This window comes from Lissotriton vulgaris, chromosome 5 (genome assembly GCF_964263255.1).
Source record: "Lissotriton vulgaris chromosome 5, aLisVul1.2, whole genome shotgun sequence".
Classification (NCBI taxonomy): Eukaryota; Metazoa; Chordata; class Amphibia; order Caudata; family Salamandridae; genus Lissotriton; species Lissotriton vulgaris.
In genome coordinates this window covers 141,712,268-141,784,356 of record NC_141693.1, presented here as the reverse complement: position 1 = coordinate 141,784,356, position 72,089 = coordinate 141,712,268, and positions in this window count along the sequence as shown.

Sequence of the window (72,089 nt, the reverse complement as noted above, 5' to 3'; positions counted from 1 at the left end):
CTTAGCTCAGCCTGCTGCCTGCCAAGACTGACTACAACCTTCGAATTATCTGTTCCGCTCCTCGAAAAATACATTCCTGCCTACTGGTTTCAGTAAGCATCCCCCTCAGCTGCAGAGCCAAAGGGCCGGCCTGTCTCCATGCAAGTAATTCATAGCCTCTGTTACCATGCTCCCCTGGAAGGCCCGTGCCCCCACGCTTCTCATGCAGACACTCAGGCGCTTATACACGCATTCATAGTCAGTATAGAATAGCTTCTGCCCCAGAGACCTTTTCCGTCCAGATAATATGGTTCCCAAACATCAGATATCAGATATGATAGAAGTACGAGTTGATCTGACATGCCAGACTTCTGTCTCTTTCCGTCAGTGTAAATGTCAAGCCCCCTGCACCCTCCAGTTTCACGTCAATCACACGTCATGCAGCTGCGCGCGCATCCAAGCTTCCGATTTCTGCTGACATTGCAACATTTCTGTTTAGTGCCACCCCCTTGTGACGCCTACCTGTGACGTTTCTAGCACACACCTCTAGTTCACGCCTAGTCCACGCCTTCTGGTTACGTACTAGTAACACGTGGATACTGTTATCTTGTCTTCTCTCAGCTGTTACGCCTACTATATTGCTTTCTATGGTGTAAATTAAGTATATAAGCTATGTATTGTCAATAAAATAATGCTCTATCTCTTCTTCCACCCCTGTGGTGGGAAGAACATGATATCCAGGTCTTGACCATTCCTTTTTAAGGAATAAAACCCCTAAGAACTCTAACACCACGGACTCTGTTTTTTCTTTCCGATTTGAGTTATTATTGATTAAGTACTTACCTGCATAGAAATTAAGGCAGTAAATTATATATTTACAACAGCTGGCCTGTTCCCATGAGGTACAGGGTCAGACTGATTTGCATATGGCCATGTCTGAACTCGGGTGGTGTGGAGTGCAAAAAAATGATGGATTTAGGCCCAGATCTCTGTACTGGGGTCAATGTATGACATTGTTCTGCATTCTGTCCATCAACTGTGGTTTTTGCATTTGTCACCCCGAGTGGGATGGGTATGCTCAGACGTGAGTCCCATGCACTCCACACCACTGTATTCAAGCAAGCCGGGCTGAAGACGGCTGGAATGCCAGAAACCGGTCCTCTGAAGCTTGTTTCCGGTCCAGGGAAGGCATGGCTTGGCAGTTCGGGCTGGACTGTTCCCATGAGGCACAGGGTCAGACTGATTTGCATATGGCCATGTCTGAACTGGGGTGGTGTGGAGGGCAAAAAAACGATGGATTTAGGCCCAGATCTCTGTACTGGGGTGAATGTATGACATTGTTCTGCATTCTGTCCGTCAACTGTGGTTTTTGCTCTAAGAATAGTTCTACTTTAAGCAAAGTAACATATGCCGGAAAAAAAAATGGTAAGTATTTTTAATTTGAAAGAAAAATAATTTCGCTTTCAGGGGGAAAAAAAATTAGTTCCAAATGTTTTCAGTTACTTTGTTTAACAGAACTGAAGGCCAAATTCAGAGTTCAGGGAACGCTGTGTGCTTGTTGTTTTAAAAAGTTATTCTCGTTGTTCAGGGGAGAAACCCGCCGATCGTTCGTGAGGACCGGATGTGAGGAGAGCTCTTTCTGCGGCTGTACACTTTAGAAAAAAATGAAATTCCTTTGAGCGTTTGTGTAAAAGCTTTATGAACTCTCCCGATCCGAATGTATGACCTTGGCTGTATTTCTTCCGATATACTTGCCTGGGATATCCTGGAGTACTTAACCATCACCCCTGTGAAAATAAAAACTCCCCCAAAAAACTTTGGAGGAATAAACTTCTTTGGCTGGTCTTGAATGGATTAGTGTGAACCCTACGCTATCTCGGTGAACCTCTCACGAATCGGCGACATCCCCCCTCGTTTTTGGATCTGTGCAACAGTGGCCCAGATTTGTCACTGGTATGTCTTTTATGAACTGTGTCTTCCCCCCTCCCTCGGCGTGAAAGCCCAGATGAAGGTACGCCCGTAGATCTGGGCCTTGGCACCGAAACGCGCGTTGGCGTTACCTGACTGTGGGACTCTATTTGATCTATCTGGACTCTCGGGCTGTGTGCTACGAAGGCTCCGCTGGATCCCACCCTCGTGTCACTCTGGGAATTACGTTGAGGACGTTTTTTTTGAGTGTGGTACTTGTGTGTATGTATGTGCGTGATTGAAGGACAAGCTAGTGTATGGTTGTGTTGAGGTTGATGTGGGGAAACCATGTTATATCATGTATATGTTCTATTGTAATTTTCTAGCTATTTATTGAGTTGTTATGGTATCTGATATTTAGAATAACAAGTCTATTAATTAAACATGAAAAAAAGAAAACTTTTATATACTTATACTTGAAATTTACTTTATCCTGTGACCTTTCTGTTGCCCTTTTTGGTGAGCTCCTTGCTATGTATGGAGATTAGTGGACTCTTTATGAGCCATTGTTGAATATACCTGGGTGGACTTTTCCCTGAACTATTGAGAACATCATATCAGACAGGCTTGCAAAAAATTGGTCTACAACATCAGGTGGAAGTTCGACCAAGTTTGAAAATACTGAAACTGTGCAGTTCTGTGCGTGATTGCTATCGTCGATGTTTGGATCAGCAATTCTCACAGAAGGTTGTACCTGTTTGGTGCTGCTTTCATCTCGTACTTCACCGCCACCTACTCGTAATGGTGAAGTCTCAACGAATGCCGTAAATGTAAATTGATACTTGTATAGCGCACTACTCACCCGCAAGGGTCTCAAGGCGCTTGTACGAATACCGCTGTGGAACCCATCCTGGCTTTCCCTGTAAGGCATCCACTCCTGGGCACCCCCAAGGTGGAGGCCAGGCATCCTTAGCGTTGTGGGGGCCATTGTGGAGATTAGGCAACCTATTGCCCAGAGTTGCAGAGTGGGGCTCCATGATTGGAATAGGCACCGAGGCGAGAATTAACAGGTCTGTGGAATTTTGAGCCCAAGACCCGCCGAGGAGGGGAATTGAACCCCGGTCCCGGGCCAGACCTCTGCATCAGGGTCTGTCGCTCCTACCATTGAGCCACACTTCTCGGAATAGGTAGCCGCTGGGGACAACACATTGCATGAGTCGTTACTGGACAAAGCAAAGTATCGATATCCATTGGTACTGCTGATGGTAGTGTAAGACAGACGTCCAACACGCATTCTTCTCTGCATAGCAGACATCGAAGCACAGGTAAGATGCAATCCTGCCAGATTGGTCTGAATGAAAGAAACCAAGTTGTACTCACATCTCTTAGCCGGGCTAATCCGAGGACCTTAGTGATACGGTCTCGGTAGCGTATTGCTAGAATCATTTCTTCCATCGTTGCTGGAGTCTTGTCTGTGGCTTGGCTTGCCGTATCGGAGCAGAAGGAACAAAAATAAAATTCCTGCTACGAGTCCCAAAATTAAAGGTAGGCCGCCAAAAACAGAATGGACAAAATTCGGGAAGATGCCCAGAACTGTTTCAAATGGTGTTAACAGTCCCGAAAAAGTTGTCTTAAATACATGTGCGATGCCACTGGTATCAGACATGTTTAAAATTTGACTTAACATGTCTATGAAATGCACGGGGCAGTTTGTCGATAAAAGGGTATGTATCTCTGATGTTGTCCTTGCAACTAGAAGATAATACATTTCTTTGGACGAGGTCAGCGGCACAGTTGTCTGTAAAAGAATAGACTTCATTCTGCTTAAAGTATCAATTTGAATAGAAGAGATATTCACATAAGACCATATTGCCACCTCCATGTCTGGATTGCTGTTTGGATACAATACTTGCATACAGCAAACGACCCTGGAAGTAACAGTTACCAGGTAGCATTCTCCTGGCACCATTCCACAACAGCTGTGTTCAGTTATCATAACGTAGCTATCGTTGGAGAGTTGTCTGAAGAATGGTTCTATCTGTGTTGCAGGAGTGCCTTGCAGGTGACATGAAAGGTTATTTGAAGAACCTTCGCAGGCTCCATGCAAGTTAATACCTTGACACAGAAGTGTACCGCTTAGTGATTTTTTACAATTATTGCCACTAAGGAATATCTCCTTTTTCCCTTCACTATAACATTTATGTGTGTAAGGTAAATCCCAGGTTGATTTGATGTATCCTTTACCCAACCTTTCATACTGGCCTGCTGGTATATGTTCTTGGCAATATTTAAACTGGAAAGTTGTTATCGGAATTGTAATTGTTCCGTGTATTATCCATTCAATGACAGGTCTCTCTGACATTGTCAATGGTAATCTCTCAAGTTTTTCAATGCTCAGAATCGTATAGTCTGCTCCTTTTTGTGCCAAACTGATTTGTTTATCCGTAAGGTTAAAGATAGAAAATAATGACGTTATGTTGAATAGACGCCATGGCACTTAGCCTGAATGTAGGTTTTACAACGTCCAGCCTAGCTGTACAATAGAACGCAATTGGGACTGACCATGTTGTAACATTAGCAAGTCTTGCTCTATTATATCAAAGGCAGATGATACAATACTGTCCAGTGAATATATTCTGGAAGACAGAGTCGTTAACCCATTGTCCACTACAGAAAGTGATTTTCCCAAATTTATAGGATCAATTTCTCGTATTTTTTCTTCTGTTTCAATTTGCATTACTTTATAAGCTTCGTTGTATGCAGCGTATATACCGGCCGCTATGAAACATTTTTGACGCTGTTTACGAGGTCCCAGTATGAAATCTCGCAAGTCAGCACCTTCTTTAAGTAAAGTCAAGTTTTGCTTAATTTCAGCCAGTGTGGATTTCTGTAGCCACTCAAGGCATAATTTCCCTACACTGTATGTTGTAACTATCCCTAGATGTTGTGTCTGGGAATATCTTGGGTCTGGCCTGGTCAGTTTGAACCCCTGTCTTTTGTTCAGGAATATATCTTGACAGTTATTTGTGTCTGTGGGCCAGATCAACCATTTTTTCCAATCAGGATTTGTTCTGTTTTCGTGAAAAATATGGGATACGTCTATCTCCACATCCGTAGTACTATTACTATCAGGTATGGGCTTCGGAATAGACGGTTTATTTAAGTACTTTATCTAGCTAAACCAAGACAAGTAGTTTGTTGAATGGTATCATTCAGGAATATTATTTGTTCTGGGATCATGCAGGCTCTAAACAATGATTCTAGACCTTGTACCTGCCAGTCTTTTGTTCCCCACATGGTTTTTGTTTCAATGTTATTTTTCCAAAATTCAAAACCAAATGTAGACATTTTGTCATAGAAGTTTTCGGAATAAATCAGTTTAGTATTTGTCAACATTGTTTTCATCCCTGTCTTAACATTTTAAAATAAAACGTTTCTGGATCACTGTTGTTAAACCCTGAGAAGTATGGAAATTTCTCAAAAAATGTCTTCGAACTTCCTTTTGGAGGAGTTAGACAATGTTCCCGTTGATTATAAGTAAAAACATTTCTAGGTTGTGCAGATTTATGCAAATAGTGATGACCATAGTGATTGTAACAGTATAATTCTTCATAATTTGATGAACCCTGTAAATAATCATGTTCTGTAAATGTTGCTGACATTACTAAATCGGACATCATATTATTAATATTTTCAAAATCCCAATCATCAGAAAAAGAACTTGCTATCACAAAATCACTTCAGGAAACCTTAAACTGGTGTAGACACTTCAAGAGCTCAATCGGGCCAAAAATTTCATATTCAGTTCCGTCCCATGCTATACCCCCAGGCATTGGATTGGCTGTGATGTTCACTGATGATAGTTCTCTTTTCTCGATGTGAGAGGATCTGTGGTACTTTAGGACCAAGTTGATGTTCTGACTTGCTGTGTCCATTGTACTATATTTTCCAGTAATTAATGTACCCAAGCATAAAACCATGATGAGCCAAAGCAGGAGGAAAAGTACACCTAACACAGTCCAAAATTCAATCCATGGTGACATCAGATATGTCTCTTTTAGTTGGTGGAAAAGCTCGGTTATTTTTTCTTTGAAAGTTTTTGTTGCTGGCTTCTCTCCATGTTCACTTGGATCATCGGAAAAGTCATCAAAGTTGATAAAAGAGCCAGATGACGTTCTGTCAATTGGTGGGATTGCTTCCGGATTTCCATTGATCTTTGCATGTTCTTTTGTTACATTTGTACAGTCTGATGCTACATCGTTGTAGATTGGTGTATCACTAGGAATTGTAGCAATTTGGGTTTCAAGAGGCACAAGTTCCATGGCTTTGTTGCATAGTCCTTTTTTATTTACTGCAGTTTTATCGAATGTGATTAGTCTCTCAGTTTGAACCTCCTGGATTGTAGCAAGGTTTGGTCTTCTGCTATTTCTTGGTAATCCACTGGACCTGCTATTTATTATCGGCTACATGTTTGTGGTTTCACCAGGTCGATGGAAACAATTCTGTTTTCCTTTTTACCAGCAAGTGGCGGTAGTACTACTGATCTTGTTCCGCTGACAGCTAAGACAGGTACTGCTTTTCTGTAAGAAGGCCCAAATTCCTTCTTCACCGCGATCTTTTCTCTGACCAGATCCCCAATCTTTGGAATCCAGACAGGTCTTGCTGGGACAGGTGGTTCTTCAGTGGTTGTTGGATTACATTTTATGTTACTTAGACTTTTTCTTGTTTCATTCAAGTCCTGTAAAACAGCCAAACGATCTTTGATATCAAACGTTTTTTCTTCTACCACTGAAGTTTGACGATCCAGATCCTGGATAATCATTCTAGTACCAAACAAAAGTTTGCACGGACTAATACCTCCTAGAGGATTTCTTGGCATGTTATTAAGACTACGGTGGACACTTATTAAATGTTTGACGCATTCATCACCCGAACCTAATACCCTCGCTGTTATAGATTGCTTTATGTCACGGTTTTTTCTTTCCACTACCGCATTTCCCTCAGGATGGAAGGGAGAAGAGTACCGCAATGCAATGCCCATGCTGGTCATGGCCTCTTTTGGCTAAACGCAGGACCCTAGTCAGAATGTAGCACGCCAATTGCGTATGTGCCGATAAAGACTCGCAAATCTTTTATAACAGTTCTGACGTCAGCCGAGCGCTGGGGCCACCTCCAAATGAATCTCGTGCAGGAATCCACTGCGACCATGATATATTTATAGTTGCCATCCCTTTGTAAGGAACCACAGTGGTCCAAGTAAACACACGCTAATGGTTTATCTGAGATTAGAAGGGGAGTCTGCGCTGGTCGTTTTACCGTTGATACTTTCATTCTTTGGCATATTTCACATTCTGGAACATAGTTCTTAGTTTGTTTTCCCATGCATGGCCACCAATATCTCTGTTTTAATAACGCTGTTGTAGCGGAAATACCAGCATGTGCAGAAGCTAGCCCTTCGTGTGCCGCTAAAATAAGTCCTAATCTGTGTTCCATGTTTGGAATATCCCTATCCCCCACTCCAGGGATTCGAGCAAATGGAACATTATTTGTATCTGTTATGTATGAATATTTTACTGGAAAGCCTTTTGGGAGTGTTTTTTTATCATCCTTTACTGAAGCACTGACAGCTTGCATTATATCGCTGTCTATTTTTGTTTTTGACCGGGTGATAGAAGCTATGGAAGCCGTTTGCACAGCTGCCTTCGTGGCTTCATCAGCCAATGAATTCCCCACTACGTGAACGCCATCACGTTGAAGACTCAGTGTATGTATCACGTGAGCCTTTTGTAGTTCTTTCTGTAAAAGAACTACTTGTTCCCAAAGCGTTTTATGCTTGATTGTGCCACCTTTTGCATCTTTGAAGTCGTTTTGAACCTAGTTCTGCAAGTATTCATTGTAAGATTGAACGCAGTAATATGAATCACACACTATTAGTGTGGGGAATTCGTGATCAGTATTTTCAAGCGCCATCTTAAATGCCAGAAGTTCAGCTCGCTGAGCTGTACAATCTCCTAGAGATTGGGTTTTAGTGACCAGTGGTCTAAATTTTCCTTCCTTTAACGATCGCGCACGCAGCACTATAAGCATGTTTACCCCCAACTGCGGGTTGTGCTGATCCGTCTGTATATATTATACAGCCCTAATGTTCCAGAGGCAGGATTTCGGTCGGCAGAGGACTTTCGTATTCATATTGGAGAAATTCTTGTGTTTTTAAATTAGGATCAAATTTGTATACTACGTCTGTTGCAGCAAGAGAATTAACCCATTGTATCCATCTTGGATGTAGAGCTTTAGCATTCGGAATGCTTGCCCTTGTTACTGCTTCTAGAGCAGGTATTGGTGTAACGATTATTATTCATTTGCCTTGTGCCAGGGCTCCTTCTTTTGCTACAGGAGTTTGAACCGCTGTCAAAATTTTCTCTGTAGATCTGAATTTCATTTCAGCTTGTGTGTACAGGTGTGATTTGTAAGCTATAGGTACCGTTTCTCCCTCATTAGAGGTCAGGTACGTGAATCTGCATCTTCCTGGGATGACTCGGATTACAAGGTTGCGTACGTTTTCACGTGTTTGCAGTTTTGTTTTAGCTAACATGTCTGTCTGTAATGATCTCAAAATGTCTGTGTGTTTTTGAGTCCAATGTATTGGTTTGAAATCAGGTTTTATTAATTCATAGAGAAGTTTAACCCTCTCTACATAATTTAGAATGTATTTTCTACTTAAATTAAGGAAGCCTAGTATTGATTGTACATTTTTCAGCATTTTCTGGGGCTTGGAGTACTGCATACTTCTCTAAGAAGTTGTCTGCCAGGCTTTTGCCTTCACTTAAAAATTCATATCCTAAAAATAGGACTGTTAGATGGGCAATTCCAAGGAGATACAACTACTGCCCAATTTGAAATGGACAATAAGGAGACATACTAATTGCCAAACTAGTCATGTTATCTATATGATCACATGCCCGTGCCAAATGAGATGCATTGGCATGACCTGCAGGAAAGCAAAGCAAAGACTCTGCGAGCACTGGAGCAATATCCACTGTAAAAGAAGTACCACAAAAATGTCCACCCACTATCTTGAAGCGGGACATACTGTTACTGACCTACAGTGGGTCATCTTGGAAACTCTCGACACAAGAGACAGGAACGCGGCCAAAACCCTTTTTGAAAAAGAACAACGTTGGGTACACAGATTAAAAACTGATACTGAGGGGCTGAACGATAACATCCCCTGGCTCAGCCTCAATAAATAATCTGAGGTCCCAAGCAATCAAAACATTGCATGCTGATTTTCTGAAAAAATTAGTTCTCTACACCAAGCATGTTTTTTGAACATAAAGGCGTAAATACTTGGCCTCCCCCAATAACCAACTATTAACTGCGAGCTTTATATCCATAAACTAGGCATGGGCGTAAAATCCGTTCCGCTCGCGGATTTTGCGGATTTTCGGTAAATCCGCAATCCGCGAGATTCGCGGATTTCCCGCAAAATCCGCAAATCCGCGCGCTGCGGATTTTTTGCTTGTGTTCGCACTGCTCGCGGCCCGCGGCGCGGGCAGCAACAATCTCGCACTCGCGAAAAATTACAAAAAAAAATAAAAATGGCGGAGGAGTGAAGGAAGGAAGTGGCCCAGTCTCCAACTTCCTGTTCCTGTCCAGCAAGTTCCTCCCATTGGGGAGGGGTGAAGGAAGTGCCCCAGTCTCCAACTTCCTGTTCCTGTTTCCTTTCCTGGCCATTTTGGATTCGATCTTGACTGGGAAGGATTACTTTTTGTGGATGCTGCTGGATATTTGGATTTGAGGCCTTTTGGATTCAAAATTTGATTTCACAAGTAAGTTGATAAGTTGATTTTCTTTGTGGTGATTTTTGTGTGTTTTCCGATTTTTGCGGTTGTTTTGGTGATTTTGCGGGTGTTTTCCCACGTTCGCGTCGTGAAGCAACAATCTCGCACTCGCGAAATTGCAAAAAGTGCAAACAGGCTGGGCACGTAGAAACAACAAGTTCGCAAAACTGGCGACCTGACAAGTAAGTTCGCAATTTGCGAAATTGCACAAAACCCTCGCGAACTTGCAGAAACCCGTGCGAACACCCAAAAAAAAGAAATCCGCGAGGATTCGCGGATTTTGCGGATTTTCGCAATCCGCACATCCGCAAATCCGCAAATTCGCGGATTGCGAATCCGCAAAATCCGCTCATGCCTACCATAAACCTTTACCATCCCACAATTAATTAATCATCATTCACCACCTTGTGAATCATTAGTCTTTCTTCAACCTACGGTTATAGTATCTCTACCCTTTCCAAATGATGGCTTTATCTGGAACCGGGACCTTCACACCAGCATATCCGGGTGAGAAGAGGCAGAGATAGCACTAGCTACGCAGGAGAAGTCACGCCACAGGTATTGGGAGGTAGTCCACTGACAGCGAGCGGGAATCCCCCCATCTAGAGATTTGTATATTAATCCTTTTCATCTCCCGGCAGATAGGCACCTTCTCCTATGCCCCTGACCCGAATTTCACCAGGCACGTGGACCTAACAACTACCGCCATGTGCCATCTATTCTCCCCACGACCGCCACGCATGTGTCGTGTACAGTTAGTTGCTAACAGTAACTTTATCCCAACATCGTAGTAAAATATGAACCTTCATTGGGTTTTTTGAGCCCAGTTGTGCCCAAACACCCCCGCTACTCCACCACTAAATAAATTAGCGCATTTGAAATCTTAGCTTTCCGTAACCACTTAATGCGCCACGTATATAGCTCACAGCCAATAATTTCATGAGGCCAAGAATATTGATAACTACTCTCCGCCGGCATGCTACCACCTTCACCAGGCATGAGAATGAAAGAGTCGACACCATCTTGTATTGTGAACCTTTGCTTAAGTATTGCCATTTTAAAGCTGTTTAGAATCTATACAGTTTTTAACTTGTTCATTGTTTGTACGCACGTGTTGTGTCTCCCTCTTACCCTTTACCCCCGTCTTTTTTGTATGTAAATATTTTTCATTTCAGGTACAATGCGACCGAGGACTGACTGAAAACAGGTCATTCTTCGATTTATTTTTCACTTTCCCCTAGCCCACAGACCTATACAGGCAACTAGGCTGAAACATGTCGACCGTTTTTTTGTTGTTGTTTTTTTTAAAACACATCTTGCAGTGCGCTTGAATTCCTTATCATTCCAAAGCGGCACAATATTCAATTACCCTCCCTCACTTGGGCTACCCGAATCCAGACCCAATAAAGTCCGACATCTGGCTGTCCGGGTATTTTAACTCACGTCCAGAGCACTTGTCTATCCACGATCACTACTGTTTTTAACCAAGGGTAAATCCTCCAGGCGGAGGTTGCATAAACACTGACCCAAGGATTATGCACACACGTGTATAAAAGCGGGGAGAAAACATATACCGCTACGATCATCTAAAATACATGTGTATGAGGGTCTTTTAATTTGTGAGACACCACGTACCAACCTGCATACCCTGGTTATGCAGGACAAGTGATCCTTCCCCCATGATTTACTGTTAAACAAAGGAGACTGAACGGATAAGGTGCTTCTCTGTGCTTGACGAAGAAGCGCCAGAGATATTTTAATGTTTGTGCTTCTCTGCGCTTGATTAATAGGCGCCAGAGACTTGGGATCTGAGACTTCCTTAGTGCTCCTCAGCGCTTCGTTGTTCCTTCCCCCCCTCTCCCCCCCTACCCCCGGACCGCCCTCGGCCGAGCATCGACGCCGAGGGCTGGGATCTTGCTTTGGCGGCCATATTGAGTGTGGGCCACGACGTTCACGCGCTCTAGCAGCGCTATAAAAAGAACGTTCTCGACTCTGCGCAGCGGACGCGTACAGTGGACGCGCCGGATCTGCGCCGGAGTCGTGCCAGAGTCCTGCCCGTCTGCGCCCGCCAGCGTCCCGGAGGTGTTCGGAGTAGCGGGCGGGCTCGGCCTTTTTATTTGCTTTGTGAATACTCTCCCTGGCGCTGCTATGATTTGCTATTCGCCACTGGAGCTTCGCTCTTTCCAAAAGACCTGTTATGCCTGTCATAAGGTTTTCCCTGGTCGATATAGGGGCAAGAGGATATGCCCGGGCTGTGGCTGGTCTTTGGCCAGTGCCCCCCCCACTACATCAACCAGGGAGGTGGGCGGTGTTAAGCATCTTTGCCTACATTTAAATACCAGATCTGTCCGCCCAGGAAATCTTTGATCTCCTTGTTACTGAAAAACTGGTATGCCTGATGCTGACAGAGACTTGGCTAGGTGAGTCGTCAAATCCCGATATTGCTACGGCTATCCCCCCAGAATACAACATTTTTAGGCAAGACAGATTGAAAGGGAGGGGTGGGGGTGTAGCACTCGTGGTGAACAAATCCTTTGCATGTTCCACCATCCCTATGGATGCCATCACGGGCTCTGAATCCCTTGCCTTCTCCATATCACTGACACTTCAACAATCTCTTAAAGGGCTCCTAGTCTATAGGCCTCCTGGCCCGGCTGGGTCCTTCTTTGAGGAGCTCCACATAGTCTCGACACTGATCCTAAGAGCAGAGCACTGTGTGCTGGCTGGAGATTTTAACTTCCATATGGATGAGAGTTCTGACTCTGACACAATTAAATTGATGGATATCATGGCACCCTTAGGCCTGATTCCCTATCTTTCCGGACCGACCCATGACAAGGGCCACATCCTGGATCAGATTTTTTCCACGTCCCCTATTGAAGTGACGGCATTGCTGCCGGTGCTTTGGTCAGATCATCAGCTGGCCTATTTTTATGTACCATGCATCAAAAAACCATCGAGCACCTCTCTGAGACATCAGGGACCAGCATCCAGGGCGTACCATCGGGTGACTCCGGAGATGCTGGCTCAAGCCTCTCTGGACCACCCCTTCCCTTTCACGGGCGATCTGGATAAAGATTTAGAATCCCTGCAGCTGTGGCTGCTGGAAAGGTTGAACGATCTAGCCCCTGTGATTCCCCCCGATCTACATCTAAATGGGTTTCTGCCCCCTGGTTCACCGGAGCACTGTCGTACTCCCGTAGGCAGTGCAAAGTGGCCGAAAGGGCCTGGCGGTCACAGTATGCTGCCGATGCTAGGCTTGTCTACAGAACAACAGTTAAAGCCTACCACCGGGAAATCCTCCAGGAGAAAAAAGGCTATTTTGCCAGGAGAATTGAGGCGGCTGCCAACTCCTGTAAGGAGATCTTTACGATCGTTAGAGAATTCACGACCCCTCGATCTACTTCAACTCAGACCGCCCCCTCTGAGTCATGGGTGTCTGCCCTCGCCAATTTTTTCACCACTAAGATAATGCTGATCCAGGACTCTTTTCCCACCAGGCTGGTTGATGTTCTTCCCTGCCTCGTGGATGGGCCAGTTCCATCGATTCCTTCAGGTCCAGTCTTGGCGGTGTTTCCGCCATTTTCGATATCCTCGTCTTTGGCACTTATGGCTAATCTTAAATCTGGATTGCCTCTTGATCCGTGCCCGGCCAAATTCTTGGCGAAAATGGCAGCTATTGTAAATCCTTTGGCTAACCCGCTCTTGAATCTCTCGCTGAGTCGAGGGGTGGTCCCACAGGCGTGGAAGCAGGCAATGGTCATTCCCCTCCTTAAGAAGCCCGGCCTTGCCCCTGAGGATCTCGCCAATTATAGACCTATCTCGCTCCTTCCTGCACTGGCTAAGATCTTGGAGAAACATGTACATATCGTGCTCTCCAACTTTTTGGAGTCCCACGATCTGTTACATTCCTCCCAATCTGGTTTCCGCCCCAATTTAAGCACCGAGACGCTGCTGTTGGAGGTGTCTGAAGCCATTAAAGAGTCGCTGGATTCCGGAGGCAAAGCCATGCTCGTCATGCTTGATCTGTCGGCGGCTTTTGACACCGTCCCCCATGAGGGTCTCCTCGCCAGACTTAATGAGATCGGTCTGAGGGGGACGGTGTTCAGATGGTTCAGATCTTTCCTGGCTGACCGACGACAAACGGTCTGGGCCTCTCCTAGTTCTGCCGAGATGCCGCCATTGGGAGTCGGAGTCCCTCAGGGCTCCGTGCTGAGCCCGACTCTCTTTAACATCTTTATGACCCCTCTGGCGGCATTGGTAGAATCTTTTGGGGCCCAGATCGTGTCCTATGCTGACGATACCCAGCTCCTCTTTACATGCAGAAAGGAGAAGATTTCGACGGAGAGAGTATCCGAGAGTGCCTTGGGGATGTTTTCAAATGGTTCCAGCTAAACAGCCTCAAATGCAACTCAGATAAATCTGAGATACTCTTCTTCGGTTGCTCACTTGACCCAGAGTGGCATGATTGGTGGCCTGCCGACATGTTCCCCCCAGCGCACTCGTCCCAGTTAGCCAAAAATCTGGGAATTAAGATGGACAACGGGCTGACATTAAGGTCTCAGATTTTGGCCCTTTCGGGAACCTGTTTTGGCCTTCTCAAGATGCTCCGGAAGTTCTTCCCTCTGCTCTCTGAAGAGCATAGGAGGACCACAGTTCAGGCCTTAATCGGCTCAAGATTAGATTATTCCAACATACTATATCTTGGCCTGCCGGAGTATCTCCTCCAACGCCTGCAGGTGGTCCAGAACGCAGCCGCGCAGGCCATCTTTGGCCTCCACAGGCAGGCCAGAGCCTCTAACCTATTGCAGTCGCTCCATTGGCTGCCTATCCGGAAGCGGATAGTGTTTAAGGCCTTGACACTGGCCCACAAGGCCTTGCATGCCTCGGGAGCTCATTATCTCCAAAGGAGGCTTGCTTTTTACCACCCGGCCCAATCCCTGAGATCTGAGTCTTTGTTCCTGGCTGTGGTTCCCCGAGTAAAAAAGGCCCGCATTGGAGGCCGCTCCTTTAGGCTGCTAGCTCCGCAGCTATGGAACTCTCTTCCATTACCACTACGCAGTACATCTAATTTATTGGCTTTTAGGAAAGGCCTTAAAACATGGCTCTTTGCCCGGTAGTGTGCTTTCTCTCCATTGCTGGATTTTCCTTATTCTTTTTCTGTTGTGATCTTGTTTGTGTTGTGTGCCGTTTGTCTTTTCTGGTCACCAATTAAAGCGCCGGGACACTCCTTTGGAGTAGCCGTGCGCTATAGAAGACCAACTTAACATTAGCATTAACATTAACATCAGCACTCTACCTCCCCCCCCCTTGATTTTTTGTAGCATTGTCTGGGCCCACTCTCCGTTTTTCAATTGTGTCCTAAGAATCCTCAGCATGTTTAATTTTAATACTTGCTACCTTCTTTCTGGGAAATTGTGATTTTTTACTTTGATGAGCAGGTTCTTTGTCTTTGGACTTGACGTGCTCTTCCTTGTGTTCTGACCGTCCTCTTCTTTCCGATGTCTGTGAGGAAGTCTGAAAAGAGTGAGAGGGACGTTTATCAATATCTTGATATCTATCAGGTTTTCTCAATTTATCCCTATCTCTAAGATTTTATCTTTTTTCAGAGGGTTCCCTTTGGGGAGACTTGCCTCCTCAGCCAGGAGATCTTTCTCTCCATTGAGGAGACTTTCCTCTGGACTGGAAACGTTTTTCCTTGGGAGTGGATTGTTTATTACCATCCCAACTCTTTTTTGGAGTATTTAGATTATTTTTAATAAATGTTTTTTCAGGATTTTCAGTTAGTTGGGGTTTTATTGGTTTCCCACCCAAACTATCTCTTCCTAGTTCTTCATAGGATTTTTCTATGATTCTGGCAAGTTCAAATGGTTGGTTTGTTATATCTGTCTCCTTCAATTTCTGGAGGTACTTTATATTGTCCCTTGCCAATTGAACTAATTCTCTAGATGTCTTTGTTAATTATTTTAGTTTAACCAGAGGTTCTTCGCTCGACATTGTTTCAATGTCTGGGTGTTATGTGTAGCTGGCTAGAACCAGCCACGTGGCTCCTGGTCTACCTAGTGGACCGTGCCTGGTGATTTGATTTTGATGTTTTAGGGCGCCTTTAAACCAGAGCAGGTGCTCTTGGTATGTTAGTGGGATTTCAACGTCCTCGAAAGGAGTGTGTATATCCGGAGGTTCCTCTATTTTGTAATAGTGGAAATCTTTTGTCACAGCGTGTGCTGCTGGAAAATGTATCCATGAATAGAATACCTCTGTCTGCCGATACTCATGTGCCTCTATCACAAATATGACTGTACCACCTCTTGGTGATAGTCCATTTTCTATAAGTTTAAGAGTTATAGTTTTTCTTATATTGATCGGAATGATTATAGCATTTGGGTCACCTTGCTGGAGACTTGTGTCTTCCTCTGAGAGTCGAGTTGCTAAGGCTTCTCTTTCTCTCTCTTCTTCACTATCCGCCATTTTATTGAAAGAAAGTTTTTTTTTTTGTTGCAAAAATCAAGTTTCAAGGAAACAAAGATTAGGTGCACAATATTTTGGAACACTGTATCCTTCAACATTGACTATACCAAAAACTAATACATAGGATTCTCATCCTACTAAGTTACGGCGGATATTAGCCTTTCACCCACTCCAGACTTCTATTGGAGTTTTTACGGGAGAAAGGGGTCTGTGTGAAAAGCACGACTGAGTTACTCTAGTGTCTTGCGTTAGATTATCGCCTTACCAAACGTTGGGCGCCATGTAGTCTAGTTCCTATATTCCCAATAGGCTCTGCGCATTGGAATAACATAAACAGCAGTATAGACGTAGGACTGAGGTCATCTAGGTCTCTACTGACTATGTTAGACTTAATTAGTTTTTGCCAGCTAGCTCAGAGGTCACTAGAAACGTTCTCGAATGTTCAGAAAAGGGTTAACCGTCCTGATTTAGACAAGAAGGGATTAGTTTCTGACAACCGCATAAACATGACAACTTTTCTCCCTCAGAATAAAGAGTGTATCTCTAGAGTCGTGTGAAAACAATAGACAGCTATTTCAATCAGTCAAGCGTGCACGCCTAATTTCACCAGAGTGCAGAGAAATAGAGAGACAGGCATTTCCAATAAAAGGTGTTATTTTATTGAGCAGTCTTCTTTCACATGCAAGAGAAATGAATTGCCACAATTCATTTCTCATGGGCCCACTGCCCATGGTGAGTGGGCAGTGGCAGTGTCCACAATCCATTGTGCTTGGCGCTGAGCGTTTTAATAGCGTGTGCGCGCTTTTTATATTGGACTGTTGTGTGAACAATACTTTTATTTTGTGCTCAAAACAGGCTTACCTGCCTTAGTGGACGCCGGGGCTGTTCTCTCCTCTCCTTCCCGCCCTGGTCCGACGCGGTGACTAGCACCGTTGCGCGGAGGGCGTGGAAGGTCGAGACTGCCACTTCCGGTTAGCGGGGGAGACCGGTTAGCGGTCTAGTTTCTTGAGGTCACTCGCGCTGGGGCATAAAAGGCACCGGAGGAGCCGGCTCGCGTGGTGGTGAGTGGGCAGTGGCAGTGTCCACAATCCATTGTGCTTGGCGCTGAGCGTTTTAATAGCGTGTGCGCGCTTTTTATATTGGACTGTTGTGTGAACAATACTTTTATTTTGTGCTCAAAACAGGCTTACCTGCCTTAGTGGACGCCGGGGCTGTTCTCTCCTCTCCTTCCCGCCCTGGTCCGACGCGGTGACTAGCACCGTTGCGCGGAGGGCGTGGAAGGTTGAGACTGCCACTTCCGGTTAGCGGGGGAGACCGGTTAGCGGTCTAGTTTTCTTGAGGTCACTCGCGCTGGGGCATAAAAGGCACCGGAGGAGCCGGCTCGCGTGGTGGTGAGTGGGCAGTGGCAGTGTCCACAATCCATTGTGCTTGGCGCTGAGCGTTTTAATAGCGTGTGCGCGCTTTTTATATTATACTGTTGTGTGAACAATACTTTTATTTTGTGCTCAAAACAGGCTTACCTGCCTTAGTGGACGCCGGGGCTGTTCTCTCCTCTCCTTCCCGCCCTGGTCCGACGCGGTGACTAGCACCGTTGCGCGGAGGGCGTGGAAGGTCGAGACTGCCACTTCCGGTTAGCGGGGGAGACCGGTTAGCGGTCTAGTTTTCTTGAGGTCACTCGCGCTGGGGCATAAAAGGCGGATGTTAACAAGGGAGCGCAGCGGGCGCGTCGAAGGCGCGCCGAAGTGTCGCCAAAGTCGAGCCCGTCTGCGCCCGTCCGCGGCCGACTGCGGGCTAGGGCGACAACCCCTGGTCGAAAGATCTACTGGACTAGGGAACAAATCCTTAGTTTCCGCCCCCGCACTGCCTCCTCATGTATGCACGGGATGTTGAGCAGCGACAGGGCATGTCCTCATTGTAGCTTTTGTATGACTACTATGCCTCAGGATACCACGGAGCAGGCATTGTCCTGCGGTCTCCTGAACGTCAGGTCGCAACGTAAACACAGGCTCGATGTGTTCGAGCTGATTACTGAAAAAAAACTTGACCTACTGTTTCTAACAGAAACGTGGCTAGATCAGTTCTCCGACTCTGACATCATTGAAGCCACACCGGAGAATTACTCCTGGGTCAGGCAGGATAGGCCAGAGGGGGTGGGAGGGGGGATTGCGATTATTTTTAAGGACACTTTGGGCTGCTGCTTAGAACGCACGCCGATCGTGGAGAGTGAGGCGGGTCTCTTCTCGATTAAAATTAATGGGGCCATGACGCTTAATGGATGTCTGGTATACCGGCCCCCAGGGGCTTGTACTAAGTTTAGGGAGAGCCTGTTAGAAAGCCTCATGGAGGCGACCCTGCGCAGGGACAAATTTCTCCTATTAGGAGATCTTAACCTGCACCTCAACTGCCCTGAGGCCACAGGGGTTGAGGATTTTGGTCGGGACATGCTTGCCCTGCAACTGGACCTGAAACTTAAGGCCCCTACGCATCGACTGGGACACCTCCTGGACCCGGTCTATGCTAATTGGGAAGGTGTGGAGGTGTCAGGTGTTGAACCCTTTCCCTGGACCGACCACTTCCTGGTGGCATTCTCCATACAGAGTAGAAATACCAACAAAACTAGCCAGGTACCCTCTAACTATCTTAGGAGGAAGTGGGCTAAATTCTCGGTGGAAGATTTTAACCAAGCCTTAACTAGGGATGGTTTGCCAGGGGGCGAGGACATAGAAACAGCTGTCCTCAACCTGAATCAGCGCATCACGGCAGCGCTTGACCAGACAGCCCCACTCTGCCGCACTACCACAGGTGCTCGGAAAGATCGCTCAGCTCCTTGGTTCAGTGCTGAGCTGAGACTGACAAAGGCAGACTGTAGGCGGGCAGAAAAAGTCTGGAGGGTGTCCTATGACAACAAGGCCAGGGACTTATTTCTGGAAAAAAGGCGCATTCACCATAGGCTGATAAAAAAGTCTAAGGCAGCCTACTTTGCTGAACAAATTCAGGGGGCGGAAAACTCCGCCAAGGAACTTTTTGGCATCTATAAATCCCTGACTTCGGTGAATGCATCTACAGAGCCGGAGAGCTGCTCTACGGAATCTTGTGACCGAATTGCAGACTACTTTTCCGCCAAAGTAGAGAAGTTTTACTCGACCTTCCCTATTCGGCCTACAGGGCTGGACCTAGAGGAAGCAATGGGGGACATAGAGATGGCAGGGCATATTACACGCTATTGCACCCCTCCTCCTGAGGAACTATTAGTGGTGTGCCGCTCTGTAAAATCAGGGTCCCCGTGGGATCCGGTGTCGCCAAAACGCTTGGCAGACAGTCTGGAAGTCCTGGAGCCTTATATAAGGCATATCCTCGACGTATCTTTCGGATCAGGGAAGCTGCCGGACGGATGGAAACAGGCGGTGGTGCTCCCACTCCGGAAGAAACCCCACTTAGGCTTCGAGGTATTAGAAAATCTGAGGCCCATCTCCCTCCTGCCTTTTCTGTCAAAAGTGGCGGAAAAGGTGGTTAATACCCAAATTATGAAGCACGTGGAGGAAAGGGGACTGCTCCATGCGACGCAGTTTGGCTTCAGGCCACGACATTCCACCGAGTCCGCCCTCCTCATGGCGACGGAACATCTGAGAGAGGGCGTGGATGCAGGCCAAACTATGGCTTTGATCTTGCTGGACCTCAGCGCGGCGTTCGACACTGTAGCACATAACATCTTGCTACAGTGTCTGAACAGAGGTGGCATCTCTGGCACCGCGCTGAGATGGATCCAAGACTTCATCAATGAGAGAAGTTTTCAAGTTAGGCAGGGAGACTGCTACTCTAAGGGGGTGCCTCTGGGCCAAGGCGTGCCGCAGGGCTCGTCATTGAGCCCAACCCTCTTTAATTTGTATGTCGCGCCTGTTGCATCGATCGTGGAGAGCCATGGCCTCCAACTGGTCTCCTACGCCGACGACACGCAGCTGGTGATCTCCCTGTCGCAGGCGCCCTGTCTGGCTGCCGATGGCTTCCGTTCGTGCATGAAAGATCTAGCCGAATGGATGGCCAACAATTGTTTGAAGCTGAACGGCAGCAAGACAGAGGTGCTGGTGGTAGGGAGAGCCCAGTCTGCCTGGTCGCCGGCATGGTGGCCCTCCTGCCTTGGACCTACCCCAACCCCGTGCCTAGAGGCGCGCAATTTGGGGGTGTGGTTTGACGTAGGGCTCACATTTGGCCCCCAGATTAATCGGGTGGGGGGAGTCTGCTTCGGGATTCTGAAGAAGCTGAGAAAGGTCCTGGACTTACTCCCGCTTGAAGCACGTCAAACCCTGGTTCATGCCCTGGTAACAGCTAGGGCGGACTATGGGAACCTGCTGTACCTGGGGGCTCCAGAAAAAAGCATGGCCCGGCTGCAAGTGCTGCAGAATGCGGCAGCGCGTCTGATTCTCAGACTGCCTAAAAGGGCGCCTTCTAAGGCGGCCCTCCAGCAGCTAAACTTGCTCCCGGTGAGGAGAAGAGTGGAGTATAAAGCCCTCTGCACCTGTCATCGCATTTTGAATGGCAGGGCACCCGCCCCTCTGACGAATTTGATCAAAGCGTACATACCAACACGGGCGCTTAGATCAACAGGGGGTGGCCTACTGAGGACTCCAAGAATTAAGAAGGCCCGCATGGGAGGAAGGTCTTTCAGACACTTGGCGGCAACCAACTGGAACAAACTGCCAACGGACCTGCGTTTGGAACCAGACGAGGCTAGATTCCGGGCAAAACTAAAAACTTATCTTTACAGCAAATAATGGCCCGTGTTGTTTTTGTGTTCCCTGTCATCTGCCTATTCCCACTTTCAGCGCGTGGACACGCCGGTGTGCGTAATCGCAGCGCTCAACAAATGTCCCAATAATAATAATAATAATAATAATTGCAATACTTATCATAAAGTAAAGTGCGTACAGTAAAAGTAGTATTAGGAAATAATACTGTAAAAGCATTAATATCGTTTCTTAGCCATATGATACTTTAAAATGGATAAAATATATATATATACATAAAAACATTGACTAACAAATTCAACTGGTGCTTCTAAAATACGCCTACCCCGGTGTACCTGACCTAAGCCTATTACGTGGGAAGGAGTAAGTAAGTTGCAGTTTTAAGTTAAGTTAGGTTTTTGCCAAGTATCGGAATCAAGAATTCTCTCTAAGGTTTTAATCAGCTCCGTACCTTGGTTATAGAATGAAGAAGGTCTTGTATCTCGCTTCTCAGGACTCGATCTCCCAGCAACCCGTGAGGGTGACTTGGGAACACCGGAGCTGGATTTCTCGGCGTGAGAAAAGGCAGCTTCTCCAGCGCGTCAAAAAAGGGAGGGGTGGCTTCCTTCGGCTCTGGCAACAGCTGGGCTCTCGGACAAGTAGAACGTCGCTCTGCTCCCCACCACCGTGTGTTTGCTTAAGGCAACGTTGGTATATTTATACCTGAAAGGTGCCGGGTTTGACGTAAGGTTGGACATAAGACGTCACTAAGAACTAACAGTTCTTTCTGGACTCCAGGAGTTCTTGTGCAAATCAAAGCAAAAGTAGGGAGAATTCCCGGGCTGCTGGAGGCTTGGTTTGTTTAAAGAACGCGTTGTGCTTTCTAGGAGTCTAAGCGCCAAGAAACCTTCAGGTGTTAGTCACACTCTACAAGAATCTTTCACATCACATCACATCACAGTCTATGGGAGTAGCTTTGCCGTGCTTTGGACTGCATGGGCTATCACTAAATATGGATATGATTCGTATGCCTTTATAAGGATACTATTTGATATAACCACATAAGGGCATGAATCGGGAATATCGAATTAGGGTCCTAGATAGAAATACAACAAAACCATAAAACGTCCACTAATAATAACAAATCAACTGCTGTTATCATCTAGATTGGGTAGCTTGTTTCTGTGTATGTCTTAGGGCCCCTATTAAAAAATGTACCACATTAAAACACATACATTCATTAGGGAGCATTAGTAAAAAGGTTAGTGCAGGTCTAATTTGAGAAAACGTGTTCTCTCTCAACTAAGATAAAATATACCGTTGTGGTAGAGATCTATAGTGCTCACAAAACAATGCAAAGTGCATGGTGTCTTGGTTTGAAAAGGAATAATAACTGCAAGAGCCTATACTTTCTACGTTTTTCCAACCCAGAGGCGGTGCCAAAAGCTTGTGCAATATGTGCAATAAATGTAATCTAAATCTTGCTAATAGGAAGAGATTATGAGGGTTTGTGGCCACTTTAAGATAGGGTTCAATGGTCATACTTGACTTCAGACATACATAAGCTCATACAGAGGTGTTTCTCAACTCCCTCATCTCTCTCTTTACTTGTGCTGCAGATGTATATTGTCTCTTGACCCACAATAAGTCCTCACGGACAATTCTTTCTGGAAATCCGTGTAAATCAGGGCGTCCTAATTATGCATATGAGTATTTAATGTATCTAAGCCTGGGAATAGAACCAGCCTCTCAAATTTCATGCAGTCCTTCAATAGAACCTGGTCAAACCTAACTCTGTACTTAACCATATTTAGATCCACCTACACATGGGCTGTATTGTTAACAAATCTGATATGTATCCTATCCCTAATTCTTCATGCAAGATAAAAGAAGCAGTAGATTGGTCACAGATAATAAGCAGCTCATACATTTATTTTCAACTACTTGTAGCTCTATGGCCTCTTAGTAACCCCAAATATCGTTACCATAACTCGTGGTGGGGATACATTAAGATTGATACATTTTAATCAGAGCCTTATTAGGCATTGCTCACAGACTGGAAGCAAAATCAAAACCAGAGGCAGGCACTCAGGCCATAGCACTACTTTTAGCGTTCACCAAGGGAGCCCAAGAGCCTATATCATTAAATAATCCCCCTAGATATGAAAAGACCTTTACTCAGGGGATATGGAATCCCTCTCGGATACATTTTCTGTGTCTCTTACCTCTAGAGCCCATAACCATTGTGGGGGATTTGTTATAGTTTGTACACAAACCCAAACTTTTCATAAAACTGTCAAAAGACTTAAGGATTTGCTGCAGTCCCACAGCAGTTCTCGCTAACAACACTCCATCGTCAACAAAGAGTAGGGCCAGGACAATATGAGGCAGTTTCCATGGGATATTTTTACAGGCGACAGATAGTGTTGGGCCCAGATGATTAATATAGAATATAAACAAAAGTGGGGCCAAATGGATCCCTGTCTTACTCCCCTACCCCCCTGGGGAACCTTAAACTGTGGGGTAGAGCTCCCATACTGATGATCATAACTAACTACAGCAGTCAGATCCCTGTGTAGTTCATGCAAGAAGTTCACTATACCTCTGTCAATACCCATTTTAAGGAGGATTGTCCACAATGTCCTCATGTTAAAAAGCTAACATGAGATACATAAATGCTAAATATAGCTAGCCCCCCTTGGTGATTGTGGATTTCCCTCTTATGTAGGGTCAAACAGAGGTCTAGGGTAATCCTGTCAGACCTAAAACCATACTGCAGGTCAGACAGTACATTATTTTCATCCAGCCTCCTATTTAATATAGTAAGAATAAGTTGCCCCATAACCTCAACCACTGAATCTATATGCGATACAGGCCTTTTTTATTGTGGGTCTTTTCTCTGCCCTTTTTAAAACATGGGTATAATTATTGACCTGGACCATGATTCATATTTATATTATACTAATTTTCAACACTAATCCTTTATGGGTTCCGGAGTGGCATGCTACTCGCCAAAAAAGCGCTTCAACACCCATCAGGGGTAACAAGTGTTATATGAATGCAAATCTTTCTTCCCCTTTTAACCATCCGCTATCCTTCTCACGCCAAGTAACAGACTAATATCCACCACTGAAATTACCTCATATTTCACCATATTAATTCACCACTAATCCTTTATAGGCTCCCTGAATAGCATGCGTCAACAAGCGAGAGCTAAATAAATACTAACCTTTGTCCTACTCTATCCTTCTGCTATCATTCCAAATCCAAATAACTGACTAACCTAACCACCACTTAAAATGTACTTGCATGTTTCACTATACTAATTCAAAACTAATCCTCTGTGGGTCCCGGAGTAGCGTGCTACCCGCCGAAAAAGCGCTTCGACGCCTCTTCAGGGGTAGTAAGCGCTATATAAATGCAATTACAATACAATACAATACAATATATCCTTTTAAAATGTGGTACTCAATTATGAGGAGAAATATGACACTCTACTGCTCCACTGCCATGTCCAGTGAAATAAGGGAGATTAGATACTTCTCAAATATCAGGCACTGCATTTTAGGACATTAGCTTAAAGAATTTGTTCCCAAGCATTGTTTCTAATTTCATTTTTTAAATCAGTTATTGCCACTTTGATATATTCTGACACAAAGTGACCTCAGTGTTACTGCTCAGAGTTTTCTTGAAGGCTGTCAGAAAACTTTGATGAGCCTCTGAACATTTTTGGTCAAACCATCTATAAATTGGCTCCTTATTCTTACCACCCACCTGGTTTAGACTCTTTGAAACCTGCTTACAGACCCTGTTAGAGGCTGTTAATAATGCTTCTGGGTGTAAGGTAACCTTTAGACAGCAATGTATGTCCTGACCTCATGCAGTATATAAATTGACTAAAGAAGACTCTAAGGCCACCTTGTTCCATTATAATCTACAACCCTGATCAATAGGCTTGATATCTTGTGTCTCCGGCCATTATTTAGTCACTACTTCCTCCTCTAGTCTCCAATCTATACTAAGATGCAATGGGTCATGATCACTAAACTGGTTCCAGGTAACCCTATATTGCTTAAGAACATAAAATAAATAGGCAGAGATAAAAATACAATCAATAATGGAATTGAAACCTCTACTGATTAATGTGGGGATAACTTCAGAGGGTCCTGAACCTTTATTGTTCTGACCTGTAAATACCAGATTGTGGTCAGCCAAAATGGTACTAAGCAAATCTCATTGCCTCATGTGTTCAATGTGCCGATATTCGTCTAGAAGAAAGTCATCCATAACTTGACATGGGGAAAGGAAGGGGTGTATGTTAAAATCTCATAATAAGACCACTGAATCCGAAAAGTGTTGATTTTCGGCATTGACATCCAAAATGACCTTTAAGACTAATAGGTGCTCAGAGGTTTTGGTCTGCAAATATGAATTATAGAACTTAGGCACTAAAATACTAAGGGGCTTTTTAAAAACTAGCGTGACCGCAGGCAAATACTGTGATGTGGTATTGACTTTGAGCGTCTTACAGGTGATATCTAAGGAAATCAAAGTGATTAGGCCACCCCTGGCTCTACCTGCTGAGGAGAGTAATGCTGGAGAGAAAAACGAAAAATATCCATTCATATAGAGGAAATTAGCTACATTCCATGTTTTTTTCTGGAGTCCAACAGTATGATGACCTTTGATAAAGTTACACCTTCTACCATCAGATTTATTATTATCTAAACCAGTAATGTTCCAACCCAAAATCTTGATGAGAGTATTTGGCTTATATACTGTGACACAGGTTTGACTTGTCATCTGGCCAGCAACTACCGCCTGTAAGGGAGGAGAATTTCTATCAGAGGTGGTCAGTCAATCATTGCAATCAAGTGTGCTAAGAAGATTTAATATGTTTGCCAACTGGACAGCCATAGTCCTATCCTGATGGCCTGTATGTCTTCCTAGAATCTCTAGCATGTGGGTTAATACCCGACAGATAAAAGTAGCCTAAAGGGAGTACCTTAATCCTTGTTGAGGGGGAATTAATCTGGGAAACTTGATTCATTAAATAACCAGCAATATCTGGTTGGTCAAAGTCAATATTAACGCAACCCCTCTCCCAGGTTTTCTACCTATTGCCAACCCACTCAATTCTTCTGACCATGTTGATATGAGCGGTTAGAAGGTTCCCTGCTCCCATCTGTCTGTTACACCAATGAATAACTTTATTTTTTAGTTGAACGGGTACTTTCTCTCATTCCTGGTCTCAAAGTCTGAACTCTAGTAAGGACAGTCATCAAAGGGGTGGTTTCTGGAGGAGGTGTGGCCTTTATTTGGGACTTAATATTCTGTGAGAAAACGTGATGGAAAGACTACCATCCTCCTCTCATGTTCTCAAAATGGCTTCATCCCTCTGAATAATGGGTTTCAGGGTCAGTGTTTTTTTTACCATCTCAGAAGTCACATCCCTTGCATCTGCGACTTCAGTTGGGGTATTCTTGGGTCTACCTGCTTTGACCAAGGCGTCAGAAAAGAGTTGATTCTGAATGAAATTGCTGTGATTTCCACAGGCTGGATTTCTCAATTGAAAATGATACTGTGTATTATCGGCCCCTGATTTTGTTTTCTCTGCTAATGAGAGGCCCAGGTTTTTAATAAAGGATTCTAACGTGGATATTGTATCATATAAACCTTCCACAAAACTCTAATCAATATTTCAACTCTCTCATAAAAATTATTCATCAGAGGTTCAATGCACATCTTTAAGGTACTCAATGTTCGAGTTGAGTTCACATTTGTATCATGGTTTTGTTATTCCATAATTTCCCGGTGGCATTACTACAGTCTGTATGGCTAGCCCTCCCAATTTCTGGCCTCTTTTTAACAGACACATCCTGCTTTTCATTTTTCTTTGCAGCTTGGGCCGATCCAAAAGAGGAGGTACCTGGGTCATTATGAATCTTGGCCACTGTGACCACCAACTGGGAATCTACCCTTGGGGGGGGGGTCCCAAGGATTCTCGAGAACCAGACCTGACTCTTCCCTGCTCTTCTTCTGCTTGGGTTGGACAGCAATGGCAATTAGGAGGGGCTCCCCCTAGTTCTAGCCCTTGCCCTAGTTCTTCCTACACACACTGAATATCTTCATTTAAGACCCCCACTGCTGAAGTGAGAAATTAAATGATTGACGGGCATTTCTGGGATCCCCTCTGGGCAGCAGGGCCAGTGGGGCAAGGGAATTTTTGCTTACCAATTTAACTCTTTGAGCCACCAAATATAAATGGGGTAGCTCAGCCCTGGCTCAGACGGGTGCAGACGGGCTGCTCTGAGACTAGTCTTTGCCTAGGCACGCACCTGGGAGCGTCCAAATCCTTCGCACAAACAAGCGACATTTCATGCGTCTGACTGGCACCCGAATGCAAGCCCCTTTTCTTTGATGTAGTTGGGAATTATGGGCCTTGTGGTCCTGCCACAGGGATGCTCCAAATGTGTATCACACTGCAGGGAGACAAGTGGCGTTTTATGTTATGCGCCTGACTGGCATCCGCAGGCAAGCCCCTCCACTGGGGCGCAGCAGAGAATTGTGGGCCTTGTGGTCCTGCCACCAGTGTTGCTCCAAGTGTGACTTCATCTCATGTAGACAGTTCTTATAAACCAGGACGCCATTATGGAATGCTGCTTCCATAGTGTATTGTTGATGTCTCTCTCTAACATGGCCAACATGTTATCTCTAAATGTGGCAACCATGCTGCAAATTTAATAGACTATTTATAATACCTCTTCAAGATGGACACCCTCTGCTAGGTGTAGGTTTGCTATTGCAAGCATATGCCCACAGTGTTTAGATGGCAGCATTTTTCTTTTTTTCTACTTGTAGCATTTTAATTTCTCTTGCATATGTTTTTGTTTTGGGTGCGTTGTATTGCAGTTGTGTCAGAGAGTGAATGCAGGAATGAGTCAGGGGATGACAGAATGGAAGCATGAATGCAAAGATGAGTGACTGAGTGCATGTATGATGATTTATTGAGTGGTGTGACCCAGCACTGACACAAAAGACACTTTCATTTATAAACCTGACTTATTTTTGTTGCCAATGTTTGTTACATCTTGGGTAGACGAGCGGATTCATCAACATCAGTCCTTATTTATAGAAAATAACCAGACGGATGCTCACATTTAACTGTGTCACGTGTTGTATCTTTACAATCTCACTAGGCACAGATGGGTGGCCACAGATGCACAAATCACAAACAGGCAAATATAGTCCTGGAAAGTATAATCTGAGTACAGCTGTGTCAGCTCTAATACCAGTAACTGGGAGAGAAAGCTTTGTGAGATGTCATGATAAAGTTCACAAACATGTTATTACCAGTTATTCAGTACAAGGAGAGCAGGTTTTTGGAAGCAATTGCCCGTATCACAGCTGCTATTCACAGCAGTGATGTGCTGCTGAATGTCTAGATTGCCTTGGAACCAATAAGTCATCAAGTGAAGAGGAACAGTCAGCTGAACACATGGAGCCAGACAGCAATTGGCGAGGCTCACCAGTAGGAAAGAGAGGGGAGAAGGCCAAGAGTGTGTGTAATCTATAGTGTTTCAAAGCCAGCAACCGCATTTGTACAATGAAGGAATGAAAGAAGCTGCATGCAGATATCATAACAATGTCCCAAAGTGAACTGTTTCTGCATCTTATACCTGGGCAAGAAGTTAAAGAAACTGGCAAACTGGCCTAATTTCTGCAGCATCAAATCCCCGCCCTTACTCCATGCGGGCACGAAAATGTGGGTTGAGGCAACAACTGACTGCCCAGTTTTAAACCTTGGAGCCTGTGCTCTGGCATGGGTTTGTCTTTATATTTTACGCCAGTATTGTTTTGTTTTCTAAATTCCCTTTTTATCATATTCCTGTGCGTTGTTTTGTGTTGTGAATAATTGTATTGTTTTTCCTCTGTAGTCCATTGTCTATTGTTTGCGCTAGAGTCTGCCTCGTGCTGTCCCTGTCTAACACTAGAGGTGCTGCTGGAATTCCTTGTTTGTTTCCGGCTTCATCTGGTGCTTTGCAGGAATGTGCTCTTGTGCGATTGCTAGTCGTGTGTCTGAGAGTGACTGCTCCTTCATGCAATCAAAGCGCCAAGAAGGAGTTACATGATACACACCAAGGAGCCTCCAGGGCGTGTTTCATGGAACTGCTTCATGCGATCACATGTAATTTTTTCTTTGTGGTGGCTGTTAGTGATAGCTCACTACTGTGACTTTGTAGTACTTCAAGGTGACCTGTATGACTTCGTGATAGACAAGTGTGTAACATATACCTAAAGTGCCGCTGTGTCCCTTTCCCCTCAAGCGCATGGGGAAGAGGTATGGCGCAGCGGCCAGGCGGCCGACTTCAGAACACGGGGGCTCACGGTTCGATCGCCGGCGGGAGGTTAGCCCAGCACCATGTAATTGTAATTGTAAAATTGTAATTGTAAAAATATTTGTAGAACGTATAGCTACCCGGAAGCCTCCCAGCGCTGTGGACTATTGGCTGTGACTGCTCTATTTAGCTCGATGGAAATAGCAATGTTTTCAAACGTTTGCGGAAGACCAGATGGTCATCTACCAGTCTAATGTGGTCCGGAAGGGTATTCCACCCTTTGGAGGCAACATCGGAGATTCTTTGACCTTCACTTCTAGTTTTCCGTATTTTGGGGATCGTTGCTATGCGTTTGTTGCCAGAGAGCAGAGATCTATTAGGTTGGTAGGGGAGGATGGTTGCTTGTAATATAGGAGAACATTTTGCGGTTAGGATCTTGTGGGTGATACGGAGGGTTTGAACTGGATCCTCTCTGCCACTGGTAGCCAATGTAAGGTGGTTATCGCTCTTCTGGCTGACTCTCTCCGAGGAATGTCCATAAGAAGCCTAGCTGCACAATTTTGTACCGCCTAAAGACTCCTTATTGTGGACCGGGGTGAGCCTGCATAGAGGGTATTTGCGTAGTCCAGGCGTGAAAGAATTAGTACTAATCATAAATTGACCCAGTCCTGAAGGCAATAAATTAATGTAGAACTGTAAACAGCTATAGTTTGTCAACTGATCCTTCTAAGGGGGGCGCTAGAGGGCGCACTGCGGAATGGCCGCACTGTCGTGAGGCTCCCGCTGCCCGGAGCTAATATCCGCCTAGGTATCCTGATTACCATCGCTGCGCCCTGAACTGACCCCACGGTTCGGTTGGGATATCGGCTGTCCACCCACGGTCCAACTCCTGTGCCATTCGGAGGTTGCTGGCCGAAGTTATGAGGGTCCCAGGTTTCTCCGACTCGCGCTCTGGAAGTCTGATGCCATCTTGCCCGGCGTTGCCGTTCATGCCAGTCCGGGGCTCTGCAAGTGGGGTGTAGGCCTAGCTCCGCCCATCTCCGCCAGGCCTGATCGCTGGCCGGGCGAGACGCTTGTCTCTCCCTTGTTGTCGGACTTTTCTTGGCTTTCCCATCTGCCTGTCCAGATACCATCGCCTACGGAAGTGCCACGGATTTAATACTTGGTTTCTGGGGTTTGCCACCTTGGGCTGGGAACGGCGACGGACTTTGCTCATCGGTGGGAGTGGCGGGGTGTGCTGGCCTGCTCGTGCCCCCACGATTCGAGCTGCTTTCTGCTTGGCCGGGTCCCGTGCCCGACCTGTATCCTGACTTCCATTTGCCTCGTTCCCCTTCTGTACCACCGTCATGGGGAAGCCGGACACTAAACAGTCCAAACTGTCCTTTGACTCTGGAGGGGCCAGGCGTGGGGCGCGTTCGCTCCAGGAAGCTGGAACTTCGCGGTCCCCCCCCCCGAATGTCGCTGAGAGCGTCCCGCACCCACCTCCACCGGACTTCGCCCAAATGATGCAGGAGATGAGGCAGGGGTTCGCCACTATAGTGGACAAAGTGGACAAGATATCGTCACGCATGGATGCGGTCGTTCAGAAATTGGACGTACATGAGGAGCGCTTGACGGCGGCGGAACAGCGCATTTCGGACCACGATGACACGGCGGCCACCCATACCACCCAGCTGGCGAGAATGGATAATATTTTGCGTGTCATTGCCGCCAAGAACGAGGAGTTGGAGGCGAGGAGTAGGCGCAACAACGTACGCATTGTAGGTGTACCGGAGTCCACGAATGTGGGCAAAATGGAGACTTATGTGGAGAGGCTACTGGTGGGCGCCATCGGGGCGGAAGTTTTCTCGTCCCAGTTCATCGTCGAGAGAGCGCATCGGACGTTGGGACCTCGTCCGGCCTCTGGGGCTGCACCGCGTCCCATCATTGCGCGCCTATTGAATTATCGTGATCGAGACGCTGCTCTTCAGGCTGCCCGCACTAACAGGACTCTCTCCTTCGAAGGGGTGTCTTTCACCATGTACCCCGACTTCACACCGATGGTACAGGACCAGCGTCGGAAGTTCTTGGGGGTGAAAAGGAAGCTTCGGGACCTTCAAGTGGACTACGCCTTGCTTTATCCGGCTAAACTTCGAGTGACGCACCAGGCTAAACAACATTTTTTCACCAACCCACAGCATGCTGAGGACTTTGCGAAGCGCCTCCAGCGCGAGCGCGCTGCTGCGGATCGTGGTGACGATCGAGATCCGGAGGGTGAACATTCGGCTGCTGAGGAGGAGGTCGCCTGATTCTGGTGACTTTGGACTTTGTCTATCTTCTTCCCGGTTTTTGTAGTATTGTGGATATGTAACTTTTTGTATTGGGGCCTGCAGGCTTCCTTCTCAGTATTTGTGGCCTAGCCATTGTCCGTATTTGATTTTTTTTGCTGATGCGTGGGTTATGTCTGTATCATGATGAGTGAGTGCGTTTTGCTGTTTTTGTGGGGTTGGGATGGCACCGCGGGATGGTGTTATGGGATGTCGCGCTCTGGGCACCCACCCCCCCGCGCTGCGCCTGGGGCCGCCTGATACTCGTTGGCGAGGACCCTGGCGTGGCGTGAGGGAGTGGCGTCGTGCACCTCTGGAAGGTTCCCCGGAGGGTGTGCCCCATATTTACCTTTTGTTTGGATTCTAGTCCTATGTTGGTTGACTGGATGTGTGTAGAGGAATGGGGGGGAGGGGTGTATGTGGCCTGATAGTTGGGGTGGTGTCAGGTGGGTGGATGGGGGGGGGTTGAAGCTGTCCATGTCTGTTTGCCTGGGACTTTTGGTTCGCCTTGGTAGCTGCTACTGTTGTTTGAGTGCACGGACATGTCGGGGCGCCCGCTATCCGGGCTGTTCCACTTTCCTATCTTACGGGACGGGTTCTGGGATCCGTGCTCCCGTCCATTTTGGGCCCGAGTGCGTCGGCCGCCATTTTGGGCTGCCACGTGCCGGGGCGCACTCTGCGAGCGTAGCACGTGTGCGTGATGTGGGCCGTGTGGAATGGCTTGGCGGCGCGCGGCGCGTAGGCTGTCCCGAGAGCTTGCTGCGTGGATGGGTCGGTTGGGGGGGTGTTGTTGTGTTCCTGTTTGGTTGTTTTGGAGATGACTGGGAAATGTATGGAGCGTATGTGGAGGTCTGCCCGTGCCCTGAGGCGCGGACCTGTCAATGGCTGTTGCTGGTAGTTGGATGCCCTGTATATGGTTATAGGGTCGTGCGGGGCCCTTACTTTACGTGATGTCAACTGCTGTTGTGGATCAGATCTCGATTTTGTCCTGGAATGTACGGGGCCTTAATGATGCCAGGAAGTGTCGCAGTGTGATACAGTATTTGGACAGGCATGCTATTCAAGTTGCTTTTCTCCAGGAGACGCATCTGCGCCCCGCTCCCTCCCCCACTTTTGGGATGGCACCGCGGGATGGTGTTATGGGATGTCGCGCTCTGGGCACCCACCCCCCCGCGCTGCGCCTGGGGCCGCCTGATACTCGTTGGCGAGGACCCTGGCGTGGCGTGAGGGAGTGGCGTCGTGCACCTCTGGAAGGTTCCCCGGAGGGTGTGCCCCATATTTACCTTTTGTTTGGATTCTAGTCCTATGTTGGTTGACTGGATGTGTGTTGAGGGATGGGGGGAGGGGTGTATGTGGCCTGATAGTTGGGGTGGTGTCAGGTGGGTGGATGGGGGGGGGTTGAAGCTGTCCATGTCTGTTTGCCTGGGACTTTTGGTTCGCCTTGGTAGCTGCTACTGTTGTTTGAGTGCACGGACATGTCGGGGCGCCCGCTATCCGGGCTGTTCCACTTTCCTATCTTACGGGACGGGTTCTGGGATCCGTGCTCCCGTCCATTTTGGGCCCGAGTGCGTCGGCCGCCATTTTGGGCTGCCACGTGCCGGGGCGCACTCTGCGAGCGTAGCACGTGTGCGTGATGTGGGCCGTGTGGAATGGCTTGGCGGCGCGCGGCGCGTAGGCTGTCCCGAGAGCTTGCTGCGTGGATGGGTCGGTTGGGGGGGTGTTGTTGTGTTCCTGTTTGGTTGTTTTGGAGATGACTGGGAAATGTATGGAGCGTATGTGGAGGTCTGCCCGTGCCCTGAGGCGCGGACCTGTCAATGGCTGTTGCTGGTAGTTGGATGCCCTGTATATGGTTATAGGGTCGTGCGGGGCCCTTACTTTACGTGATGTCAACTGCTGTTGTGGATCAGATCTCGATTTTGTCCTGGAATGTACGGGGCCTTAATGATGCCAGGAAGTGTCGCAGTGTGATACAGTATTTGGACAGGCATGCTATTCAAGTTGCTTTTCTCCAGGAGACGCATCTGCGCCCCGCTCCCTCCCCCACTTTCGGCGGAAGGTGGGCTGCGGCCAGGGGGTTTGCTTCATACTCTTCTTATGCTCGTGGGGTTGTTACCCTTGTTAAGAAGTCGCTTGCATTCCAGGAACTTGGATCTATGGGGGACCGTGAGGGGCGCTACATGCTGCTGTGGGGACGGCTTGGGCAGACCACTGTACTGTTTGTTAATTGCTATGCTCCCAATGTTGACACGCCAATCTTTTTTGTCACTCTGTGGGGTCATGTTCTTGCTGTGGATGCTACTCACATTGTGTGGGGGGGTGATTTTAATCTTGCATTTCAGGCCCAGATGGACAGATCTGAGGGTAGCCCTCAGTACAATGTACAGGCAAGGGATGTGCTGCGGGGGATAGTGGAGGAGGCTGGGATGGTTGACAGCTGGAGGTTCACTTACCCTACCGCTAGGGAGGGCACCCATTACACCACACATGCTCGTTCATGGGCGAGACTGGATTATGTATTTCTCTCTAGAGGGTTGATGGCTGGCCTAAGAGGGGCCTCACATTTGGCTCGGACGTATTCTGATCACTGTCCGGTGAAGGTTGATTTGTCCGTCCCCGGGTTACACAGGCCGCGCCCGCCTTGGCATTTGTTTCCGACTGCTTTGCTTGACCCGGTGTTCAAGGAGGAACTCGGTGCGGAGGTGGAGGCGTTCTTCCCTAGAAACAAGGGCTCTGTGGAGAGCATTGAGGTCATTTGGGAGGCATTCAAGGTTACGATCCGGGGTGTCACTATTTCTAAAAGTTGTGGAGTACTCCGTCTGATTGTTCGGACCCTCGAGAGGTTGGAGGCTGACTTGCGAGACTTGGAGCGCAGGATACAGGTGACTTCGGACCCCGCTCTTCTGGCACAGTTCCGCACTAAGCTCTCCGAGTACGAGGAGGAGGCTGCTCGGGAGGCTAAGCACAGGGGGAAATACTGGACGGCGAGGCGATACTGCGAAGGGGAGCGGCCCGGTAAGGTCCTCGCTGCCCTTACTAGACATCCTAGGCATGGGTCGGACGTGTTGGAATTGGTGTCTCCGGATGGCACTCGCTGTCGAGATACATCGGAGATTCAGCGCACTTTTATTGATCATTATGCACACCTTTACACGACACAGCAGACGGGTGTGACTCGATACGGCGGCTTCCTCGACGAGTTGGCGCTCTGTTGGCTATCGGATGGCCATCGGGAGTTCTTAGGCAGGCCCCTGGAGGAGGAGGAGGTCAGGAATGCCATCATGTCTCTTTCTAATGGGAAGGCCGCCGGGCTGGATGGCCTTCCTGCTGAATTTTATAAGTGTTATATTGACATTATGGCCCCTGTGCTCCGTGAGGTGTTTGAGGAGTCTCTGGAGGAGGGACGCCTTCCGGGCTCCATGCGGGAGGTCGCCATCACGTCGCTGCTCAAGCCGGGTAAGGATCCACTGGATGTGGGCTCCTACAGGCCCCTCTCATTGCTCAACTGCGATGTTAAAATTCTCGCGAAGGTCTTGGCGGTGAGATTAGCCGAACTCATGCCCGTTGTCGTGTTGCCTGATCAGTCGGGATTTGTGCCCGGTCGCGCCACCTCTCACAATCTTCGCACTTTGTTCTCGCTTGTGTCGACCATCGATCCCGCTGTCCCGGTTGCCGCTGTCTTTCTTGATGCCACTAAGGCGTTTGACTCTGTCGAGTGGGGCTACCTTATTGATGTTCTTTGTCGGATGGGTTTCCCCAGGATTTTCATCTCTTGGGTTAAGCTTCTATATACTGATCCGATGGCGAGGGTAGTAGTGAATGGGGTGCTGTCCCCCTCGTTCCCTCTCACGAGAGGGACCCGACAGGGTTGCCCCCTCTCACCCCTCTTGCTTGCTATCGCTATTGAGCCGCTAGCCTGTAGGATACGTCAGTTTCATCAGCAGAGCGCCTTTAATTGTCTTCAGCGGCAGGTCGGCATTTCTTTATATGCTGATGATGTCACACTCTATGTCAAGGACCCTGAGAACAACCTTAATTCGCTCCTGCGGGAGCTGGTCGCCTTTGGTGGCGTATCCGGGGTTCATATCAACTGGCGGAAATCTCAATTTTTCCCCCTCACGTCTGCGGTGGCCAGGTTTCCCCTTGACTACCCTCTGGAGTGGTGTGACTCGGAGTTGCGCTATCTTGGTATTGTTGTATCCTTAGATAGAGGAGACGCGGTTCGGCTCAACTATGGTGTGGCCATTACTAAACTGGCGGATGATGTCACCAGGTGGATTTCTTTACCCCTCTCCATGGCCGGCAGGGCGTCTCTTATCAAGATGGTGGTTCTGCCCCGCTTTCTTTATCTCTTTCAAAACCTCCCATATCATCCTGGTGCTTATTTCTTTCGTAGACTTCGTTCTGAGCTTCTGCGATTGTTCTGGGGGGGCAAGCAGCCACGGGTGGCCTGGGCTACCCTTACGTTGCCTTATGCTGATGGCGGTTTCGACGTCCCTGATTTTGAACTCTATTATCTCAGCGCTCAGGCGCACTATGCCTATCATTGGATGCGCCCCACGCCATTCATGCCCCAGATTGCTGCTGAGCATTGGGTCGCCCACCCGCTCCCACTGGAGGGGATGGTTTTGGGCAAGGTGTCAGATGTGGAAACGCCCCGCACGACGGTGACATGCACGGTGGATGCTTGGAAGCGGACGGCTCATTTGCTAGACGTTTCCTTTCTCTACTCGCCGGCCTTGCCTCTGTCTTATCATCCGGATCTGTCGCTGTTGTTGGAGACGGGGTTTCAGCGAATGTGCAAGCGGCTAGGTATTCTTACGTGGGGCGACTTGTTTCATGAAGGTGCCTTTCGTACGCAGGCTCATTTCTTCGGTTCGGCTGCTTGCTCCCCTCTAGACCTGTTCTACTTTGTCCGCCTGCGGCAGGGCATGCGTGCTCTGCTACCGGACTATCCTTCGGAGCCTGGGGTAACCCTCCCCCTCCATGTGCTGCTGGTTTCAGATGGGCGACACCTGGTGTCGAAGTTATACGGGGCTATTCGCCGACAGCGATCGGTCCCGACCAATCGAGTGCGTGAGCAGTGGGTTGCCGAATTAGGTGCTCCTATTACAGACGAGCAGTGGAAATATTGTTGCGGGCTCACGTCCAATGTCTCTTCTAGTTGTCGCCTTAAACTTATCCATTACAAGTTTGTTCAGAGGTACTACTATACCCCGGCGAGGAAACTGCGGTTTCATTTGGCGGAGGATGACAGGTGTGCTAGGTGTCGAGCGGAAGGCGCTGACTTTTTGCATTTGGCTTGAAGTTGTGCGGGGGTTTTGGAATATTGGGCTCAGGTTCATGAGGCCCTGCAGGTTATGGCGGAGGATGGGGTGGCGTTTGACCCCTTGGTGATGTTACTTGGCTTCACTAAGGACGTACCTGCCTCTCACCGTAGATTTGTCGACGTGGCCCTGTTGTTGGCTAAGCGTAGGGTTGCTTGCTGTTGGGGTCGTGGTAGGGTGCCGCGCTTTCAGGACTGGGTGACTGACCTCATTTACTGTCAGGATCAGTATAATATCTATTCTGAATTGATGCCTGTTCGATGCAGACCAAAGGACTTTTGGAGTCCGCTCCAGGTGTACCTCCTGACCAGAGCTGCGCGGGATTCTGATTCTGAACTTGAGGACCGTGAGGGGATAGGCTGATGACAACGGGATGGGCTGGGATTTTACACGACACCTGCTGCTCTTCCGATATCGGGGGGGGCTGACTGTCTCCTGTTCCTGCGAGCTATTGAGGGGTGGGAGTCTCCCTTCGGACAGGTATTTTTATCGGGAATTCGGATTGTACCCCTGCGCGGCACCCCTCTATCCAGTGCTCCTCATACTTGTGTCCCCTCTGGCTCACGCGTTCTCCGCTACTGAACTGTATTCATATTGCATTGTCTTATTGGCTCGCCTGTCCATGCTGGCTCCTTGTATTTTAATATCTCCTGCACATCTCGCTGTTGCTCCTTGTATTGACTGATGCCTTGCCCTGTACTTCCTCGTGTCTCCATATGTAGTTCTGTTTTGTATGCTTTCTGGGCACTGACGTACCACTGTAATGGCCGAATGTGACTGTATGTTTTGAATGTACACTTCCCTTGTACCTACTTGTCTCCAAATAAAGGTTTAAAAAAAAAAAAAAAAAAACTGATCCTTCTAATCATACCTCTAATTATAGAGATTATTGCTCTGTTTCAGTCTGTTGCCATAAATAAAAATAGCCCATCTCTGATAAACAAATAACCAAACAACACAGTACAGACATCCACTAGAAGGACAACATTTGAAAAAGAGTGTGAATAGCTAGATGACACCTCACGGGCGCACCACCAATGGGACCCCTGGTTGGTACTCACCAGGATGGCCCTGTTCTCATCATCGGTGTCAAATAGCTTAACGTAAACGTGTCCAAAAACCCAAAGTAAAGAGAAAGACAGTGAATGGTGCAGTGTACGCAAAACATATATGTGACAAGGACTAACAACGTTCAACATATAACACACAAGATACTGCGCAACAAGATATAACTACCTTTTTATTTATATTTTCTTGTTGCTTACAGTAAACATGTAATATAAAAAGAAGGGTACGAATACTACCTATCGATTCGTACTCAAGCCACAGCCGACATGTTTCATTGCCTTAGGTCTTTTATCAGGCAATTTCTTCAGGGCCAACGAAAATTAGGGTGCCACTGCCAGCGGTACTGTGCTTTAAATGCTGTAAATCAAAAAAAAAAAAAAAAAAAAGGAAGAACACACACACATATATATATATATATATATATATATATATATATATATATATATATATATATATATATATATATATATATATATATATATATATATATATATATATATATATATATGTAAAAGACTGCCGGTAGCTTTACTGCGTAGTTAACACTACATTGTATCCATGCATTGCACCCAGTAATAGACAATAATGCTGGTTACCTGGGGGGCACCTTTAGCTTTCATACCGTTACCAATATGGCTATATAAAATCCTGGACCCACTTCCAACCGGTAAGTATGGTCTTGCCTCCCTTCTATTTTCATCTGACGGGAAACAAAGAGAGGAAGGCGCCGTACGGGCGCACGTTAAAAACGGCCATTCTAGTCTCACCGTGTCAAAATTATATGGTCTGGGAACAGCGCGTTTACCAGTGGAGGAACTTCAATCCGCGTCTTCTCGGCACCGGAGCGCCGAGTGTCTGAAGCGCGGTCTATTTACCTTTTCGGCATCAATGCTGCTTGGCTCTGATTGAACCGAGCTGTCACGTGTGCAGATCGCCTCTGATTGGTCCCACAGATCACGTGGCTATTCTAGCCAACGAGTGCGGGCTTCTACTAATATTTACACTTCGTATTTTATTTACATGTTATCAATAATCGCATTTTCTAAGTCGGAAAGAGCATGATTAAATTCAAACATCCTCCTAACGACAAACGGCATATATAACATGTGACGGGGATTCAGTAGAATAAGGTGGGCGCCATCTTGGGACGGTGCTGCTTTACATAGTAAAATTTCATATTTACAATTACAATGTTTCCACGAGGAACAGCTATAAACTCTCAGGTCAAATATGAAGTGAGTATCTAGGGTAATAGTTTACGGGAAACACCTTGCAATATATAGAATAATGAGAATGGATAGTTTCAATATTTACGACATTTACAATATGATAAGTGTGTCATCGGACTTTAGATTGTTGAGCCAAGGAACAACTATATCATCGTAACTTATTCCATTCCAGTAATTCATTTAGTCCTTGCTGTTCGCTAGATTCCTGGTATATCCAGCGTGCCTCTTTAGTTGCCAGGCGCTTTTCCATAGACTGTGCCTCGCCCACCACTCTTTCCAGCACAACCCAAGTGAAGGAGTGTTTATTACGATGACAATGTTGCACTAGCTTTGTAGTCAGTCTGCCCTGTCGTATCGTACTTAGGTGTTCTTGGATCCGAAGCTTGATTTTACGTGTCGTAAGGCCGATGTACTCAAGGCCGCACTTACAACTCAATCTATAGACTACATTCGTAGTGTTGCAGTTGCTGAAATGGTTTAGCTTGGTTCCTTGGCTCAACAATCTAAAGTCCGATGACACACTTATCATATTGTAAATGTCGTAAATATATACGGGAAAAAGGTGTTTCCCGTAAACTATTACCCTAGATACTCACTTCATATTTTTTTTCAAAACCATTTTTATTAGAGGTTCAATCAAGTGCAGGCACAGCCCTCCACATTCAGGAGGGGACTGTCATCAATAAGCAGAAAAAGGCACATGTAAGGCATAGCATCGAACCCCTCATATGTAGCAATTTTAAAAAACAAAGGACATACATCCATCCACCACCCCCCCAGAACTCCCCCCAACTCCCAACTACAGCCCACCCCTTATCCCTCCCTAACCCTGTGCACGTGATCATTAAGCAACCAGAATGAAAGATGTACATAGGTGGGGCCGGCCACCGGCCTAAGGTGCAGGGTCCACATCTTGAGGCAATGCATCATCCAGGTCCATAGGAGGATCGAGGGGGAGGCCCCTATAGTCCGCCCACCATTTCCATATTTTGAAATGTTTGCGGGGGCATCCCCGAGCCTCAAAAACAGGCTGCTCTAGTCCCATGATGAAGTCCAGGCCCGCCTTCCAGGCACCAAGGGGAGGGGCGCGCTCGCTTTTCCAGGCCTGCGCCAGGTCCCTCTTTGCCACCACCAGTCCCAACAGCAGCAGGTGGCGCTTGTAGATGTTGCCCCCAATATTTTCCAACACATGCAGAAGGCCCAACCGAGGCGTACGGGGCAAGTCCCATCCCAGCACCTCAGACAAGCAATCCCAAACCCCGGCCCAAAACCGAGTCAACTGCTCACAAGACCACACAGTATGAAAAAGGGTGCCCCTCTCCGAACCACACCGCAGACATTCCGGGTTTGCAATCAGGCCCGCCCGCCCCAGTCGCTCCCTCGTAAAGTAAGCTCGATGCAGATATTTGAATTGAATAAAGCGGAGGCGTACTGCAATGGCAGTCCCCCTGGGGGATTCTAGGGCTTCGCGCCAATCATCTTCGTCCAAGGGGCCGACATCGGCCTCCCACTGGGCCTTCAGCGCCGAGAGCGAGGGGGAGCAGTGCATGACCAGGGAGCGGTAGATCTGGGAGACTTTTTTGGCACCCAAGTCGCCCATAAACAGCTTTGCTTCTATGGGACTGAAGTCCGGGAGCTGCTCCAGCCCCACCAAGCTAGGAGTAAGTGCATGGCGGAATTGGAGGTAGCGAAAGAACTGGGACCTGGGCATGCTGAATTCAGTGCTGAGCTCCTGAAAGGATTTAAGAGTGGTGCCGGAGAGGACATGCCCCAAGGACGAAACCCCGATTGCGTCCCATCCGTCAAAGCCCTGCAGCGACGCCAGCGCCGGTAGCAGGCCGTTACGCATACTCACTTCATATTTGACCTGAGGGTTTATAGCTGTTCCTCGTGGAAACATTGTAATTGTAAATATGAAATTTTACTATGTAAAGCAGCACCGTCCCAAGATGGCGCCCACCTTATTCTATTGAATCCCCGTCACATGTTATATATGCCGTTTGTCGTTAGGAGGATGTTTGACTTTAATCATGCTCTTTCCGACTTAGAAAATGCGATTATTGATAACATGTAAATAAAATACGAAGTGTAAATATTAGTAGAAGCCCGCACTCGTTGGCTAGAATAGCCACGTGATCTGTGGGACCAATCAGAGGCGATCTGCATACGTGACAGCTCGGTTCAATCAGAGCCAAGCAGCATTGATGCCGAAAAGGTAAATAGACCGCGCTTCAGACACTCGGCGCTCCGGTGCTGAGAAGACGCGGATTGAAGTTCCTCCACTGGTAAACGCGCTGTTCCCGGACCATATAATTTTGACACGGTGAGACTAGAATGGCCGTTTTTAACGTGCGCCCGTACGGCGCCTTCCTCTCTTTGTTTCCCGTCAGATGAAAATAGAAGGGAGGCAAGACCATACTTACCGGTTGGAAGTGGGTCCAGGATTTTATATAGCCATATTGGTAACGGTATGAAAGCTAAAGGTGCCCCCCAGGTAACCAGCATTATTGTCTATTACTGGGTGCAATGCATGGATACAATGTAGTGTTAACTACGCAGTAAAGCTACCGGCAGTCTTTTACATATATATATGTATATATATATATATATATGTGTGTTCTTCCTTTTTTTTTTTTTGATTTACAGCATTTAAAGCACAGTACCGCTGGCAGTGGCACCCTAATTTTCGTTGGCCCTGAAGAAATTGCCTGATAAAAGACCTAAGGCAATTAAACATGTCGGCTGTGGGTTGAGTACGAATCGATAGGTAGTATTCGTACCCTTCTTTTTATATTACATGTTTACTGTAAGCAACAAGAAAATATAAAGAAAAAGGTAGTTATATCTTGTTGCGCAGTATCTTGTGTGTTATATGTTGAACGTTGTTAGTCCTTGTCACATATATGTTTTGCGTACACTGCACCATTCACTGTCTTTCTCTTTACTTTGGGTTTTTGGACACGTTTACGTTAAGCTATTTGACACCGATGATGAGAACAGGGCCATCCTGGTGAGTACCAACCAGGGGTCCCATTGGTGGTGCGCCCGTTAGGTGTCATCTAGCTATTCACACTCTTTTTCAAATGTTGTCCTTCTAGTGGATGTCTGTACTGTGTTGTTTGGTTATTTGTTTATCAGAGATGGGCTATTTTTATTTATGGCAACAGACTGAAACAGAGCAATAATCTCTATAATTAGAGGTATGATTAGAAGGATCAGTTGACAAACTATAGCTGTTTACAGTTCTACATTAATTTATTGCCTTCAGGACTGGGTCAATTTATGATTAGTGCTTGATTGAGTGGAGGGCGACCTAGTCCTTTATGTCCCTCTCGACTCCTACTATCTGGGTGAAAGAATTAGTGCCTGGACTACTAGTTTCTTGGACTCCCAAGAAAGCAGTGGAAAGACTTTCCTCATCATCTTCATTAGTCCAAAGCAACATCCTGCAACTTTCTGTGCTTGGGCTTTCATGCTGAGTTTGTTGTCTAGCCAGACACTCAGGGATTTGATTTTGTCCTTAGAGGTTGGAGCGTTGCCTAGACAGTTGGGCCAGAGGGTGGTGACCCCCATCAGGAGTGGTTTACCCAAGAACATCAGTTCGGTCTTGGTTCCGTTGAGTTGTAAAAAGGAGCTTTCCATCCAGGAAGCAATTGTTTTCATACTGTTTGCTATGGTGTCTGGGCTATTTCCTGGTTGGTTAAGGGAGACAATCAATTGGGTATCATCTGCGTATGTGATGATCCGAATTCCAAAGGGTTCCACTATTTTAGCCAGAGGGCTCATATAAATGTTAAAGAGAGTGGGGTTCAGGGAGGAACCCTGTGGCACCCCACATCTCAATGACCAGCTCCTAGATGTAACTTCACCCTTATAGACCCTGAACGATCGGCCCTCTAAGAAGGACTTCAGCCAGTCTACTGCAGTCCCCGATACCCCTGCTTCTCTAGCCCTAGAGATAAGCAGGGGATGGTTAACGGTATCGAAGGCTGCACTTAGGTCTAATAGGATGATGGCTGCCGAACCTCCGACATTCATGATTTTTCTGGTCTCCTCAGTCACTGCAATAAAGCTGTTTCGGTGCCTTGTTGGGGTCTGAAGCCAGTTTGTGTCGGATGGAGGCAGCGTTTTCATCGAGAAATGCTGAGAGTATCCCATTCACATGTTTCTCTGTGATTTTGGAAATGGCTGGCAGCAGGGAAATTAGTCTATAGTTCAGGAGGATATCTGGGTTGGCTCCCACTTTTTTCAGCAGTGCCTTCACCATGGCTTGTTTCCAAGGAAAGGGGACTGTTCCAGTACTTAATGGCAGATTTATCAGCTCAAGTATGGTGGGTGCCACAGATTGAGAAACTTGGTTGAGGATGTTGGGAGGGGCTGGATCGTCTGGGGACCCAGATTTTAGTTTATTGAGACAAGATTTTAAAGTCTCTAGATTCATTTGGTGAAAAACTTCCAGCTTTTTTCCAGTCCTACTCTCCGTGGTATTCTGATGAATGTGCTTCAGAGGGGCGGTTGGAGGGGAAAAGGAGAGATAGATGGATTGAATTTTGGAGTGAAAAAATTCCGCTAGATCATTGCATCGTTTGAGTGTATTATCTGACAGGTGGGGAGAGGCCACAGTGGTGATTGTCTTAAAAATTCAGAAAATTTCCCACGGAGCATTGGTAGCTGAGGAAATTTTGGATTCATAGTGATTCGCTTGGGTTTTGCGTATTTCTAGTTTATACAATTTGATGGCCTCTCTATAGATTTGTTTTTTCTCCTTTGAAAAATCTGATCTTCAATGTCTTTCCGATTGTTTACACTTGTGCTTAAGCTCTCTAAGGGTCGGGGAAAACCAGGCGATCTTTTTTTGGCTTTTCTTCTCTCTCCTAAGTCTAAGGATCCTTCAAGCCAGCTTTGACAGCTACATTGTCTGAGTCTAGATCCCCTTTTAGTGAAGGTCGGGAGTTGTTCAGGATGTTTGTCCAGGACTTGACACTGATGTTTGCCAGGTTAGGTTTAAGTTTTTTTATAGCGGGCTCATAATAGTACCTATTTGCTGATACCCAGGTGAAGGGTATCAAGTAATGGTCACTCCAAGGTAGGGAAATGGGGCTTTCAGCGATCACATTGGTGTTTGAAAAAATAGGGTCCAGTATATGTCCTTTGATATGGTTAGGCCTGTTGACTTTGAGGTCAAGGGCTAGGGTTCCCAGGCTCTCTGTCAGTTCCATGGTACAGGCGGAGGAGGCATCATCGAAGTGGATATTAAGGTCTCTCTGTGACACCATGTGACTCTGGGCAATAGCTTGCTTAATCTTCCCAACGACCCCCAGCAGGTTGACACCCTCGGGTAATTATTTATGCTTTACAAATACTGGTATTATTATTATCATGTGCGCCTTGCACTACACATACTCACTTGTGTGTGACTGCCCTGCCATATTCCTACGTCTTATTGACCGTTTATATGTTGGTGTGGGACTGCCCCATGATGTTTCACATGTCACCGTTTATTAGCGAGTTAATGTAGGCCGTGGTACCAGAATATTGGGTCTCACATGTCTATCTTTTTATGTGCAAAGTTCTCCCTCCCGACAGTGGCGCCTCGGCAGTCGTAAATTTACCATTAAATCAGACTTTGTGAATTTCAAAACAAATGTAAACTTACGCAAAAGTGTAAGTTTACCATTGTGACTCAGGCCCATTGTAACTACAATATTATTTGATGGAAATATTTTGTCTTAAATATCACCCAATTGGAGCTAATATTGGAAAGTCTACCATCATAGCGACAGTATTTTTTTAAAAAGGAAACAAAATTTATGTCTAATGATAATTTTGCTTAGGAAATTCTAACATACAAACCTGGTTGGCTATCCCACAATAAAGCTCTATATCACTGCTTCCTGTTGTGCCTGGGTGGTATTCCTTTAAGTGAATAATGTATCCACAATAATGTATGTTAGTGTTCCACATTAATGATCACTTGTTTTAAATGCTGCTTCTAACCATACTTTTGATGCCTCTCTTAATGACAGGTTTTGCTGTTAACCTATCTAAATCTTATTAATTCAAGCACCTGCATCTAATGAAGTCTGAGTTGACTTTACCCGCATTCCATGACATGACTCTAGCGGTGTGTACGAGGGTGACCACTCTACGAGATGCATGTGTGCCATGATGGTCTCGACTGCTCCCTTATTTTCCTATTGATTCACTATATGCTGAATGTAATTGCCCCAAGTGTGTTTTTGTGTCAGCTCTAAGAGATGCTGTGCATAACTACTTTTTTTTATTGTCCTTATACGGTTAGACAGCCAGCCTACAAATACACCTGCTTGTGGGACTCTGGCTTGACTGTAACAGATATGTAATATTCCTGGAGGGCCGCCTCTACTGTGGGCGTTCAGGAGACTTTGCCTTAATGTGGTGTCTGTAACTTTGTCCTTAAATGCCTGTGAAAGACTGACCCATAACAACATGGTTTAGGATATGGGTGAACCCGGAGGCGGAATTAAGTAGACAAATAGTCAGCGACTGTTTGCAAAAAGAAAAGCATGTTCAAATTCCGTGGCTGAAATATATCAAAGAGACACTAGAATCCATCGATCAGACATTACTCTTTAGTGACCCGACCTCTATAACCACCACAAGCAGATACCAAATCAAAAGAGAACTTCTAGATACATTTGAGTCACAAAGATCAAACTCCGACTCAGTAAAACAAGCATTTACAATGCAACGGTTTCGCCTTTGGAAAAGTTTGAGCTATTGGCATTGTAAATGACAAAATTTGTATTTATGTGTTGGTTTTGAAAACAGATAAATAAATGGCATTGTCATTTACATTGCCAATAGCTCTAACTTTTCCAAAGGCGAAACCGTTGCATTGTAAATGCTTGTTATGTTTAGAGTTCTTGCTACAGAGCTGAAAATGAAACGGAGACAGAAATAACTATTCTTCAACATCCTGAAATCCTGCCCATTCCCATCTTTCTTTAGGAAGTACTCTGCAGAACCAAAGGCTACAAAGATGCTGGAATCTTCAATCTGAGATGATCTAATAAATACTGCATGCAAGGTGCGTGGTGAAAACAGATTTGCATCCTTTATAGCATACTGAAACTATTACTTAAAATAACAATCATTGGCATAGCCAATAGGTCTTGCCTTTGGGACAAAGTAAAACCAGAAAGCCTGCATCCTTCGCAGCTTCTGGGTTAACTAAATTGTGTGATCTTGGGCAAATATGTTATTTTACTTATCTTCCTTTTTCTTCCCTCTCACAAATGAAAGCACCTTCTTATTTACATGGGTTTACAACACCACCTGTACGAAAACATATTGTGTTGGAACTAATAAAGAATAATGTTGCTCTATCTTTAAGAACGCATCAGGCACATACACCTGTCACACATAAAAACTCACACAGACACACACAAACACACCGTCTGCTTGAAGCACCGTGCAAGAATCGTCCCAGCATCAAACAAATAACTGAAACTGAAGCAGAAGAGCACAGCTGATACAAGCCTTCACCGAGTCATTCGCACAATTGAATCGCATTAAAGACACCTGAGGGTTAAGTAAATGGCCAGCAATCACAGATTTGTCGGTTTGGTTCAGAATCCAACTTGTAAACAAGTGCGCCTCATAAACAAACCTACCACGTATAATGCTCATCACTTACCATCATTAAGTTATTTTTTAACTACAAGTATGTTTTTCATGGAGAACATACAATGCAAACTTTACATAATGCACTGAGGCAATCCCATTTATTTTTGCCAGGCAACAGACGCGGGTCAGATGAAGACACTCGGGTAATTTGGGCAGGATCACATAACGCAGAGCAGAAGCAACCAATTTGCAAACTCGGATCTCTGGTTCCGAAGAGTGCAGTTTAGTTACCAGATCACTTCTTCTCATAATCATACGAAACCGGCGGACACGCTGTATTTTTGTAGACACGAAACGTAAGGGTTGTTGCGTAAAAGAGGACTCAGTCAAAGCTTCTCCATGCACCCTACTCAGTGCCGGCCGACACGCTGCGGGCCCCCTTCTACCAGCGACACACCTTCCCACTGAGTGACTGACTATAAACATGCAAAGCACGTACACATAGCCACTGGGTCCGTGCACACCAAAAGTAAAAAAAAATCAGAATACATAATATAGGAGCACGTGCCAGCCCAAACTGGGATCCAGACAGGGAAAAGGAGGTGTGAGGTGGCGCTCTCAGGAGCAGCAGCAGGCTAGGGCAGCACAGATGTGGAGGGAGACTGGCAGCAGCGGATCCTGAAGCAGAGCAAAATGAAGTGAACTTACCGGGCCCCAGAGAGGAGTGTGCAACATCTCTCACCTCCGCTATGGTTCAGAGCAGGCAGCTTCAACATCTGAGGCGGGAGTCGAGAGGGGAGTGTGTTGCCCAGATTTGTACAGCAATACTGTAATATCAGAATCCACATTGCAGGTGCATGCACCGTTGTCTTGTCACAAAGCAAAATGAAATGGTATGAAAATACCATTCAGCATTAAGTCAGAGACAGGTGTAGCCAGGACTTCCTTCATCTTCTGAGGTATTTCAGTTTGTTGCACCTTAGGTACCCAGGCCCTAGTCAGAGCCCAAATTTGCAGAATTTGGTTTTCATTCACGTCAGGCTGACAGTCTGAAGTCGCGATGTTTGACAAGTCATTTTTTCCAAACGGCTCGTAAGTGCTCTGCTCTGGGTTGATTGGGTGGTAGAAGCGGTATTAAAACCAACCAGTTGCACAGCAGCAGCTTCAGTGCTTGTCCCTTTGGCCCTGCTTCGTGATATCGATGAAATGATGCAGCTTCTTGTCACCTGCGACTTTCTGCTCACTCAGCAGCCTGCTCGCAGTTCTTGGGCTGGGGTCACAGAGGGAAAGTTCAGCCTCCACATGTGGGGGAAGAAGAGCACTCAATGATGTTAGCGCAACGCAAGCACGCACCCGCCTGCTCCTGGATTCTGGACTTCGAGCCGGCACCAGATAAGATTCAGGGGCAGAGACAGAGGCGCGCGAGAAAAAGAGCAGATATCAGCTGCTGCCGCTGAATATTGGAAGCTGCGCCACACACACCGAAAGCTGCACCCTGGGGCCACGTTGAATAGACGCCTGCGGCGCTACGCAAGGCAGACGCTGCGGTTCCCCTTCAGAGGAACGGGGATGATTTGGGAGCATTGTGGGGGCCCTAATACAAAAATAAGAGGCAAGGGACTTCACATGACGCGTGCCGTGGGCTGAGAGGCGAGAGGACATACAGTAAGGTGCATGGCCCAATATCATTGAAGCACCGGTTCGGAGGCACAGACAATGCGGTGCTGGGAGAGAGCCCCGCTGCGTGCATGAAACTGACTCCAACTTAACTGCGGTGCGCTGAAGGGAGACATGACCCGGTGCCGTGGATGAGGTGATTAATTATAGAAGGGCACTAGCAACAACCCGGCGAGACAGAAGGACACACGGAAGGTAGTGCAAGCTGCGCCACACACGCCGAAAGCTGCACCCTGGAGCCATACCAAACAAACGCCTGCGGCGCTTCACAAGGCAGACGCTGTGATTCCCCCGATGAGGTACAGGGATGATTTGAGAGCATTGCCGGGGGCCCCTAATACAAAAACAAGAAACAACAGCACAAACAGGGGGGCAGAGGCTTACCGCATGGCCTCGGTAGACGCTGCTCGGAAAGCACAGCGTCCTGTAGGGATTAGGGGGCGTGCTCTCCCCTTCCCATTGGCTGGAAGGTAAAATTCCAGCCAATGGGAAGAGCAGAGGGCGGGACTTAAAAAAAGACCCAGAAACGCCCCCGAATCGCATCAAGGCGGGCCCTGAACTGAGTGACGCTCCTCTCCTCCAATGGCTGGCCAGCATTTACGAGGCCAGCCAATGGAGAAGAGGGGCGTGTTCAGGCCCCCATACTACTAACAAAAGATTTCAGCTCTGCCCACTGCTTACGCAGTGGGACGGTAGCCAAAACTTAAAAATCAGTGGTGGCTCATCGCCTAGTAAGTAATGGAGATGGTATGGAGCCCTATCTATTTTTAATGCACAACCATCAAGATAGGTTTTTATTCTGTCGTTTTAGGCTCAATCTGTTACATCATATTTTAGCTTATCCTTCAGGTTTTACGGTGACAATTGAGCAGAAGGGTGCCTGCGGCTGCAACAATAGGTCTCCGCAGGACACCCTTCATTTTGTACTACTTTGCCCTTTTTATCGAACTCCCCGTCGCAGATTCCTTGTTGATATTTTAAAAGAGGCTAAAATCCGCCACGCCAAGACCGCCCTAATTTTTTTACAAAAGGCTACTGATATGCGTACCCTATGCTCTATTGTAAATTTCTTGAAAGTAACTGCAAGGCTGAGAAAAACCAGAGATTGAGTAATGATGCATGAATTGTGATTTGTTTTTATTCTTTTTAAACTGTTTTTAAATTGTTTTTTTTAAAGTGGATCGGTTCAGAAATGGAAATGTAAATAATGTTTTTGTATAAATGTATTTTTATGGTGACTATTGGTCATTGAAATAAAGATTTACTGAACTGACTGACACATGATGTACCTGTGTGAGTGCTCCACTGTGCCTGTCTCTTAGTTTTTCCAGTTTGTCTATGTGTCACTGCTTCTGGATGGTCCTATGTTTGACTGGTCAATATTCTTAGGGCACACCACTCAAGCTCACGGCTACCTCACAGATGTTGTAAGATTTCAATCTAGCTGCCTGCAACAGCCTGCACGAGTTGTTGTGCGTGGGGGAACTGATTCTACTAGCTTACCAGCAGTGGCCACTGACACTTCCAGGTCTGGCCGGCTTACTTAGGGTGACCAGGAGACAGTGCACTGGTCAACCAGCCTCTGTGAATTGGTTCCATGGTGACATGCATCAACAGTGACTTGAATGCTCATTGGCTGGAGTCAGTGGACGGAAGCTTCACCATGGCAACTATGGGGGTTACCAGCATGTTTGGTTGTGAGTGGACAGTTTAATGGAGGGATATTCTTTTGCTCTAAATTCCAAGTCATTTACAGAAAGTTCAATACATCCTTCTGCTTAAGGATTTGAAGGTGTCCCATTCCCTCCCCCATTCTTCAAGCATTACATTTTAGCATATTTCTCATTTACGGGTGGTTTTTGTCAGCTCTGTGGCAGACATGTCAGAAGTACTTGTGGGGCCTGCGTCATCATACCTGTTTCAACGTTATAAATATGCACTGTTGGGAAAGAGAAAACATAGCACATTAGCAACTGGTCTCAAAACATAAATTGGCTTGCGTTAGGATGTCTGCTTGTCTACCTCCATTTCAGGTCATTATGGACACTTTTTCCAGTCCTGCGCTTTTATATGATAGCCGAATGCATTCTGGTCAATGCAGTCTTATTTTGCTTCTATTTAAGTATTTAGACAAACAATTCAGAAATCAATGATTTGTAGATTAAACTTTCATGGCCGGAGTCAGGTGGTCACTCTACTTTTGAGTTTTTTGATTGAATATTTCATATAATAAAACGTATGCGCGGCATTTTAAGTCAGCCGGAGTTTGTTGCAGATCCTGCTACTCACTCTGATAGCTTGTGATAACAAGCAATGGCCAAACCACTCGGGCGTGCTTTAGTTCTCTGCCAGCTTTTTTCACAAAGCAAAATATTTAATAAAATAACAAAGCAACGCATGGCTAAAGAGGAGCTGTGCCAGGGCAGACCTATTGGCTGTGCCAGTGCTTGTTTTGCAGTGATGGTGATCTGACATGGCTTTAACACGTCACTGCACTCCAAAGGCAACCCCACCCTTCTCAGTCTAGAATGCCTTTCTTAGGACAATACATTCCCGTATCACCTCCACCACCCTTCATGTGCCGGTCTGTGCTGTGGTGTGGTGCTTGCTTGTAAATGGGTCAACGGTGTTTTTCTCAGTCTGTATAAACAGCCCGGCTGCTTGGGGCCTTTTTGGCATAGTTACAAGTATATAATTAGATTGTAGACGTTTGTTGGTTTCGGATTGTTTCACCTGGCTCTTTACACTATGTTAAGGAACATTCTCGACATTTTTCGCATAGCACTCGGATCCGACGTGAGCGTCTTCATAATTATCGGTTAACTCTCCGGAGTTTCCCAACAGAAGACAGACCAACACAACACAACAACCGCAATTGACCTGAGAACTCCCCTACACAGTTGACAATGAGAACTCCCTACCCTGTAGACATCAAAGGCAATAAAGGCAGAACGACTGCTGCGGGTCCCTGACGTCCAATATGCGAATTACATCACGCATCCAGAAATGTCGATTTCACTTATGAAATATCCGAAAACAGGAAGTGCATACAATATGCGCATATGAAATTAGTCTCTCTCACCAATTTCCATTATAATAAGGATGCACGGACTGTATATTTTGTAGACAGTGTCTCTCCCATGTAGATGTCCCTGGAGCCCATGTCCCCGGCTGTTTACATAAATAAATGATGAGATGATGCGGGCAGGGAGCTGGCAGCGCTCGACAAAAACCCAAACACAAGTAAACAAAAGCAAGCGATTAAAATATATAATATTATATTAATATTAATATATAATACATAAACCGCGTGAACCTGTTTGTCTACGAACCAGCTCTGTTTCCATTATAACAAATAAATCGTGTCCGTCTTTGCTACAGCTGCGTTAATTTATGTATTTTTTATAAACATCTTAATTTAATTGGTTTTATAGACATTAAATCGTTTACAGTCGTAATTCACTATCTCTGCAGTTATATTTATCATTCGTCGTAATGAAGCGTTGACATATATCGTTGTCACACCGGCAGTATCAGCTGCATTCACATCGCCAAGATCAGCTGCATTTTCTGTGTACCTTACATGTCCCCCAAACTATAGTCAGGCACACTGGAATTATGCGGCAAGGGAGGATCAAATTATGTAGCAAGATTGGCTAAATTATGTGACAAGAAGGAACTTTTTGTAGCCTAATGTGGCACATTTTGAGGGAGTATTACTTCATTATTTTGACATTTTTACACCGGCTAACACTGCCTGGGCAAATGTTTCCCCTCATTTTAGAGCGGTTTATAATTGCAGAACTTGGGACCTCATTTATGAGGCCCCTTGCGCCATCGAAATGTCACTTTTTGTGACGTTCCGTTCCACAGAAGCCTGCGTGATATTTATCAGGCAACACTAAGCCACTTTTTTTGGCTTAATGCCTGCTGATAAATATCAGTCCCTTTAACGCATTGTTCTGCATTTAAGGGGCGTACAATGGGTGTTGCTTGGGGCGTTCCCAGCAACATCCATGGCCTTTTGACACTGCCCCAGATTTACGACAAATCGTAAATCTAAGGTAGTGCCAAAAGCTTACGCCTCTCCAGGGGAGGCGTAAGGGAGGCCCAATGGGAGAAATATCTTTATTTCTCCTTGTTTTTCCTTTTTTCTATTAAAGAGGAAAAGCCTCTTGTGATTATTTTTGTACAGAAAGGTTTGCCTTTCTGTACAAAAATAATCATCCCTGCCTCCTGCTCCCAGCCTCACCTGGTATCGTAGCGATCACTGCTTTAGCCTGCATAATTATTTATTTAATTTCAATCCGTAACGATAGAGTGCCCGCCTGCCTGTTATTAATAATTAATTAGCTGAGCTTAAACTGATCGTAGCGCTTGATTGCCAAGACTTTCAAATTTGTGCTGTGCTGCCTGCAGATTAATTTGTGCCTGACTGTGCCATTTACATTGCGCTACTGCCGACTGTGCCCCAGTCCTGTATAGTTATTGGCCCGCTGCCATTTTGTTGTTTTGTTGTTGTTGTTGGTGCTTCCCTGCCCTGATCTCCACCCCACTACCGCCTCCCAGCTGACTCTCCCTCGCCCCTCCCCTACCACTATCCACTTATGACAGATGCTTTTGCGCGCAGTGTTCACGCGCAGCGGACGCGCCCCATGCGCGCCGAAGGTGCGCCAAAGATAAGCCCGTCTACGCCCGTCCGCGCCTGGACCGCGCCCAGCGCCATACTCCCTGGCCCTCGCAGAACCCACTCCACCCGCATTACGTATGACGCCGCTACCCTCTTCGCTCTTAACCCCGGACGCACACCTCAATGCTGCGAAGCTGCCCCAGGACACACCCATGGACCATTCGCCTGCCACTCCTGCAAGTTCACCTGCACCAGGACCGACACCAAATCCACTTCCTCCAAACACAGCTCCGACTCTAACCACCTGAAATGCATCCTGCTGAACGCCCGCTCGGTCCACAGACACGCTACTGAACTCTGGGGCCTACTCGACACTACATCGCCGGACGTCGCCTTCCTTACAGAAACCTGGATGAACGCCTCATCAGCGCCCGACATCGCCATAGCCATCCCGGACGCTTACAAGATCATCTGAAAAGACTGCACCAACCAAAGAGGAGGAGGCATCGCCATCGTCCATAAGAACACCATCCGCATCACGACCAGCTCCGACGATAACCTCGCGACCGCCGAACATCTTCACTTCCAGATCCACATCGACCACAGGACCACACTTAGAGGCACCCTCATATACAGACCACCAGGAACCCGCACACAATTCAACGAAGACATCACTGACTTCATTAGCCCACATGCCCTCACATCCGAAAACTACATTCTACTGGTAGACCTCAACTTCCACCTGGAAAAGAAAAACGACAGCAACACCACCACCCTTCTGGACAACCTGGCCAATCTCGGACTCAAACAACTTGTTGACACCCCCACCCACTTAGCCGGACACACGCTCGACCCTATCTTCACCTCCAGCAAACACATCTCCTTCGATCACACCACAACTCTCCATTGGATGGACCACAGCTGCGTTCATTTCAGCTACAAAAAGACCACGACCCACAACCCCCACAACCTCCACAACCTATTCCCCGAAGAAACTGGAACTAAATCACCACCGACCAACTCTTCACAGCGCTTAACCAAAACCCTCCCGCCATACCATCGGACCCAAATCAAGCCGCCACCAAACTCACACAATGGATCGCCCACAGCGCTGACGAATTAGCACCCTTGAAAAACCACCAGATCAAACAAGGCAGCAAAAAGGCCCCCTGGTTCAACGATGACCTTAAGAAATCCAAGAAGTTATGTCGCACCCTCGAGAAAACCTGGAGAAAAAACCCAACCAGTGACAACCTGACCACCTTCAAGGACGCCTCCCGCAAACACCACCAATTGATCCGATCCACCAAGAAATCAGCATTCAAGGATCGACTCGACAACAATGCCCACAACAGCAAGGAACTATTCAACATCGTCAAAGATTTTACCAACCCCACCGCAGGCACCAACGACATCACTCCCTCCCAAGACCTCTGCGACTCTTTAGCCTCATTCTTCCACAACAAAATCGCCGACATACATAACAGCTTTGGAAACCAGTCCGAAGACCAGATCACTCCACCTACCTCCGAACCAAAACATCACTCTCACAACCTTGGCGCCTGGAAACCAATCACTACTGAAGACACCATCCGCCTGATGAACTCCATCCACTCAGGTTCACCAACCGACCCATGTCCCCACCACATCTTCAACAAAGCAGACTCCATCATCGCACCCCATCTCCGCAATGTCATCAACTGTTCCTTCAACTCCGCTACCTTCCCGGAAAGCTGGAAACATGCCGAACTCAGCGCCCTTCTGAAGAAACCCACAGCAGACCCCACTGAACTCAAGAACTACCGCCCCATCTCACTCCTCCCATTCCCTGCCAAAGTCATTGAGAAAGCCGTCAATAGTCAGCTCGCCGCATTCCTTGAATCCAACAACTCCCTCGACCCCTCACAGTCCGGCTTCCGAGCCAAACACAGCACCGAAACCGCCCTCATCGCTGCTACAGACGACATCCGTACGCTACTGGACAACAGAGAAACAGTTGCCCTCATCCTACTGGACCTCTCCGCCGCCTTCGACACAGTCTGTCATAGCACCCTCATACAACGCCTCAGCAACGTCGGAATACAAGGAAAAGCTTTGGACTGGATCATCTCGTTTTTCGCTGGAAGAACCCAGAGAGTCCGCCTCCCCCCATTCAAATCAGAGGCCACCGATGTCATCTGCGGCGTACCACAAGGATCATCACATGAGTCCCCTCGCATCCATCGCGCGACAACACAACCTCAACATCATCTCCTACGCAGACGACACCCAGCTGATCCTCTCCCTCACCAAAGACCCTAACACCGCCAAAACCAATCTACACGAAGGAATGAAAGAAGTAGCCGAATGGATGAAGAACAGCCGCTTAAAACTAAACACGGACAAAACGGAAGTCCTCATCTTAGGATCATCCCCTTCTGCCTGGGACGACTCATGGTGGCCACTGGCCCTGGGCACAGCACCCATACCCACAGATCACACACGTAACTTGGGCTTCATCCTGGACTCCTCCCTCTCGATGACCAGACAAGTCAACGCCGTCTCATCTTCATGCTTCAACATCCTACGCATGCTCAAAAAGATCTTCCGTTGGATCCCCACTGAAACAAGAAAGACAGTTACCCACGCACTGGTCACTAGCCGACTGGACTATGGGAATACCCTTTACGCCGGAACCACAGCCAAACTACAGAATAAACTCCAACGCATCCAAAACGCCTCAGCCAGACTCATACTGGACATCCCCCCTCAAGCTCACATTTCCGGTCACCTGAAAGACCTCCACTGGCTCCCCGTCAACAAGAGAATAACGTTCCGTCTCCTCACCCACGCACACAAGGCCCTCCACGACCTAGGACCCGAATGCCTCAACACTCGACTTTCCTTCTACACACCCACCCGCCAACTACGATCATCCAATCAAGCCCTCGCCACAATTCCGCGCATCCATAGATCCACCATGGGAGGAAGATCCTTCTCCTACCTGGCGGCCAAGACCTGGAATCCTCTCCCCACTCACCTCCGCCTCACACAGAACCACCTCTCCTTCAGAAAGCAGCTGAAAACCTGACTTTTCGATAAGTAAGACACCCACCCTCCCTCAAGCGCCTTTAGACCCTCTGGGTGAGTTGTGCGCTATACAAAATCCTGAACTTGAACTTGAACATGCATTGGCACAGGCAGCCCATTGTGCGCCGGCGCAGGGGAAAAGGATAGGAATGCGCCGTATCTTATAGATATGGTGCATTCCTGCCCTTTTCTTTTGCCGTAGGGAAGCACAGTAGGAAGGCCAGCTGCGCTTCCCTATGGCACTAACTCATAAATGAGGCCCCTGCTATCTGAGAGACAGAATTCATGTGTACCACCCTACTAGAACACTACGATCCCCAAATACGTTCCAGATGGAAGCCCCCAGATTTCACTGTGCTCATTTAGGTGTCTTATTCTTTTCTTTTTTAGCCCCGCCCCCCTCCAGAACCACACTACCCCCTCCCCGAAATCACTGGTGTAATAAAACTTGAGGTGGCCCCCCTTCAAGGCACATGGAGGGTCCCCCTGGAGCTTGGGGGCCTCCCACACCATGGGGGCTGCGGGGACCTATGTTACGCCACTGAATGTCTTCCCTTTAAAAATCTGTGAAGCTCAAAATGTACTCACTTTCAAGACACATTTGAAGACCTGGTTGTTTGGTCAGTCTAGTTAGCCCTGGTAAAGAGAACTCCTTAAAGTTTGTCAGCTCTGGGACGTCCGCCAGACAGCTGTGACTTTTATAAATATTTTATTAATTCATTCATTCATTAGAACCAGCTTAACACCAAAATGCAGCAACAATTACCAGAATGGGGACCAGTCAGTCTTCTACAGCCCTGCAACGTGCCACTGATTTTTAAGTATTTCTTTCTCTTTGAGCTAGAAGCAAAACGTTTTTTTGTTAAAATTTGCAGATTACGGAGCAGATGATTGAATATCAATCAAGCAATCATGGGCATTTGTTAAACACACTGCTGGTTCGGGTGAAGTGTCCTGGGGTTCAAAGCAGAGACTGAAGACATACCAGGTCATCAAAGATGAATCTTCACCAAACAGCCACCTTTTTAGCTCTCTTTTAAAGATGTTGACTGACTGAGCCCTGAGAAGCTTGAGCAGTAATGTGTTCCAGAACTTGGCTGTCAATACAATGAATCACCTACCCCTGTTCCAGATTTCGGAATATTTAGTAATTTGCATTAGGAGGAGGTTATTAGATCTCTCAGCAATCTCTCTTGCTTGTACAGGCCGGGCCCTTCCTCAGGTAAAGAGGGCCTTTGCCTTCCAGAACTCTAAGACAAGTGTGAGGGCCTTAAAGTTGATTTTTCACCACTGGGAGGCAGTGTAGCTACTTTAAGTGAGTTCAGAATATTTGCCGACAAGAGACACGCTGAATTAGCCGAGCCACAGCATTCTGAATGATCTGGAGTCTGTGGATCAGAAAGGCATGCATGCAGTCCCAGATAAATGCTTTTGGTATAGTCTAAATGTGAAGTTACCAGTGACTGAACTTCAATTTTCCGGGTCTTCTCCGAGACCAGTTGTATCAGCGTCCTTAAAGTTCTAAGATTCAGAAAGCAGGTTGAGGAGATCTGTCTTTTTTGGAAAGTGAAGGGGAGGTCAGAGTTAAACATGAAAGCCAAATTCCTAGCTGATGCAGTAGGAGTTGGTGATGGATTTAGTTCTAAAGGCCAACAGAAGTTCTTGGGTGGTACTGTGGCTGAAGAAGAAAACCTTGTTCTTGTCTGATTGTAATTTAAGGAAATTAGACTCCATCCAAACAGATACACCTTGAAGACATTTCTTAAATTAGAGGAGTGCCACTTCTGAGTTCTCCTGAAAGGAAAACAGCAGTTGTGTTTCATGCCTGTAGGAGACCACCTTCACCCCATGTTTTGATCAGACTGGCCAGTGGGGCCAGGCAAAGCTTTTAACTGTTGGACCCGAAACAGGCGACCCAGGATGTTTATTAAGGTATCAGCTTTGGGGATATCTATTTCGTATACACCACTAATGGGTGATGTTGCCATAATTCATTTGGATTTAATATTGTGAACAAACAAGAAAACGTTGACCCCATATGACTATTCAACTACAAAACCAATTTAAGTGGACTCAACTACATAAAGGGAATTCGTTTTCGGATCACAAGTTATAATTAGCCCTGATGAAGTTCAATGAGAAACGCGTTGGCTGAAAGTTTGTTGCACAAAAAAGATTGTTCTTGCATATGGATTTGAGACGAAGATGAAATAAAAACAGACATCTTGCAATACTAATAGGATTTTAATGAACTCCAATTGATTTCTGGGTGCACCTTTCCATCTTTAATCACTAAAGGTTGAAAAGCAGCAGAGTCAAGGCTGGTCCCTGAGGCGCTACACAGACAAGATGTTTGGGGGATGAGGAAAAAGGGTGGAGATAGACACACTGGAATCTGTCTTCCAAGAATGATTAAAGCCAGGAAAGGACTGTTCTCTGGAAGCCAAATTGGCTTAATGTGTTCAGGAGAACGGTGTGAGAGACCACCTCAAATGTTTCTGACAGGCCTATAATACCACCATGACTGAAGAGCCTCTATCTAAGTTTTCCCTTAGAGACTCAGAATTTCCAGGAGAACACTTTCAGTGTCGCACCGTGCTCGAAACCCCAATTGAGTATCATGGAGTAGACTGTTAGACTCAAGAAAGGAGGATAGCTGATTATTGACTAATTTCTCCAGTATCTTAGCAGGGGCAGGTAACAGCGAGATGGGTCTGAAATTGCTTAGAACACTTGGGTCAGCATTGAGTTTCTTAAGAAGCGTAAGAAGGAATGCATGTTTCCAAGTGAAAGGGAAAACGCCAGATTTCAGAGAAAAAATCCAGATTTTTATTAAGAAATGGATTGACAAAATGGGACATAATCCTGAAAATAAGAGGAGGGCAGAGGCAGAGAGCCGGACTTACGTTTCAGTAGCTCGTTGAGTGATTCATCTTCTGAAATAGTGCAGAGCTCGGAAAGAGCCGACTTATAGCTAGACGTAGAAGCCTGGGTCGTTTCCACACTGGATCCATTGGGGAAGGTGGAATACAATTTATGGATTTTCTAATTGAAGAAAATCAATAATTTGTTACTGAGTTTGGGAGAAGGATTAAAAACACTTTTTACAGAATCAGGGAAGAGTTAGTGCTGCACAATGGGGCTCATGCATCAATGTGTTGATTTGCGATTCGGAATTTGCGAAAAATAGAGAATCGCAAATTCCGAATCGCAAAACGGAATGCATCATCATTATTGCGAATTTTTACCGATTCGGTAAAAATCGCAGAAATGTGCGAATCGCATTAATTTATGCGAATAAATTGCGAATTCGCATTTTGCGATATCGCAAAATGCGAATTCGCAATTTATTCGCATTTTCATGCATCACAGCCCAGCCACACCCAGGAAGCCAGGAGCCTAATTGCACACACCTGCCAAGCAGATTCAAACTGAAAACAGGCAGTTGGTGCATTCAGCTCTGTTTGTCTGCAGTGGAGGAGTGTTTTGGAGTGCTGCTGTTGGAGAAATGGAGCCAGAAACTGCCAGTCAGGATGTACAAGTCAGAAAAAGGAAAATCAAGTTCAGTGAGCAAGAACTGGAGATACTGATTGAGGAGGTGACTTCACACCACGACCAGCTGTTTGGAAAGCTCTCTTTGAAGGTCCCTGAGGCTGCAAAAAGGAAAGTGTGGCTAGCCATACAGGCTAAAGTGAATGCTGTGGGGGTTGCCCACCGGGACATCACCAACCTACAAAAGCGTTGGTACGATTTACGCTCACGAGCAAAAGACAGTATAGCGTCCAGAATGAAGAGTAGTTTGAAGACTGGTGGTGGCTCCCCTGACAATAAGGTCACAACTCCCCTTGAGGATTTGGTTGAGGGGACACTTGTTGCAGAAGCTGTTGTTGGAGTGACCAACATAGACACCTCTGAGCATGCTGGCACTTCTCAAGGTAAGATTAATTTTTTTGGACAAATGCAAACTTAACTTAAATTGGGCTGCAGGATGTATTTAGTCATGTGTTTGATGTAGTAACATATAATTGTAATCTTCTGTTACATCATAACTTGCATAGCACTAGTGTAAAAGGCAATTTCATTGAACAGTGCAATGCATCATGGGAGTTGTAGTTTTTAGGTCTAAATCATTATTCATCAATGCAATATGTACATTGTCAGTTTGCCTACCAAATAATTGTTACACACATGGTAAATGAAGATTTAAAAGGCGTCCTTCTTCTGGAAAACATTGTCTTTATTACAAATCTTTTTTCTGAGAAGACATTACATTGATTTCATGCTTCATTTTTTTAATTATAGATGTACTAAAGGCTAATGAGGCAAACCCTTTTGATGACATCAGCATGGATGTACATAGCCATTCTGACAATAACACCATGAGTTCCTCACCCTCTGTGCATGTTAAAAAAATCAGAAAGTCAGTGCGGAAAGTACTTGAATCAGACTCTGAGCAAGATGCCAATGTCACGGAATATGTGGTTGAAGATTCTGAGAAGGCTGCCACTTCCAAAAAAAACTTCAGTGGTCGTAGAAAAATCCAAGAATTCTACCGAAGAAGGCCTCGCACTACAAATCCAAATGACTCCACAGTGGATGATGTCCATGCTAGTACAGTAGAACTCAAATTATTGAAAGTCCAGCGTCTTCAGGGGAAAGACCTGAGAGTGATAAAGGGACAAATGAGTCACATAGTGGAAGACATCAGTGGAATAAATAAGAGCTTGAAAACATTATGCAAGGTCATTGAAGGGGCACATACTGCCTCAAATCTGAATTCAGAGCGTGTAGCAAATGCATTGGTCACATTAACTGACATTTTTCAAAGTCAAAACATTGCCAACTGCAATAGACATTTGAGAGCTGTTGCAAGTATGCACACATATGCCCGGGCTCTGAATAGGGTGACCAGCAGCAATGCACGTGTCATAAAACACACAATGCGCATGCAAAAGGGCATCAAAAAGTGTTGTGCTGAACTATGTGAAGGATTGAAAAATATTAAAAGAGGGGATCATGTGCTGCCAACTGATGACAGCAAGAATGCAGCTTTTGAAGGCAATGTGATCAATGAATCTGCAGGAACCAGTGTTGCTGCACACACAGATGACGTGTGTGAAAGGCGTAGTAAAAGAGGAAAAGAAATGTATATTTCCCCATGCATGGTTTCTGAATCCGTGAAAACTAAAGCTTTAGGTTTGCGTGGAAGGAAGAAGTGATTACTTGTAATTGTTGAATTTTATTTTACACATTTTCAATGTTCAATGATATGGACTAAGAATTACATTAGGCCAATTTCTTGAATTGTTTATCTTTTGAGAAAGTCTTTTTTTGAATATTTTTTTCAAACTACTACTGTGTGCAACATGGTTTATTAAAGTGTTCACCTTTTGAAGCATCAAAATATGTTTCATACCTTTTATTAAAAGTAATGTTGTGTGATTTCTTCCCTTCTTCTTCTCCCTTCCGCTGCGTCCGGTCCATGAACTCTTGCATGTCGTTGTTGTGGCTGGTTGAAATTATTTGGTAGCAAATCATTCTCATGTAGTTCAAGGCCTCTCCTAGTTGCTAGGTTGTGCAACACTGCACATGTTGCAACTATTTTGCAACACACATCAGGCCGATATTGCAAGGCTCCTCCAGTCTTATGCAGTATTCTGAACCTGGACTTCATGACCCCAAACGTCCTCTCTATTATGCTGCGTGTTGAGATATGGGCCTTGTTGTACAGTTGTTCTTTGCGGGTAGTTGGATTCAGGTATGGGGTGAGAATGTAAGACCTCAATCCATATGCACTATCTCCTACATTGATAGATGACATATGTAAGTAAAACATCACAGACATTGCAATGGATGTCAGAATCATTACAATTTGCATTAAATTAAATAATAATTACCTAACAAATATCCATCTCCAAATTCTCCAGCAAGTAGGCGATCATGAATGGCACTATGTTTGAAAATATAAGAATCGTGGGCACTACCTGGGTAGCTGGCAACTAAGTCAGTGATGATTCCTTTGGAATCACAGATTGCTTGTATATTTAAAGAGTGGTAACTTTTTCTATTTCTAAAAATGTACTCATTAGCAGCTGGTGGACAAATGGGGACATGTGTTCCATCAACACATCCTATGACATGTGGGAAGTGTGCCACGTTATAAAAGTCTAACTTGGTCTGCATTAACTCCTGATGCGTTGAGGGGAAAATTATGTGGTGATTTATCCTATGGAGCATTGCATTCAGGAAGTCATTGAAGAATCTAGACAATGCACTCTGTGACACACCCCCTGCAACTGCTATTACCCCTTGGAAGGAGCCAGAGGCTAAAAGGTGTAGACAACATAAAACCTGCACATGGGTGGGTATGGCTTGAGTTCTACGCGTCTGCCTTTGCAGTAAGGGGTCCAACTCTGCAATTAAATCAATGATAGTGTCTGCATTCAGTCTATACTTATCATATATGTCAGCCTGTGTCTGCCCAAGCAAAGTAATGCGCAACCTGAAAACCCTTTCAATGAGTTCTCTTCTCCTCCTCCCTGCTGCTCTCATCCGCCATCTACGTGCTAGGAAAATTGCTGCTGCCATCCTGGAAGGGATCCAGAGTCATTCTGAGGTCCCTTTTATAAGTTGGTAATCATTTCAACATGTGTTGGTTTGAAAAAAAAATTTACCACCTGGTCTCACTTCTTCTTATTTTTGCACTTCCTAAATGTGTTTTCTGAGAATTACTGACATGTGCGAAAATTGATGCATTCCGTTTTTCGCATTTTTTTAAGGAATCGCAAAATTTGCGATTTTTTAACGAATCGCAACAAGGATTGCGAGTTTCTAAGGAATCGCAATTGATTTTGCATTTATTTAAGGAATCGCAAAAGTAATTGCGATTCCAAAATGGACAAAAAAATGATGCATCTCATTTTCAGATATTGCATTCGCAAACGGCCGTTTTTTGCGATTCGCACCGTTTGCGAATGCAAAATCTGTTGATGCATGTGCCCCTATATGAGGTACTTCCTGAAAGGGATTAAAAGCAGCGTCAATTTGTGACGAGAAATGCTCTCTACTAGTCTTATGTGAAAGTTTGCAAAATTTACAGAGAGCTGATTCATTTAGAAAATTCGCCTCAGGATCATAAGACCTTCTCCAACTGTGCTCTAACTTTTTACGCAAGCTTTTTTTTATCTGCTCTTAGGGTGGGGGATAACCAGGGAGAAGAGGGCTTTGATTATTTAGTTTTATGGACTTTCAGAGGTCCTAGAAGGTGCAAGGAATTGGTAATCCACTGATTGAATAGGGCAGCATCAGAGTTTGCCTGCAAGGAAGAAGGTGAAGAGTGGAGAGAGAGCACAGAGCTCCTCCCTGATATTCTGTCATCTTCTCTTCATCGCAGGGGGAGGGGGGCGTTATCTTCTTCTGGTGGCAGGCTTCATAAAAAGTAAAAGGAGCAAAGAAATAGCCAGTCCAGACTAGACGCTCAGGGGAGCTGACCTGTAGGCAAAACATATTAGAAAACATAAGGTCCAGCATGTGTACTGCTTTGTGTGAAGCAACAGGATGTGTTGTACCTAATTCAGTCCACCAAAGTCTGTCCCAGCTGGGAAGCCTGTGTGCACTTAAGGTCATCTGCATATTAAAGTCCTCCAGGCCACTGAAGTTAGCATATTGCAGTGACAACTGCGCTATAATGTCACACATATGGGGGAAGCCCTAGTAAGGCGGTCCAGGGGCTTGTATATCATCATGCTACTGAAAGAGAATGTAGGGGCTACTTTAATATTGAAAATGAGACCCTCTAAGTTCTCAATTTGGCTCAACAAAGATTAGGAGTCCTCAAATGTGTCCCTAAAGATAATGGCGACCCCTCCTCCCATTTTATCATGTCCGATTAGCAGACACACAATCTGGACTGATAGCCAAGTCAAGCTTATGTGGCAAATGCGTCAAATGTATAATTTTGTGGAAAATGCATTAGCCAAAAAATTGCATAATTCCAGTAGCCCTGAGTATAGTTTACTCATCACAGGAAGAAGCTGTATCATATAGGTAGAAAAGTTGGAATGTTTTAGGCATATAGTTGTCTCCACCTAACTAGGATTCCGTCCGTTTCATGTAGGTTTTAAATGATTGCCAACCGCCCTTGAATTGATGTATTCTGTCATGTACTAATGCTCACAATCTCTCCGTGGTGTATATGTTTCATATTTTCACCCACCACTGGCCCAATGGCAAAGGTGATTGTTTTTCCTGAAGGGAGCTATGTATGGTCAATCTATCTGATAACAATGTGAGTTATTATGTTACGCAATGCAATTTACTGCACTTTTTAAATTTAATTTTGCATTTGCAGGAATGAACCTAGCCTCCTTTACGTAGAGTAAAAGCTGTGTTAAAAAAGAATGACTTGTTGTTACAAAGTGGTGTGGGAGATTTGGGAGGTAAGGTCTGCATTTTAGTTGTAGATTCGAACAGTTTTAGCACACAAGAATATATTCATGATTCTCAGCACATTTTCTTTTATGTTGAGGTTCATTGGGCATATATAAGTAAACTAGTTCTAGTAGAGCTAAAACATCTAGGGGCAGATTTACAAGCCCCTTGCGCCGCTTTTACGCCACTGTTACGTCACTGTTGTGACGCAGCGGCAGCGCAAAAGATGCACCATGGTGCGGGGTATTTACAACGTGACGCATCTCCCAGATGCGTCACGTTGTAAAACCCTGCACCAGAAGAGGCGTACCATCGCAGGGGGAGGTGTTCCGTTGCAGGAACGCCTCCCAAAAGGGGCTGAGTGAAATCTACAAGATTTCACTCAGTCGCTTTTGGGCCCATGCTGCATCAAAACCCTGCGCCTGCTTGAAGCAGGCGTAAGGATTGACGCAGCATTGTGCATATAGGCCCCCCTGATCCTTGATGGAGCTGCGTCGCGCTTGCGATGCAACTCCAGCAATGCGCCGCTTTTACGGCACAGATGCGTGACGCATCTGTGCCGTTTTTGCCCCATGGTGCGCCGCATTGTAAATGCGGCGCATCCAGGGTGGCGGAGGTGCGGCGCACAATTACTGGCGCATCACTGCCGATATGCAGGGATGCGCCAGTAATTGTAAATCTGCCCCCTAGTGTATTACAGTGAAAGTGGTTGTTAATAGATTTTTAATTTTGTGATCATATTTTATGTGGGATTGTACAGGGTGGGTGGGGGCTAAGTGAGAGAGTGAGTATTACTGCATGTGAGTGGTAATACTTAATGCAGGGAATTAATGTATGAATGAAAAGGTAGTTAATGGGTGAACATGGCCCTTGATATGTTGTGTGCACAGCCTCTAGGCACTAAGCAGGAGCAGCTGGGAGTAGCAGTCAGGAGCAATGGAGGGTGAGGGCCATCAGAGGAATACATTAGCCCACAGCTGTTCAGATCACCCTTACCTCTCATTTGGTTGGGCAAAGGATCAAACTTGTTTACTAATTATCTGTTGTCTGTGCCACGCAGCGCTAACCAGGAAATATTGCCAGTTTGCATCATAAAACAACACTTGGGTATAAACAAAGGAAAAGTGGCCCATATGAAGCAGAGCTTTCCAGGTCATAGATACAGGTTCAAGCCTGACTGTATGCCAACTTTGAGACGCACAAACTATTGAGAGTGTGTATGTGTGGAGCAGTGTAATTTTGCCTCCACCCTTACACATCACAGAAACTATACTCTATGTGCTTCATTCTAATAACGAGACTTATAACATCAGAGAGTTATTGAATCACCTTCTTATTATTAAAAATGTATTTGTTATAGACCTTATAGATTTAGAATGTAAAGTGGTGTGCTAAAATGCATTTAGTGCACTGCAGTCACTGAGGACTAGAGACTCTGAACCGTGTTTGTGTTTTAATGTTTTGATTATAATATGACCATTTAGAGTTCTCGTTTACTTTTACATGCATGATTTTCTATTCATACTGCATATACTGAAGGTACAGTCTGCATTATAATCCGATTTCCTTTATTAATGGTTGCATTTTATTTCGATTTGCACGTGCACATATCGGCATGTATTCAACGTGTACAATGAAGTGATTTGCTAAGTTAGCATAACTGTGGGCCTTAAGCTTACAGTCTTTGACATTTAACCTTCAACTTGTACCAGTGGTTTGTTTTTGCAATGTTATCTGCTCTGCAGGTGTCTCTTCCTGATCTCATAGCCAGTGAAAAGAAGTAGCTTTGTACTAGCCATTGTGAAGAACAAGCAAGAATGGTTGAAAAAGTGGGGCTAACAAGCTGAACGAGGGGAGTCCATTCATGTGGTATTTGAGAAGACGAAACATTCAAGGTCGCCCAGATGGCCTAAGTTGTGGGATGTAAAGATCAACAGAAAAAGAAAATGTCAACCTTGGTAGAGTGGAAAGCTATTGGTATTGGTCACGTGAGAGATGTGCTAATCTTTGAATCCTTTAGATTTATTTACACATTCCTTTCTTGAAGCAGACCAGACCCGAGCAGACTTGGAGAGGTACAGCCTTCTCTACTCTGAGAGTGTAAGACTATATGCCTCACACCTGACACTGCTTAAAAGATTTACCTGTGCTGACACCTTCCATTCCCTTGATGACTTTCTTTTAGTGTAGGATTAAACTAGTTATCTATACTCTAGGCTCTATTCATGACTAATTAGGAGAACCAGAAATATTATACACACACATATATATATGTGTATATATATATATGTTGCAACAAAGTATCGGGAAATCTTCAACACCAGATGGAAAGCACATGCGGGAGCAATTTGTCAAAGTATAGAATACTTTATTAGTGCAGACCCCCCGCTTCAGACAGACGCGTTTCACCTTGCGGCTTTTTCGATGTAATTTGAGATGTCATCAGTGATGTCATCAGTGATGTCACTGACCGTGCCATGAATGATGTAATATGTAAAATCATCAGCAGTGCATTGCGGGGCCACGAATTATAGTTAGCTGAACTAACTATAACGGGAACTTCACTGGTTTTGTATGAGTGAAATGTCGAACTAACTATAACGTCCCTGAAACCTAAGGTTTTTTCAGTGAATTTCTAAGGTTGTTTAAATGCTAATTTCTAACTATAACATGCCGGAAACCTATGGTTTTTTCAGTGAATTTCAATGGTTTTTTAAATGCTAATTTCTAACTATAACATCACTGAAACCTATCTTTTTTTCTGTGAATTTCAAAGGTTTTTTAGCTTCCGCCTAAACCCCCCCCACAAATGAGCGCGACAACAAACGCTAATGATATGCAGAGTAGGCGTTCCCGTGCAAAAAAAACACAAAAACACCACTTCCCCGTATTTTTAACACCCAGCCAAATCTGCAATGCGATCCAAAAACAGTCGATAAGCCACGTTAGCAGTAAGAATTTAACAACTGCCTTTAAAGTAGGATGACTACCTACAGAATGAAAGGGAGCCAAGCCCAGAGCCACATCTAAAAACCAACACATCATAGAGCTACTGATCATGCAACTTGAACATCCAAGAAGGCCACAACACCCACCGCCACCACCCCCAGGACCTCCCCCGGACCACACACCCCCACTACCACTGAGGCAGTGCAGAACAGGACAACGGACCTTCCCAAAACGACATGGCCCCTCATCCGCACAATAGCTGAATGTTGGGAGATGTGGGAACCAAGTATGTGTGAAGGATGCAAGTCACCCATCAATAACAATGTACACAATGCCAAGTGTAGTGGTGATGTGCTTGACAGACCTCACTATGCACAGCACAGACCTCTCAATATGTGCTTGTAGTGTAGTGTAGTTCCTATATTCCCAATAGGCTCTGTGCATTGGAATAATATATCCTATAGATTTGACATAGGACTTATATCTACTAGGTCGCTATCGAATATATTAGACTTAATTTTGAGTGCCAGCTAGCTCAGAGGTCACTAGAAACTTTCTCGAGTTCACAAGAAGGGATTTAGTTTCTGACAACCGCATAAACATGACAACTTTGTTTCCCCAAGATAAAACTGATCTTCAGAGTCGTGGAAACAATAGATAGATATTTTACTCAGTCATTCCTGTGTGCTTCGTTTCACAAGAGGTGCAGAGAAATAGAGAGATGGGCGTTTTCAATAAAAGTATTTATTGAACAGTCTTCTTTCTCGAGCAGAAGAAATGAACTGCTACAATCGTAATACTGGCTGCAAAGTATAATGCGTACAGCAAGAAGAGTATTATAAAATAATACTGTAAAAGCATGGTATGGTTTCTAGACCATAGATAAATACATACATAAATAACAAAGGCTAAAATTACTCAACTGGATTGGATGTGTATTTGTATTTGTAAAGCGCGAATTGCTGCCCGGAGGCGTCCAAGCGCTAAGAATACCGTCAACCCAGGTTGTGGCCCCGTAGGGAAAAGAGGGAGATGATCAGATTGGGTGAAATAAAAAGGTTTTCAGCTGTTTCCGGAAGGCTAGAAGGTTAGGGTTAGCTCTAAGATGCAGCGGGAGGGCGTTCCAGGCCCTGGCCGCGTTATATGAGAAAGACCTGCCTCCGGATCTGGATCTCTTTATTCTGGGAACTGCTGCCAGGAAGGTCTGACTCGAACGTAGATTCCTATTGGGCGTATAGTGGGTTATTAGGTCTTGAGTGATTCTGGGGCCAGAGTTCCAAAAGGCCTGATGAGCTATGCACATGGCCTTGAACATAGCTCTCTGGCGCACTGGTAGCCAGTGAAGAGATATCAGTCCAGCCCTGACTGACTGTCTGCGAGGAGTGTTAAGTAAGATGCGGGCAGCGCAGTTCTGGACTATCTGGAGCCTTCTCAGAGTGTATTCCGGGGCCCCGAGGTAGAGTACATTATTAAAATCAAGGCGTGACTGGATTAGACCTTGGACCGCTGTTTGTCTGGCCTCCCAAGGAAGGAGAGGAAGGATTCTCCTCAGCATCCTCATGATGCCGAAACATGTTGCTGAGAGTTTTGTGGCTTGCGTACTGAAGGACAGAGATCTGTCAAGCCAGACTCCGAGACTCTTGATGCTGTTTTTTGGGGTAGGTGGAGGGCCCAGACTAGATGGCCACATGGATGCAGGGATATTGAGGTCTGGGGGACCAAGAAGCATCAACTCGGTTTTGTCCCCGTTCAATTTTAAAGATGATAGAGACATCCAGGCTCTCAATTCCTCTAGGCACTCTCTAAGCCCGCCCTGTGCTGATGGATTAGCAACCTGCATCAGAGATACCACTAGCTGCGTGTCATCTGCGTAGGAGATGATCTTAATCCCAAAAGGGCGGACGACATCCGCCAGCGGTCTCATATACAGGTTAAAGAGTGCAGGGCTTAGAGAGGAACCCTGGGGGACTCCGCATTTCAGAGGTCTGCTAGTGGAGACAGACTCGCCGTCAAACACGCGGAAGGACCTGTCCTCTAAGAAGGACTGGAACCAGGACCATGCTTTGTCCTTAATCCCGACCTGGGACATACGGTACAGCAGGGTGTTATGGCTGACCGTGTCAAAGGCCGCCCTGAGATCAAGGAGGATCACTGCCACTGATCCTCCCTGATCCAGAATTTGTCTGGCTTCCTCGGTGACCAAGAGGAGGGCGGTCTCGGTCCTGTGTTTCGGTCTAAAGCCGGTCTGGGTTGGGTCCAGTAGATGGTGCGCTTCTAGGAAGTTTATTAGTTGTTGGTTTATATGTTTCTCCAGGATCTTGCTTATCCAAGGGAGCAGTGATATAGGGCGATAATTGCTCAGGTCAGTAGAGTCCAAGTTGGGCTTTTTCAGCAGGGCTCTGACCATGGCCTGCTTCCAAGCTGTCGGGACCATGCCGGAAGAGATAGAGGCATTTAAAACCTCCCTTATGATGGGGAGGGTCATGTGTGCGGCTGCCATTATTATATCTGGTGGTGCTGGGTCATTCGGGGAGCCGGTTTTTACTTTCCGTGCTAAGGGTTCGAGGGAAGCTAGGTCCAGGAGGGGGAAGTGGCTTAGCGTAGGTAGGTGAGGGTTGGAGGGGGGAATAGTGGAAGAAGGAGGAGTGACTGAGGGAGTGGAGTTTTCCGGGGGAAAGGCAGAATAGATGGAGCTGATTTTGTGATGAAAGAATTCAGCGACATTGTTACAGTGGGTGGAGGTCTTATCCGCCTGCAGGCATGGCGATTGTTTGGATAATTGTTTGATGATCTGGAAAATGTCATTGGGTTTGGATTTGGCGAGCAGGATTTTCTCGGAAAAGTATGTAGCCTGGGCAACTTTTATCAGTGATTTATATTCACTGATAGTTTTACGATACACTGGTGCTTCTAAAACACGCCTACCCCCGTGTACCTAGCCTAAGTCTAGTACGAGGGAAGAAGTAAGTGAGGTGTAGCATGAATCTAGTATTCTTTAGCCAAGAATCTATCCAAGATTTCTCCTAGAGTCTTATCAGCTCCGTACGTTGGTTTAGAATGAAGGAGGTCTGGTATCTCTCTGTCTCAGGACTTGATTTCCCAGCAACCCGCAAGGGTAGCTTGGAAACACTGGAGCTGGATTTTTCGGCAGGAGAAAAGACAGCGTCTCTCACAGTGCATCTGCTGGAGGGTCGGCTTCCTTCGGCACTTGCTACAGCAGGATGCATTGGGCAAGTAGATAGTCGAACTGCTCCAAACCACTGTGTGTTTGCTATGGCAAGTGTGGGCATATTTATACCTTGAAGGTGCCGAGTTTGATGTAAAGGTGGACATAATAACGTCATCAAAGAGTCTCAGTTCTTTGAAAACTCCATGAGTACTTGGACACATCAATATTCAAGCAAGGGGAAGTCCCTAACTGCTGAAGCTGAGTTTTCCAAGAAATCGTTGTGGATTTTCAGAACTAGTGGAAGTAGCCATGCCGTATTTGGACTGCATGGGCTATGTCTAATTAAGGTTATGATTTCTATACCTATATAAGGATATGGTGAATTATACCTATATAAGGGCATGAATCGGTAAAATTACACTAGGGTCCTAAAATGCTACACAACACCCACTCCAATTTATTATGTTCGGCATTACTATATTTAAGCACTAAAACATATCTAAAGCATGTGTTTACAATCCCACCCAAAAATACATAAAATGCATTTAAAAATGGTTATGTACACATAAAATGAGCATTTGTATAGTACGCATTTAAAAGCAATGATTTCTTCGTAAGCATATAATATGTTATTGAAATTGCTAACTGAATGAATAACAAAATTACATTTATGAAATGGCTCTTAGTTACAGAAAAAGTTGAGACCATCCATTGCAGAATATATACACTGTTTTGGTTTGTGGATTGGGTCAATGTTGTTTCTAGGAGGTATTCAAAGAATTCTTGTTCTCTATGAATAGTTCTACTTTAGGCAGATCACTTGGTGCCAAAAAGAAAAAATTCAATTTTGGGAAAAAGTCAAATCAAATTGTAGAAAAATAGAGTTCCAAAGCTAGAGGTTTTTGTTTTGAAAAGTGAAGGTCGAATTCAGAGTTTATAGAACGCTGTGTGCTAATTTCAAAAGTTATTCTCGGTGTCAGGAGAAAACATTAAGTCGTCTAGGCTGGCAAAGAAATCGTCTACCACAGTAGATGAAAGTTGAACCACTTCAGTAAGTAGATTAATTGTACACAGATGAGAAGCATCGCCGTCAGCATCAGCCACGTTAGCAATGTTCGCAGTAGATGGTACCTCTGTGCCTGTTGGTCCACGTATCTCACCCTCAGCTGGAATTGCCGGTGAGACCTCAATGAATGCCGTCATCAGGATTGGTAGCCGTTGGGGGCAACACAATGCATGAGCCGTTACCGGACCCAGCAATGCGTCAACATCTGTTTGCAGTGCTGATGGACAGATATTCAACACGGATTCCTCTCCACAATGCAGGAATCGTAGAACAGTTAAAATGCAATCTTGCCAGATTGGTCTGAATGA